Source organism: Eutrigla gurnardus (genome assembly GCF_963514095.1).
Source record: "Eutrigla gurnardus genome assembly, chromosome: 21".
In the NCBI taxonomy this organism is placed as follows: Eukaryota; Metazoa; Chordata; class Actinopteri; order Perciformes; family Triglidae; genus Eutrigla; species Eutrigla gurnardus.
This window is the reverse complement of record NC_139932.1, coordinates 5,945,412-6,017,500: the sequence shown is the minus strand read 5'-3', so window position 1 is coordinate 6,017,500 and position 72,089 is coordinate 5,945,412.

The window sequence follows — 72,089 nt, the reverse complement described above, 5'->3', positions numbered from 1 at the left end:
GTGTGTGTGTGTGTGTGTGTGTGTGTGAATGCCGACGCACGTGTGAAGGCGACATGAGAAGTAAGGGGCGCGGCGGGAGACTGTACTCGGAGGATTAAGGTCTAATTTCTCCTGTTCTTTCATTGAGATTCTGCAATCCAACAGATTGATTGGGACTTTTAATTACACAGCAGTAATTACAGGACAGATCTCGCATTTGAAAAGAAAGAATTAAAGTTCATTTTGCTCGGCTGATTATCAAAGCTGGGCTCGGTGTGTGTGTGTGTGTGTGTGTGTGTGCGTGTGTTTTCAGCAAAAGCCCCCCCGATGCCAACGGCGAAGCAGGACCCTGGATCACAGATACTAAGTAATTAAGGCAAAAAGGTTACTTCCGAAATAAAAGAGTTTTTTGAGCGGGGGGGAAAAGCTCGGAAAAGAAACACTTGATAGGGAAAATCGGATCCCGTCTTTCATTCCCTCTAATTCTAATTCTACTGGATCTGGCACCACGTTTCTGCCACTATCAGCACTCACGCAAATTACAACATTTCACATTCATCAGCCTTACTCGCGAGAGGCGGCAGAACAGTGGGCCGTCTTGGTAATTGGGTTGATTTTTCTCCCTTTATTCTTCCCTCCCCTCCTTCAATAAGTCCAGCCGGCCTTCGCAGCCCATCCTCCGCCGGCCCCCGTCCAGTCAAATCACCGCTTGCTGAGATGCAGCACACTGGCACTGTGCTTCTAATTTTTACATTACATTGCATTAGCTTCACCAGGTTTAAGGAGGAAACCAATACAGGAATCATTTTATGGCGTAAAAGCAGGAGCTGCGATTTGGGCTCAGGAGTCAATCTGGCGCCTGGTGATGATGGTGGTGGAGTTAGCGGGTTGGCAGGCCTGATTAGACCGTCTTAGGCTGGGGAGTCATATATGTGCTATTTCGCTGATAGGCTGCGAATCTGGATTTCCTGCTCCAGTGCGCTCATGGAGCTAAACCCATCCAACCGAGGAGGCTAGGCAAAGTGGGGAAGGTGATTTCCTCCATCTCCTGCCCGCACACACACACACACACACACACACACACACACACGAACATCATAGCCTCGGCACAACCTCATGAAATCTATTTGAAAATGTCTGTGTGTGTGTGTGACAAAAAGCGAAATGTATTCATTGAAGGATTCTGGGGGAGAAAAGATCAAATTTACTGGACTGAAGTGTAGGCTTCCACAAAAAAATAAAATAATGTAAATGTATTTGGGATGTTTCAAAGTTGGTGTCCCGACGCGAAACCTGTGGTCGCTGACATTTCTCTCTCTTCTTTCACCGTGTCTTTTCTCCGTCTTCTTTCAGTCCATCTGTCCGTCTGTCACCCGAGCCTGCCCACCTGCATCCACGCCGCCGCCGCAGCCCTTCGGACCATTTAGCGGGGACACAATTACACAATTGTGCGAGCAGACAAATGCCGTGTAGGACAGTCGGGGTCGGTGGAGGTGGGGGGGGTAACGCAATCTCCCTCTATCCTCCTGCTCTTTCTCCCCCTCACCTGGCCTCCCCACGGTCTTCACCCTCAACACCCCGCCCCTCCTCGCCTCCCCCCCTCCGCCCCTGTCATCCCAGGCTTGTCCATCTCGACCCAGGGAACAGTGGGGAAGCTGTGTGTGTCGGCTCTTCCCAACAATTACCTTCAATTACGGCTCACTGCAGTGTGGCCTCGTGAAAGGCTTAGCCATTAGGAGTCTCTCTCTCTTTTACCGTCTCTCTCACCCTCTCTCTCTCTCTCTCTCTCTCTCTCCTCGCTCAATTCTGGAGTCTGGCCAGGCTCCATGTGAAAACGACCCAAATAGCCCCCTGCTCACTTTACACGCCCCACAGCTCACTTTACGGGAGCCAGCCTCGACCGGAATACCTCACCGGCACTCTGTTAATTCACATCTTTCACTCCCTCGCTTCTCTTTTCTCCTCCTCCCTCCCTCCCTCCCTCCACCTGGTCTCTTCTTCCCCTCCTCACCCCTCCCTCCCGCCTCCTCTTCACAGTCTTCTTTTCTTAGAGTTCTCCTCCGCCGGGACCTGATCCTGTTTGCGGTAGTTGGAGAGTTCAGGGGCAACAGGGACAAAAGGATACCCTGAGATGGGAAGCTCCCTCGTGGTGCTGCAGCAAATAAACACACCGCAAGTTTAATGCCGGAGTGTCTTACGTGCGCTTCAAGGGTTTTCTGTGCCGATTTGCTTCTCTTCCTTTTTGACGTGGACGTTTTTTGGGGATGTTTTTGGTGTGTGAGGGTACTCGATCCATACTGTATCCAGTCAACTCTTATCTGATCACCTCAGTGGGCCCGGGTGCGAACACACAGCTCCTTATCTCCGGGTGTTGTATTTCTATTCCAGAGATAATTAGCATAGCGTTTGTCCTGAACCCGCCATGCAACACACAGCTTAGAGGGTAAAAGGTACGTCTTATTTAGCATCCAGTGCAGACGCCGGGAACAATGCGTGTGTGTGTAAGCCGGGTCTCACGCCGCCGCAGCATCCCCGTCCCTGCTGGGCCCGTGGACAAGGAGGTCCAGGCTCATAACAGGACAGCTGTGTCTGGGATCACACTTCTCTCTTACAGAGGGGGCTGACCGTAGCCCAATAAAAAAAAAACACGTCCCAGCAAACCCTCCCCACCTCCCTGCTTGCGTGCCCAGGAAACCCCTCCAGGGCTCCCCCGGCCGCGTCCAAAACCTGGGCATCGCCGCCGCCGTTTGTGTGCCTCTCGCTTTCAAGGCCGGCCAAGAGCCTCTCCTCCTCCTCCTCTCTGCTCGTTCTCAGCCGAGAGCCTCCCCCTGCCACCTGGCACGCCGGCTCGGCTCGCCGCTCCGAGTGCGTGTGTGCGCTTGCACGCTGCGCCTGTGTGTGTTTGCATTTGAGGGTGTACCTTTGGCTCCGTGTTACGGTATATGCCGGTGCTTTTGTTTGTGTATTGTTGGAGGAGGTGTGTGCGTGTGTGCAAGCCTGACAGCATTGTACATGTTCATGACTGTGTGTGTGTGTGTGTGTGTTGCTTAATACCCCGTCCTCTCCTGCACCAGGGGCCCTTTCTAAAACGCGTCAGTGATTTTGGCGGCGGAGCCGGCGACAACACGGTTGGTTTTCAGCACACCACCGGCAAGGCTTACCTCTCAGCCAGGGACGGCCAAGCAGACACTTTCCCTGGACAATCCTCCAGCCTTACCCGACCCAACCCCCTCTCACACACACAGACACACACACACACACACACACACACGCACACACACACACAGTACAGCATCCTCTTCCAAGCCTGCACAAACATGGTAAAGGAATACTCCGACTGATCCAAGGGAGTGGCCGATTCCAATTTCTCCTCAAGTAGATACCTTTATTGTGGTGATTTGTGTGTGTGTGTGTGTGTGTGTGTGATGTATTGTAATGAGTTCTTTTCTCACTGTGTAAGACAGAAATGTGTTTTATGGCGGGGATCTTTTGGCGAACTAAAAGCAGAGAGCGGGTTCTCTTTTTTTAAGTATTTCATTTGAGTCCAATATAACAGCTGCAAACATACAGTCAATCAAGAGAGAGTGCAATATCAAATATTTGTTTATGCCGCCTGTCTTCGCCTTTCAACTCGGTGCCATCAATTCTGCAGCTCCACCAGGCCTGTCAGCGTGCTGATTTACTGCCGCTGTGCCTAATAAACTGTAATGACTCTGTTTAGAAAGAATCGGAGAAGCCACCCACATGCACAATGTTCATTTTCACCCTGCGAGCAACAAACGGCAGAGTCCATTAATGGCAACAAAACTGTTGCCCGGCTCTTCAAAGACACACACACACTCGAGCCGATCTGTTGATCTGCCGACGGGGAAAGCAGCAACTGTGTCTAGACGCGGCCCATAAATCAAGCATTTTCACATTAATAAAACCAATGACAAAACTGCCTATTAATCATAGTACCGTGCGTCTAAATTTCATGAACGACGGAGAGAATAAACAAACGTTTTTTTTCTCCCCCGTTCTGCTCGCGTCGAATAAGAATTCCGTTCGGAATGTTATGAAACTGTCTCGTTGACCTGCGGGGAAGATAAAGCGCCCTTCAATGAAAGTGCTGCTGTTTCTGACTGTGTCATTGCCAAAACACGAGTCATATACTGTATGCAATTCTCCCCCGAGGTCACACACACACACACACACACACACACACACACACACACACACACACACACACACACACACACACACACACACCGGCCGTTGTTTGCCAATTTAACAGAAAACATCACGCGTTCCTTTTGGAAAATGTTTCTCCGAGCTGTTGTTTATCTGTGTGGAAATATCCTCTTAAGTATTACAAAACACTCCCTGGCAGCTGCCAATAAATACAGAGACCTAACCTGAAAAAATGTGATGTGACGGTGGTTTGTTCGGTGGAGTGTGTGTGTGTGTATTTTTTTTTGGTGCCGTTCCAAGTTCCATCTGACACTGTGATTTTCGTGGTTTGGTGATAAGAGGCGAAGTCAGGAAAGTTGAGATGAGAATCTCTCTCTCTGTTCCTTATTTGTGCTGTTGTTTCAGCCATGTCAGATAGTGTAAACACACGGCAACAACTGTGATACAACTCAGGGTTTATCAGATCTGTAATTGTCTGTGTCTCTTTTGAGAAAGCGCACCACTGATTCTTCGCCGGGTAATATCTACAAACATAATCCGCAGTCGACTTGATGCGCTTAAACTGGCTCCTCTGTCTCAGAGTGTGTGTGTGTGTGTGTGTATGTGTGTGTGTGTGGGGGGGGGCTGCACAAGCGTGTATCCCCACCATAGAAATGGTTTATTTCCCCATGTGTGTGTGTGTTTGTGTACGACTGAAAGCGATGTGTGTTCCGCATGCATCACGCCGTCCCGATAAGATTTGAGCTGTTTTTCTAATTAGAAGTTGCTGGAATTGTGATCATTATTTTCCCCTCAATTAAATGATACAGCCTCCTGCAAAAAAAAAAGAAAAAAAAAAGCTTCTAATCAGTTTGTAATTAATGCCGTGGAATTTCTCACAGTGCCTGCCGTTCCCCCAGTTCCCAGTAAAACAACACATAAAGGCAGTGCCTTTATATGCTCTTTACTGGGGTTATTAACGTGTCACTGCCGAGTCAATCAGGAAACTAACGGCACAATTTACTCCTTTGCCAATGCAGAATATATTTGACCGTTTCTGCTACACAGGCAGCAGTGTCGTCATTAGCTATGTGATTGGTATTTGGGTCCAGTAATAAACCAAATACAATAATAAAGCTGCCTTACCAAATCAAGGTGAATATAGGAAATAAGGGCTCCGTACAGCACTTTATTTATACTACTATCACAGTCATTATTGTTATGTAAATGACAGAAGTGACGTACTGGATGTTGATTTATGTCTCACCTTTTTTCCCCATTCCACTAAGAGCAATAATTCATAATCATTTTTAATCAATAAATCAAACACAAATCACTTTTGGTAGAGCTCAGAAATGTGTTTTTACATGTTAGTTTAACACTTTGCTCCAGATTGGAATAACTCAAATGGATAAAATGAATTTTTTATTATTATTATTATAACAGACATGCATGGTCCCCGTAGGATAAATCCAGCTGATTTTGATAATCCCCTGACTTGTTTTTTGTACTATTTTGTTATTTTCCTGACAATTGTTGGATGGATTGTTCCGTCTTGTCCTCCCTGCTGATGGCAGATAATCACTTTGTTGATCCTATGATCTTCCTTCTCAAGCCATCAACAGATCAAAATAAAAATGTGTCCAATACAAAAGACAAACATATACACTTGCCAAAATGGCATTCCCATTATTCTCAACTACAAATGTTAGCATGCGCTAAGTACAGCCTCACAGAGATTCCTTTTGCTCTTGACGAATCACAAATAAGTATCGAACGAGTCAGTGGAAGAACGTAGGTGGTAAGTCTTAACCAAGTAGTTTTGTTTGCTAAATCGAAAGAAGTTCCAAACAGTTCAAACAGTTTAACCGTTTTCTTGAAAGTAATGGAGAGTGCAGTTTAATTGCATGGGATTGTCATTTAGAAGAACACAGTTGACCATTTTTTTCACTCAATACAGTTGACCAAGAGCAGATGTTGCTGTCTGTTTGCCGGGTGACTCAGCGTGTCTTACTTTGAAAACTATGTCACAGCAGTTTCATTCAAATGACCACTGAGTGGAAACGTGGCATTAGTCCTATATACATATCTGGACAAACAAACAGACTAAATGGGATCACAAATGACAAAAATATTTCAATAAAATGGCTTGAAATGAAAACTCCAGCAGGTCAGCTTGAGGTTAAGCCTGAAACCCTGATAAGAGCAAACTCAGTGTTAGCAATCAGAAGACTTGCAGAAGTGTACATACCCAGAATTAATGTGATCTTTGACGTGTTCAGGCCAATAACACACTGGATGTGCTCCTTCAATGGTTCTTCCCGTTAGTTTTAAAGTAAGTAAACCCCTCAGGCCACCACTGTACAAGCTCCGTACTCCAAAAGTCAATAGTCATCTTTAGAAAGAGTTGTAGCTGAGTTGAAAGTACAAGCCCACAATACTTTCTCATGGAATAAATGAACATCTACGCCATGCAAGCTTACACACGCTCCCTCCGTCTCCCTGACTACCGTTCAGTCAGTCATTTAGTCAGTCAGTCTGTGGATAAGGATCTGGATGAGCTCAGGTGATTACACTCTTTAGGCCAATGCTAATTGCAAGGTCTCTGCTCTAAGTACTGTAAAAGTATTAATTAAAGCGAACCATTAATCAAGGCCTTTGGCAGCCGTACGGAGAGGATGACAGCGAGCAGGAGGGATTGAGGAAGGAAAGTAGAAAAGGAAGATTTTCTCAGAGCAAAGTGCTGCTTTTCTCTTTCACTTCCTCTCGCATGTGGGTGGAGGTGTGAACACAAACTGTTCCAGTGCCTCAGAGGGAGGAGGTGATGGGTCAAAGGGTCACAAAGGTCCTTCTGAATCATGTCCGTTGGACTCACTCGCTCCGGTCTGCTTTTACGGCAGGTGACTGCCATCACGTCACTTTAGTGATGATTACAATCTACTGACAAAGTTGATTAGAAGGTTACTTGAAAGGTCGTCATGGATATCATTCATTCTTTAATTTATTCAGGTACTGAGTGATAGCAATACAGTTTTTATTAGACTAGCTCGCGATTACTTTTTGTCTTTTGAAGTGCAGATACAATACCTGGGTATCTGTACGGACCAAAATGAAAATACCAAAATAAAACCTTTAACACCAGGCAACAACATCCAGTTCTGAGTAGTGAAGCCAAAGCTTAAGTGCCTCAAACCTGCATTCTCGCTACTAGCCATCAGGGGGCGATTCCTGTAAAAAGAAGTCATTGTATAGAAGTCTGAGAAAATGAACCTATTTCTCTCTTGAGATTTATTACGTCAGTTAACATTGTAAAAAATGAGTTTATGTTTTTAATCTCTAGTTTCAAGTCTTCTTCAATCCAGCATGATGCTAATTTAGTACATTATGGTCCATTTAGAGTCCAACAGACCAGCAAGCAGGGGATGCTTTAGGGGGCGGGGCTACCTTTTAATTTACAGGTTGTAACCATGGCATCACTCCAGTGGCCTTGCTACTGTCGCTACCACGCTACCAATGCAGTTAGCTACTAAGATGACCTCAACACTTAGCTGTAAAGTTGACCTTGAATTATGAAGCTAACTTTGTTAGCTAGCTTCACACCAGATCCAGTCAGGTTGCTGCTCGGGGTGCTGCTTGTGTTCGTCAGATGTCCGTGTTTGATAGATAACATATACACGTTTTTAATAAGATCCCAAACTCACATCCTGTTTAAACACAAGCAGCTGACGGGAATCAAAGGCTGACAACTTACTTGAAACTGACTTTTTAATATCAAGAATATCAAATGATCTTTTTACATGCATTTGACCTTTTTGTGTGCATTTGGTCTTCTTTTAGTATGATGCAAAGGTCCTTTACTTGGATAGATATTTCCTGCAGAAATATTTGCCAAAGTGCACCTTGTTAGCTTCCAGGAGCTTGAGGGCAACAAATCTGTGCATGTATTATGCGTATATTTTGCTTGTGTGTAATTTAAATAGGCGGCATCATCCCATTATGGCATTTAATACGGTTTTTACATACCATTACTGTTTCAATAATTCCTCAGATTTCTTTTACTTATAGTTTGTTTCTGTAGCAAACCCATCTTTGTACTCAGCTTTGACAGAAATATCCAGCTTTTTCTTCTTTTCCAAGAAAAAACCTGAGAGCCAGACCTGAGAACCGGCTGCTCATAGATCGAATTAAATATTGAAGGATTAGAAGAAACAAACTCACAGGTTTTACTCACACATTCGTAATTAACTTGTCGTGCTCAAAGTTCAAGTTAACGGTCATCTCTTGATTAGTTTTGCTCTCATTTCATTACGTTTACCATGGCGTACTCTATGAATAACTTGTGTTTGTTCTTCGGGAATAAGTTTGGTGCTACACATTTTATGAAATTGCTGTAATTTGACCAAACAGAGTCGTGTTTGGACATGGAAAGTATTCATATTCCCGGCAGTATTCACAACTCCCCCCCTCCAGACTTAAAAGTTAAAATTATACACTGCTTCTTATTAAAAGCTCCGATTATTGCCCTGAGCCTTAATTTATACATATGCATGTATTTAAGCTCTAAATATGCAGACGGACGGCAAAGGGAAGAGCAGGAGTGAAATCCTATTATATCCTACCTGTTAGATGTAGAGCAGTAAGCCCTCTGACTCCCAGCAGAATGGGACCGCAGAGACAAAAGGCATCAGTGCTAAACGACGGAGGTGATTTTAATCACATGCTCTTACGGAAAGAAAGAGTGAAGAAAAAATAACATCTGAAAACCAATTCACCGAACAAAGGCCTGAGTGTTCCCTTGTGGCGGGATCGAAGAGGAGAAGAGGACGGGGGAAAGAATGAAAGCGCAGGAAAAGGGTTTTATCTTGGTTTTGAGTCGGCGAACTAAAGGTTGGGGTTCGTGGAGGAGAGGAGGAGGGGGTGCGAGTTAGAAACTCCCCTCCTGCTCAGCCGGGATATTTCATTCCTATCTCTTTCTCCCCATCTCTCCCATCAACCTGATGAACATCATTTTCGTGTCCGTTCCCACTCTCTCTTCTTTCCCGGAGCCGTCATTTACAAAATGGCTGCTGACGGTTGGAGGATGATGCTCAATTTGTAGAGCGTCTAAAATGTAAAAGAGGCTGTGAGAGACGGGGGGGTCGGGGTCGGTGCTCGGGTTTCCCTAATGGCTGCGCGGGGATGGGCCCCTGTTCCGATTGGCCTGTTAAATGATTTTCTGGGCTCGGGGCCCAGCCAGGTCGCCGTCGAGTCTTTGTCCCGTGACAGACGGACAAAACGGGTAAAGAAGAGGAAAGCTGTCCAGATAGGAGAGCCAATGAAAGGGGAAACGGACACGTCAGAGGCTGACAGTGAGAGGGTTGTGTTGCCCCGCACTCAACGTGGGGAGGAATATTCAGCGTCGGCAAAAAGGTGAACAAAGGTCCAATTTGGTCAAAAGTTCTTTGGTTCAAAAAAATTGAAAGTAAAGCAGTAAGAAATTGCCAAACCTGGGATTTGTATCTTAAAGTTGAGCTGCAACAGCATTTCAAGTAGAGATTTTCCGATACCATTTTCCCCTCCCGAAACCGATTCCGATACTGGAGCTGTGGGTATTGGCCGATACCGAGTACCGATACTGATACCAGTGTGTTTAAAATGTTTGATTAAGTTGCTGGTTGTTGAAATTTGCAACACTCGTGCCACCCCTCGAAATTGATGTCGCCGTCTTACTGGTGGGAACATCCACTGCTGACATGATGCGCTAACATTAGCTCCTTGTAACAGGTGTCAGGTGGCCAATTCTTCTTCGCCCCTCTAAAACAGCCGCCAGCAGCACAGCACAACTGTTTTAAGAGCAGCGAAGAAGAAGATTGTCAAAACGAACGGGAAAATAAATCACGTGGTATCGGATCGGTGCCTGGACTCCAGTACTCGCCGATACCGATGCCAGCATTTTCAGCAGAATCGGAGGCATTTCCGATACTGGTATGTTGCCGGAACAACTAATTTGAACAGAATCCATTTTTTTCAACTTTTTTTTTTACGTCAGAGCCAAAGGTGCAGATTAATTGATGGATGGATGTCATATTATTGTTAAGAAATGGGCATGTATTGTTAAATAGGTGCACAACATGAGCGGCGGTCTAAAAAGGGTTGAACAGGCATTTTTCATTTCATCAATTTTAATATTTTAAACTAATCACTACAAAATAGGGGTCAATGGGGGCCCCACTTGTATTTTTTTTTTTGCCTTAGGGCCTCCTAGTGGGTTAATTTCATCCCAAATAATTGACAAAGAACTTTGAAAAGTTGCAGCTCTGCTCCATTTATCATAGGAGCTTTGTTTCTTTTGAGTGAACCTGAAAACCAACAATTATTCACATGTATCCTTTTTAGATGCAAAGAAAAAGTGGTTCATTCTATGTTTTCAGCACATACTGCCTGTTGAGAGATGAAAGCAACTTTATGACAAAAAAAAGCGAGTCCATCACAACACACAAAGGAGACATCAGAGAAAAGCGGCGCTGAAGTCTGCATGAAGCCACGCCGTCCTTTATTCACAAAGAAAATGGAGCAGCAAGTTAAAAAAAAAATCAGGTTTAATGAGAGATGATTCCTTTGATAATGGCTTTGAGGCCACAGCGTCCTCCTCCACCAAGCAGGTACATCTACGCTCACTGACCAAGTCGCCATCACCGCCGCACAATCCTTCATGGTCAAAGCTTTTCCAATGGAGGCGTTTATTTCCAGTAGCTAAAATTCAGCCCCCCCGAATCCAAAATCATATTAATCTGGTTTAATGTACGATTTAACTGAATGTAGGTTGGCCGCAGCTCCGTGAAGAGGCGTATATACAGTGATTTAGCTGAGAGGAGCGTTGGTCCGTTAGTGAGGCTGTTCAGGCAGATGAAGGTGCATTAAGTCTTTTTTTTTTCATTACTGTTTAACTTCTCCACGCTCTTTCACAATCCCCGTTTCACGAGGTCAATGTAAAATTAACTTGAAATGTATACCTCCTCCAGCAATCACTCCTCTCAATTTCCAAAATGTCTTTTATGCGGCAAATTGTGGGAGTGGTGAGGAAGAGAGCGGGACGAGACCCTCGCAGACCTACTTTGGTTTTTTTTTTCTCCCACGGAATCGTACAATTCACGACGCTGATAATGCGGCGAGTTCTCACTTAATTAAACTTGTACGCGCGGTACAAAGTTTAAAAGAGGGGGAGAGAAAAAAAAAAAACGTGCACTTATGTCATGCCGTGAAAGTGGGAAAATTATCAAATACAAATTAATTAGTGTTTTGGAATCCGCGTTCGGGAGCAATGAATTGCATTTAGAAAATTAAAAAGATATGGGCCGGCTCCTCGCTGTGTGCTGAGCGAGTATATCATTTATTCCTCGAAAAGTTAAAAAAAATAAAATAAAAATACTGAACAAACAGGGCAGCACTAATTTTATATATTAATATATTGGAATGATTTTCTTAATAGTTATCCCCTGGGATACACCGCCAAATTTTAATTAATATAAAAATGGAAACGGGGACGAGTGAAAGAGATAGACATCGTGTTCGCCGTCCGAGGCCGGATGTTGCCACGGGTTACGTGTGCCTTTGTCTCGTTGCATAAATCATATTCTAGTGAGTCGACCACAGCCGGGGCCCTTCAGGTCAACACAAAGCAACATGGGTAATCACCAGTCAGAATTACACAGCGACATGAGTCCAAGTGGGCGATTTCACTTCAGACTGTGAAAAGGTTTTTTTTTTTTTTTTTGGTTGTGAGCTAAAAGTGATACGTCTATCATCTTTGACATTTCACTCAGGAATTTGAATATGAATGCGGTAAATCGAAAGCAAACGCTTCCCCTCTAAACCGGTGTCAGGGCTTCCCTCGTGAAAAGGCGCCGGGTTTTACCCGCTCCGCCGTCTTCACCTAAATGTGCCGCACTCTGCCCGCTCTTAACGACTTCAGAAGCCTTATCTGGCCCCTCCATTGAATTCTCCTTCAGACATCTTGTTCATTAAATCCTTTCATATACTTCTTTGCCCTCCCTCCGTCCGTCTCCATATTCGGTTGCTCTCAGAAGTTTAAGGTTTTGTGTGTGTGTGTGTGTGTGTGCACCTACAGTAACTATGCGGCCCTGAATGGCGCTGCCGTCGGGTGAGTGAGCGGTGGGAGGCTCGGACGGAGACGGCGAAAGCGTCGAGTTAATTAACGGCACGTCGGAAAAGCAGACATAATAGTACACCTCAGAAAAAGACTTGACATTGAGATGGACGGATAAGTCATTAATTGGTTTTCTTATTGGTACAATGGCGGGCGGCGGGGAAAAGGGAGGAAGGTCAAGGCGACTTTGACAGGGACCACAACTATATTATGCAGCGGGAGTGCCGGAGTATGAAAGGGGACGGATGCAAAGTCGATGGCAGATAAAAAGGAAGCTGTGAAACAAAGTAATTACACCTGAGATGGAGGTCCGGGGTCCGCCGTACGATGATGCAGGTCAGCCTTTACAATCTCCAACCTGCGACACGCTAGATCTGTCTTTACCCCAACCTGGGCCTGCTCGCCCTCCCTCCCCATCCTCTTCCTCCTCTTCTACTTCCTCCTCTCCTCCTGGGGGGGGGGGGATGCGGCGGCACCCATCTGAAACGCATATAATTCCAGAGCCGAGATGAATGGCGGTGATAGGGCGAGAAGGGGGAATACGGCGAGATAATTACGGGTGATACTCGTGATTGTGAACGCGGCGGTGTGAAAAGGTGGGCCCAAAAGATAAAACACTCATCAGAGAGGCGGCGAGAGAGTGCTGGATAAACAAACGCAGGGGGGAGAGATGGAACAAGAGAGGGAAGGAGGGAGGAGGAGGGAGGATGGCAAGGTTAAAGGCAGCGAGATAAAGGTTACGTCCATGCATAGGGAAGGCATTCAGATTAAAAACAGCCGGGGTGAGAGGAACGCGTCGCGTTTTGCTAAATCAAGCAGGGGGGGGGGGGGGGGGGGTCAACGCTGTTCTATCGCCCACGCAGATCTGCAAGCCGTGACACTCTCCGGAACTGGATTTTTTAATTTATACTCTCCCGTGGAAAGTGATGACGCGGGAGGTTTCATTTTCACGTCTCCGCAAAAATGTGATAGGACTTTTACATATTCCGTCTAATCAAAGTTATTGGGCTTGGCGAGAATTCATCTGCAGAGATAACGCAACAGTGAGCAGAGAAGAAGAAGAGGGGGGAGAGAAGAAAAAAAAAACCTTCACATTCTCTGCAGTCGTTTGATTTCCTCTGTACTTTTGGTGGGAAGCCGTTGACGTACATCGCTGCACGTCGCTTCATGACGAGGAAAACAGGCTGCAGGAGATAAGAGCGTGTCAGAGCCGTGGCCTTGTTTGATACGCGGGCGCGTTGAGGTGGCGCGGACTGCGTCCGTGTCCACTCGTACAGGTGTACACGCGTGTTGGCCAGCGATTTTTATCATCCGCTGCTTTTTGTCCTTCATTCTCTCCCTCTGCTGTCGCTCTCTTTTCCACTCTCGTGCAGAGACGGCCGATAAGAGACACAGATAGCGCTTTATGGCGTGAATGATAAGGAGTCACCACTCATGCTTCCCATCAGGGGAAGAAAGAAAAAAAACACACACACAACAACTGTGAAACCCAAATGAAGGAAGGCCTTATCGCGGACATCTGACACTTAATGCAACTCCATTTTCAAGTAATATGTGCTTCGTCGTGGCCCTAATGGATTTGAGATTTCAAGGCTTTTGAGTTTATTGATTCATTTCGTACACTTTGTCCTCTGAAGGATATTGCAGGCCGGCCCCCGAAACGTGTGCAGATGCGGCCGATACGGATATTATAAATGGTTTTTGCTTGTTTTTGAGTGCCTCGGCTTGTCACATGAATAAAAAAAAAAAGAAAATCAAGATTAGCTACATGCAGGCAGCTTTGGTAAATTTGGATGTGCTCTTTAGATGCGTTTGCATGCGTGCGTATGTGACCTCTAGCCAATTATCTGATCTCTCGGTCTTGTTGCACAATTTTCTCTTATCGAGATCCGGTGTTGGTTTCTTTCCTTCCGCAGAGAGTTTAAGCGACACGAAAAACAAACTGGGCTCATTACACGTCTTGAAGTATTTATTTTAATTCTGAAAAACAAAGTATTATAAAAGAGGAAACTAGCGAATACGTTTCTGGCGCCCATCAAACATTTTGTGTGAAGAAAATCAGCGTCTCCTTCGGCAGCGACGCTTCCATTTTTCAGTCAAGATCATTATTCCTCCGTGAATGTATTTCCACAGATAAAGAAGAAAAATAATAATTTGTCAAACTGTCTTGAAATAAATGCGGTTGTCAGTGGCGTGTGGGCTCCGCGGCCGAAGCGTGACGCAGAATTTATTAAAACACCCCCCACCCCTCCTCTCTCATCCTCCCCCTGCGAATGCATTCATCTTTGTGACGAGGGAATATGAGTGAGATCCCAATCACGGCTCAAGGTGCTTTATTGAGCTGTTTCAGGTGTTTTTTAGGTGAGTCCGTCCGACGGCAATCAGGTGGGCTTTCAGAAATAAGTAATGGCATCGCCGGGAGATACTCCGCAGCCGTTTCATATCGGAAATATAACGGGTTATAAATCATTTCACTTTCGCTGCTTTTAAATGTTTGATTTCTTTTGTCACACATTGACCTCAACAAAGTGTGGAGATTGCGGCGTTATTAAAGAAATGTGACGTGGGAGTGATGAAAATGCAGAACCAACGGATACAAAGACTTTTTCTTGTGACCTGTGGAAACAGATTCTGAAGAAAGACGAGATGGGAAGAAAGAAATATGTACTGAAGGCTGAAGTTGCATGTGATGTTTGAGATCCAAAAGCACCGTTATGGACCACCAATGTCTTCCTTAAGTGCTCAGCGATGCGTGCACTCTTGGCCTACCTGCGTATTTACGTGCTGTGTGTGTTTGTATATCGTACACCAGCTCACTTTAAACCACTCCGGCTTTTTTTTTTTTTTGTTGGCGAGCGGAGAACTTCGACACAGATGTGAGCGGCTACACCAGAGAAGGAGACTCAAACCCATCCAGACATTATCTCCCTCGGATCCGAGGCCTCCAATGGTTGGATAAACAAGTCCCTTTTCCCAGTTGTGTTTAGGGGGGGTGGGGTTGCCCGCCGCTGGGCCCGCGGCTGAGAGCTGAGAGAGTCCACTTTGTGCAACACACCAGGCGGATATGAAGAGCAGATGTCCTGTCTGCTGCCATCCAGCTCCAGACTTAAAGCTGCACACACGTCACTGAAGATGACTAGCTGGAAAGCGGAGCCCGAAAAGCTCCAAGAGTTTTGGGGGTTTTTGGGTTTTTTCTTGCATGTCTATTTTTGGGTGGTTGGCAGTTTGAAGGGAGCTTATTCGTTGCAGGCCGCCGTCTGCTGCAGCCAGGAGTGATTCTCCGGGCTCACAGAGCCCCTAGTGTTCAGTTAGGACAGCAGAGTTTATGGGGGTTTTTTTCTGATAGCATCCTAAGGTCAGTCAAGATCGCAGAAGATCGGTTTCAATTACAGCGGTGACATTTTCTAAGAAATAACACCACTCTCTTTTTTTTCTACACCAAAAGTTTGTGCTTCACTTTTTACCGTTTTGGACTCAACTTTCCAAAACTGACAGATTTGAAACAAAACTAGCCTCAACCCAGTTAAGAATCTCTAACACTTTTTATAATTACAAGAGACACCATCTTTTCTCTGTGCTTAATTAGAAAGGTTTTCTGTCCATTTGTTTCCTTTTGTTTCACAGGACTGTCACCAATCCCCTCAGAGACACTAAAGCTCCGACTCCTTCCATCCCCCTCATCCCTCCCTCCCGCTCCTCATTTAAACTTTTTTTTTTTTTTTTTTTAGAATAATGCTGATTTTATCTGGCTCATAATTGCAGTATAATTATGGGAGGTAATTCTCCCATGGTGCGTGGCCAGGTCCGTTGCCATAGCGTGAGCAGAATCTTCTTGGAGGTTAAACTACTGATTTGAAATTGAGAGGCAGAACGATGGGGAGGATAGGACAATACCACAGCAGGAACAGATAGTTAATGGGGGGCACAAGTGTGGCTGACCTTGAATATTTCTGACAAAGTGCCTGTCCCTTCATCTCTGGATGTAAAAAGCACAAAAAAAATCACACTGTCTGCACTCCACTCGCTCAAATATGCACTAACTCCTCACAATCAGGGCTGGTCCAAGGGACTTCAGGGGCCCTAAGTAGGACTTGACACAACCTCAAACTATGATTCACCAGAATGGGCAAAAGAAAGGTTGTGGAGTAGCCCCGCTATGTTGGAAGATAAAAAATAACACACAGAAGTAATCATCTATGGCCATTAAACAGCCCACTGTTAGGCTGCATGCTAATATGCTCACAATAGCTGTGCATCCACTCACAAATTAGAAACATTGAATACAATGTAATACAACACCACAACTTATGGACATTGCACAGTCACATGGATGCGTTTAATTTCATTTCACCACAAAAAAATGATCATCGACTTTCCATTTGCATTGAGACGACAGCGACAGCTCGTGTCCTTGAACATGAAACCAATGGATGCAATTTGTGACTATTATTATTATTATTATTATTATTATTATTATTATTATTATTTGTGCTGAATGTTTAGCAGTCAACAACATACACAGGTAAAAGTAATGGGACGATAATTTTATTAAAGGAGGATAATGTAAATTAACATTGTACAGTTCTCTGCAAGTTGAATTTTACTTTACCTTCAGTCTCCTCCAGGATGCCTGGAATCCTTTTAAAGGACCCTTGGGTGCCCCCATACCCACAGAACCTCAGCCCAAAGCAACAGCACCGTTTAGAAACATGTTTAGTTGTTGCTTTGGTTGCCCGTGTGTGTGTGTGTGTGTGTGTGTGAGAGAGAGACAGCAGTTATACAGCACGTTATTGTCATGGTGGCCAGGTGTTCTTCACATGGAGCAGGGAGGGAGGGGGGAGGGGGTGAAGGGATGACCACGGAGCCAGCACCCAAGGGCGCAAAAGGAGACAGAGGGCAAAACCACACACCTCATCTACTCCATCCAGAGAGGTCGGAAAAGTGGTGCAACTGTCTCTTCACACTGTTTATGTGGGTTTATATGCATGTGTGTGTGTGTGTGTGTGTGTGTGTGTGTGTGAGATTTTGTAAGCTTGCTGTTAACGGAGCTGCCTCTCTAGATTTGTTTTTTTTTTTTCTTGGTGTCAGTGCCTTTTTCGTTCTTAGAGAGGCTTTTGAACTGTGACATATTTTTGATCGGAAACTTATTCATTCAGAAAGATCAGGTTGAGAAACAGAACTGCAAAAGTCACATTCTCCGAATCTTACAGCATCGTCCTCTCAGTATGACTGAACAGCTCGAGTGTACACTGTCTGGGCTGCGCAGGTGGTGTGTGTGTGTGTGTGTGTGTGTGTGTGTGTGTGTGTGTCGTCGGAGAGAAAGTAGCAGAGGAAGAGGAAAAGGCAAAGGTGAGTATTCCCCCTCTCGTGTTCTTGAGCTTTTCTTGTTCTAAGAAGCTGGCTGTGATCCCACATCGGCTGCCATGAATTATTTTGTTTAGCGGGTCCCCTCCCCCTCAACCACACTGTGTCTCTTTGATGGCGAGCCCACTGTGGGCGATCCGACACCTCTGCAACAAGTCTTTCAGAGGAGAGAAAACTTACACGAAAGTCACCTAATCGAACCGATCAGACAGCTGATCCCCATTTCTGCTCAATCAGCTCGTTAATAAACGAGTAGTAATACGAACACTTCCACGGAACCGTCTCCCACTCACACAATGTTTGGAAAATGAGTCTGAAGAAATCTGATTTTTTGAGGCCAGAGGTGCTTCAAACAGTTGGAGTCGTTCGACACTCTTCTCTTCTGTAACCTACTTTGTGAAATAGCCCCCCTGCGCCGGCTTTCTCCTTCAGAATGACTCTAACTGGATGCCTGCAGAGCCGGAGCCATCTCACCGCGTCACGTAATTAGAAATGCAAAGGTAAGCCTCGGGTTGTTAATAATTCAGTCTGAAAAAAGAAAAAAAACGTCAGGCTTTTGTTTCATAATGCATCTCTCCAGCGAACTTTAAATTGGGGAAAATTAGAGGAATAAATATGCGTCTGTTGTTTTTTTTTGTTTTGGTTGAAAATCCCAGCCCGAAGCTGCAGCTCAATCTCCAGGAGTGTCTCTTCTCTCGGTTTCTGCGAGAGTCAGAGTCCCGGTTGCTCGGCGAAGGTCGACCGCGGTCTGAGTTTCCCCGCGCGGCGCTTCACAAACTTACAAGCCGTCGTGACTTCTGATCCCGTGTGTTATATATACAGTACACACTCTTTCCTCTCGCTGAAGTGGTATTACAAAGGCCAGGTGTTGGCTGGAAAGGAAATGTCTGAGGGCAGGAAATCCCTGTTGACCTACTTTTAGCAGAGAGAGAGAGAGAGAAAGTGATGAAGAGGAAGTCACTGTCAATCATGTTACGCTCACTTATTGAAGGAAAGTGTCCTTTAAGGGCTTGAATGGCTTTTATTGACGAGGACGTTTCACAGAATCACCGTGTTTTATTTCTACAGTGCAAACTGTCTCACATGCTGTAAAGAGGAAGATATTAATATTAGTAGATATTATTTTGGAATACTACTGTAGTTCAACTATCACATTAACTGCGGAGGATTCATCTTTACAAAATAAAAGCTTCACTACATAAAGCGATGCTCTAAAATCGGAGCAAAAATAACTAGGAAGAATCCCAAGCATTATTTTGTGATATTTAATGGAAACATGAATCCATATTTAATGGAAACATACTTGGGAAAAATAGTCTTTAAACAGGGACATTTACTGAATGTCATACTGTGTGAATAGTCTATAAAGTCACTTAAAGTGACTTTGAATTTTTTTTGCTCTCAAAAATGTATGAATTACAGAAAGTATTGCAATGCAAATGATAAGAAATATCAAATTCCCTATGAGTTATTACGACAGACAGGAGATAAATACTTCATTTGTGTGGCAAACCCTCAAAAGGTTTAGTGGCTCATTTATACAACGTTATCACGATGTAACTAGTTTCACCAGCGTTATAAATGATATATGATCTTGTTACATACGATGATGAAGAGTGCTACAGTTAATAACCATATCTCAGCTGCTCTGCATGGATTCAAAAGAAAGAGATAAATACTGCAGCGTGGGGAAGACCAACAACACGGCGGTGCTGACGAGGCAGAGGGAGCAGCGTACGTGGCACAATCGATACGGCACACTGAAATGTCACTTTGACGGAGGTCTTTGAAGGTTTCACTATAAGTCAGTCTCGGTGCTCGGCATTCTGGGTCAGAAGGCTCCAGCTATACAGCCGTGGAGCAACAGCACCCCAAAGCAGCATGATACCATCTGACGAGTGTTGACGGTGCATTCAGTGACGTGTTTCCTGTACAAAGGCACAGAGATGCAACGCTAGATTTCACAGATTATTCGCTCATAAACTTATATTTCTCTCGTCACATAATCAGTATATTATCATAGTTTTACGTTCATTTTTCAGAAAGTATGACGACCTCTGTGGCTATTTCCTCATTGTCTAACTTTTAACATGTTTCTTTTGATTACAATTCTAATATTAATATGTATTTATTGTGTGGCTTTATTGTACTACTTGCTGCTGAATATTTCCTCTTGGGGATTGTTAATATAATTATCATTATGTGTCATCATGCGAAAAAGCTATGTGTTAATACCCTTTTCAAACAATTACATTGAAACACTAAAAATATTTATTTTTATTGTTGTTTTATTGAATGTGATGTTTTAGAGGCTTGTAAAGGACATATACACTGTTGCTCATAAAGTTGGAATATTTTGTTTTCAGACACAATCCTCTGTTTATTGCTATTTAAATGCACCAGTCACCACTTTTGACCATGTGTGCTTACATTATGTGTCACAATTACCCAGATGAAATTAATTCATGCATAACAACACAAATTATTCCAACTGTATGGGAAGCCCTGTATATAGACACTACACACACACACACACACACACACACACACACGCACATATATATATATATATATATATATATATATATACATATATACACACACACACACACACATATACACACACACACACACACTACAGTAGTGTTCTCGTTGTTAAAGTAAAGGCCTGCCACACACACACACACACACACACACACACACAGCGGCCTGTCAGTCAGCTGAGGCAGACTAAAGGCCGTAGATGTGTATCAGACATTTGGCCAGTCAAGCATCACGTCTGACCTGGTCGGTGAATGCCCACCTCCTTTATCCCTCCACCCCACCACCGGCCCAGTACCCACCTACCCCCTCTGTATTACCCCCGCCTCCCTCCCCATCCTTACCCCAACTTCGTTATCTGCCTGTTGGGGGATGCTCGGCTCCTCCCCGGCCTCTTTGTGCTCCTGGAACCTGAGAAAGTCCACGTTTGTGTCTCTGAGAAGCTCTTGTCTCGCCCTGAATGGGCCTTAAAACTCACTTTCACTGCTTTTTTAAAAAGGATGAAAAAACATGGAACCCCCCCACCCTGAGTGTATGCAGCATTGGCGGTTTCACATTAGCGGTACAGGAACGTTACATTTAAATATGATATTATCTTGACCAGCTTTATCTGCTTTGTGTGCGCTTCGAGAAATGACTCCAAAAACGTGTTTCTTGCCCAGCAGCATCCGACGCTGCTGGCTGTGCTGTGACTTATGTCATCTAATGTTGTGTATTTGAGTTTGGATTCATTATCCTACTCTTGGTTACATATGATGTTAGGAAACATTTTGTTATGACAGATGCACTTCAATCCTGGGATTTCTCAGTGAATTAAAACCATGGAAATTGTTTCGCACTGTCTTAATTTAAGAAGAATGAAATGTTCCCAAAGTGACTAAATAAGTAAAAAAATAAAAAAATCAGTACTTTACTTTAAACACTTTTTTATCATCAACCTCAAATTTTTTTCAGTTCTCGTGTCAGCCGTGTGCACATGTGGCCGTATGAAAACCATGGTGGGTGGTTTTCTAACAACTACTGGTTACTGATGAGGGAGATTGAGAGCGAGAGTGTGAGAAAGCGGGTGGAAAATGATGAGAACGGTTTCACGTGACTTCACACACCTCGACGCTGAAAAATATTTTTTTTTTGAAAGGAGTTGCTGTTAATAAAGAAGCGATTCGACGGGGGCGTAAAGATTCACATGTCCACAGCGGTGCGACTGCGGGGCGATAACGCCTCCACATACAGGCCTTGCTTTCCACAGCCCACGATAATTAAGGGTGAAAAATCCTTGTCATTGCAACGGGGGAGAAGCTCTTTAGGTACCAATTCACCCTGATGAATAAAACCCTAATTAATCCACTTAATCTGCTGCATGAGAGATTATTCCCATTTTCACGAGCGTGCACTGTACACGGCCTGTCCTGAATAATAAAAGTCCAGGAAAAAATAAAAACACAAGGAGAATTTTTTTTTTCCCATCCGAACTTCTGCGATAAGGTCTTGATCTCTCTATTATTTTGCCCCGGGTATTTACAGCCAGCGCTGTGTTGAAAGTGTGCCATAAAAAAAGAGAGAGCAGCATGAAAGGGCAAAAGAGCAACAGCAATCAAACTCGTCTTAGAAGACCTTGTGGCGGCATTGTGCTGCCCTCCATCGTATGTCTGCAGCCATTTTTCACAGTAGCTGTAAATATGACAAGCTCGGGTTATACCGGTCCCTTTGATTTACATGCAAGAATACGTGGCTGCGACTCATCCGCGTTAAAGGAGAATCTGTTTTACAGCAAAAAAAAATGTGTTTTTCTGTCGAGAGCAACCCTTTCATGATTTGTAGGAATGAAACAGCGAATAATAAACCCCCCGATTTGCATGTTTTCTCTCGTTTCTGCTGTTTAAAATGTCTTTTTCATGCTTTCAGGTGAAAAAAATAAAAGTCACTTTTGTTACACAGAAAACGATGTAAAAACAATACCAGGCACGCCGCTGCCAATCGCATTCCAAGTATCAAAGTGTGATGCGAAATGTGACGAGTTCCAGTGATTTTTTAAACCGGCGGAAAATTCATAGAAAACATGCAAAGTGTGTGTGTGTGTGAGAACAGTCATGGCCGCCCCCTCACTCTTATGCTTAGTCACAGAAAGCAGACATGTATATTGTAACAGCTACTGTAGAAAGTGAGAAGCAACTAGTGCTTCTGTGTGTGTGTGTGTGTGTGTGTGTGTGTGTGTGTGTGTGTGTGTGTGTGTGTGTGTGTGTGTGTGTGTGTGTGTGTGTTTTAGGTTTCAGTTGCCCAGCTCCAGGTTGCCTCCAAGTAGCCCAGATCACTTGCCTTGTCATCAGGCACCATTATGTGGCTCCCTCTCAGGCTCCTTCGAGTCTGTTCCCTCAACACACACACACACACACACACACACACACACACACACTGTTTACTGGGGAACTTTCACAAGGGGGCCGTGTTTTTTTCCTCCTTTGCATTAACATCACAATTTGTGCGTTAACGTCCGGCGAGCAGCTTAGAACCGTTTCCCCCGGATCGCATTAAGCATGTTTATCGAGAACAGTAAATTATTTAAAAAAGGGGGGATGGCTTTGGCGATACGGCTGTGACTGAGCTTAATCACTCATTATAATCCACGGTGGATCAAATATTCGCCAGTGCTCGCAGAGGGGCCGGCCTTGTAAAGACCTTATCACCCCATATCCGGGAAATCGATATTCACGCTGATCTGATAAGCAAATATGTACGGGAGGAGAAATAAAGAGAGAGAGGTTGGTTTTCTGAACCGCTGCAAGCAGCCTTTAGAAAAAAAGAGATTTGAGTTTAAAACCAGCTGATAATCGGAAGTTAAACAAAAGATGAAGAATAAGAAATGACAGTCCTCACTTGATTATTATGAAAATACAACCATCTTGGATTAAACAGCAAAAAAAAAGCACATTTTAAATGCCAGAGGGAATATTAAGGTGTGGGAGCGCTTGTGTGCTTTACAGTATCTATTAATATGGCGTGTTGACGTGCATGGCTGCAGAGCGCTGGATCTTATCGGCGTGGTGTAAACATATTTTGTGTGTTTTGCCGTGGCTGCGGCGGTGATAAAGAGATGGGCGTCGGTCCAGCGGTGGCACAGAGGCTCTCTCAGGTTACCAGGCTGTCCCTCCGCCGCCGGCCACCACAAATCTCACAAACCTTTTACAGCCCGTTTCCACAACGCACCATTTTTGCGAGCGGGCTCCGATCCAGCACCTTCTGTGGAACAGAACGTCACAGAGAACACAGGGCTGTTTGAATAGATGCTGATGTGACAGGGAGCAGATCAACTAACTAAAATACAAGCTGTGTTGAGGTGTCTGTCTCGGCTGATTTCACCGTTGTTCAAAAAGCAGAGACCCTGGGCCCTCTGACTTTTATTCATTTCATGAAAATTGCTTGATTTTAGCTTGAACATGATTTTTTGCTCTGGTGACATGTTTCAAATTTGACATAAAATGACCTGCTATGTCTGTGAAACATGGTTAAATACAATATATTTGAATATGCTGTCATACAGCTGAAAGAACGTTCCATTTTTTAAGACTTCAGTGCCAGTGTGAATTCATATTATAACCAATTTTACAATAACCCAAATTGCTTCAATCAGTGTAGGGTAAGCATCAATTTTGGAAATGCTTTTTGTGGCACAGAATGCTCCAAATGCCGTTGCTAGCATCCTGATCATGATGCCACTGTGTTATTATTGTTTTTTTAATTAACAGTTATTTTGAGATTTAAAATTGAAATATCAGACAGAAAAAAAGATTCATAAATCCTACTTCTTCTCATGTCTTTCTCTGTAAATTACTTCGACTAAAAGGTATATGTTCATGTTACAATTCTTCTCATTCCCACATTTTTTTTTATTTTGGGTTAAGATGAAGAAGAAAAAATGTATTTGAAGTAACTGATCATGTCATTTTCTAATATATATATAAATCAGATATTACAACATATGCTATTGGTTTAGATGATAAAGATGCTTGTGTTGATGAATTCTTGTGTAACAAGTCAATGCTCATGTCTACTGTTCCCCCTCTCCACCTGTAAGTGTTGCTGCTCTGCAGCGGAGCGTCTGCTCTGCAGTGGGTTCTGTGCCGGAGCTCAAAGCTGCAATCTGCAGAGACGCCGGCCTCAAACACTGCAGAGGGAGACTCTGGGGTCATGCCAAGATGATCTCTCTCTTCCTCCCTCGCTCTCTCTCTCTCTCTCTGTCCGTTTCTTCTCCTCTTCACATCTCGCCAGCTCACAGCTTTACCTCGACCACACGACCAGCCGAGGAGATGGCGACCTTAAATGGCAGCTTTCTGACAAACTCAAGGACGCGTACACTAACAGATAAACCTCAGGTTGTTTTGTTTCGACTCTTGCTTTATCTAATCTGTCAAATCAGATGGTTCTTTTGCGCTTTTATTTTTCTGTTCCGTCCTTCGGCCGGTAATGAGGCAAAGCGCGCGACAACGGAAGGATAGGGTCAGATCAGAGGGGAATTTTGTTCTTGCGATTGACATGAAAAAAGTCCCGAGAGGCATTTAGCAGGAGAAATGTCTTCGCTCGCGTAACCGTTTGGTTTCTTTGGTCAGTGGATTTAACTCAGCGTTCAGCTTGTTTTTCCCCCACGCAATCAGGCAAACTCATCAACACGTCAGCTTCTTTTTGCTGTGTTGGTTCATGTTGTGTTTTTGTGCATGAATCACTGATTCTGAAAATTAAAAAAATACGGGGGGTTCCCAGTATTTCTACGTAAATATGAAAAAAGGAGGTTTCAATGACCCAGCAACAGTAAGCGATACACACATATCACAGCATCACCTGCGACAGCAGGAGTGTGTCAACGTGTGTGTGTGTGTAGCGGCACATTCTTATCACCGGTGCAGATTAAGCCACTGCCTACGATAAGGTCCGACGACAAACAGGAGGACGGCGGCGTGCGGAGACCAGATGGGCGATTAGAGGGCCGGCGTGGCACAAGGGGGGGGGGGGGGGGGGGGTCGAGAGCAACGACCCCCGTCTGTACGATAACTAACCCGGCCGTCGCAGGCCGCCATTATCACTCCAGAGGTTTGACATCTACACTGTTGACGTGTCCCGGGTCTGCTCGAGTCTGACCGCATACTGGACTGCATGGAGGCGGCCTGTTGGATCCCTGTGCATTATTTATTTAAGTCTAAGCAGGACAATTAAAAGCCACAGTTGATTTTCAGATGCACATTTTTTATAGGAAAAGTGTTTAAATTATGGATAATCAACAGAGATCCGTTTTTTTTTAACTGATCCTTTTTGAAGATGTTGATTTTTTCCCCCTGTTTGTGTGCAATAATAATGATAATGATCAACTTCTGTTTATTTTAAAAGAGCTGTCAATCAATTCGGGAGTGACACCCAATTCTAATTTTGTCCCTTTTTGCGTTGCCCTTTTTTCACAGGTTGCTCGCACATATTAAAATGTTGTCATCAACACGCAGAGCGACTTTCAAAGTGAGATAAGAGCAAGTAAAGACGGCGGATGCCCCCCCGCTCATTCACACATCACAACTTGAACCCTGCATGCAGAAAGGTTTCCTTCTACCTGGAATTGAACTGAGGACATTCCGTCAAATATGAACCTAAGCATGACGTCTGCCCACTCCTGATTGATAACATTTATGACACACAAATGTGCGGGAGGAGGAAACCGTGAATGTAAGAAAGGCCAATAATACTGCGCAAAAAACAAATCACTGTTCATTTAAATAACACAATGTAATATTTATGTAATATTACATAAATCAATTAAAATCATGAATATGTACTTGATTGAAGATCTTTTTAGTCATATTTTAGGGACAGATTCACCTACTTTTTCTCCCCTTTGCTTGAACCAGTTTCCTGTTTATCGACTGCAAAAGACATTCAAGTTTCTGAGCGCTGACTTGAAAAATTAAGAATATTTTTCCAGCAGCAGATGATTGTAATTACCATTCATTAGTGCCATCTAGTGCCCGCTACCCCTGATATAAATACTGAGTTTCCTCACCCAGTGCATGCGTGCCTTCTTTACCATACCAACTACATCCACGAGACAAACCCTCACTCTCTCCACCGATATCTTCCATGACACATTTCAAAACACTCAATCAGGTTACAGGGCGTCTTCATTTACCGATCCCATTCATTTCGCTCTCTCCCGCTGACCCTTTGATAGTGATAGTGAACGCATACTGTGTGATAGAGGCGACGTATCTTAATTGGCTGCTGCATTATCGGCCCCCGTTTGATAAGCTCCTTTGTCTTGTCCAATCGGCAGATAGGAAGCTGATGGAAGGGAGGGCGTTATTTAGGGATCGCGTCATCTCTGACACTTGTTCACATTTCATCCCGTCATTCGGAAATGACCGGGTAAAGATCAGTGCGCGGGCACACAGGTAGCTGAACTCGGTGACAAAGCGAGGTCTCAGAGCTTCGCCCGGCACGATAACCATCTTCTCTGAGAGCGGACAAAGACACTCTAAGGCGAGGGACTGAACAGATATGGGACACAGACAGACAGAAATAAGGAAAATTAGCAAGCAACTTCCTCATCTGTGTTTTTTGGTGTAGGTCAGATATGGCAGATATGATAAAGAGTAAAACATCCCACGGCCTAATAGTCACTATTTAACAGTAAATGCATAGTTAATGTGTTTCCAGGTGCAGTGACTCACAGGTATGGAATCAATAGACTTTCTTTACTGTGACTCACTTTTGTTTGCACCCTTAAAACGTAGGCTTACTATACAATTACTATCTATTTTTCTATTTGAATTAATTCCGTGCTGCAGTCATTGGGCCTCATTCAAAAATATCGTCCAATATATGTTTTTTCCAAACGTTTTGTTCTGCAGAAAGTCCCTTAGAAAAACGTACAACATGTTCTTAAACCGCAGGAATGTTAGCATCTGTGTTCTTGTCTTGATGACTCCCACGTCTTCGTAAAGCACAGTTCTTTCTAATTAGCATAGGTAAAGGAGGGTCATCCTTTTACCATAAGGTCAGCAGTTTGATCCCCAGCTACTGTCCCCGATTTTAAGTATCCTCTCACTCTAAACTCTTCAAAATGGGTTGACTGATACAAGCTGGGTAGAATAAAACTTTCATTTTCACTACAGAAACCAAAAAACAACGGGTATTCATTATGAAAATAGCTTTCTACCTTTTGTCTGTTTTAACTTAACAAAACCAGGCTAAACTTCTCAAATTCATGAGAGTTAAATACAATAACAAGCAGCTACAGGAAAAAAATGTATTGGCAAAATAATTAACACAATAAAAACATTTTGGTTCAGCAATATCTGATTAAAGAGCGGCACCGTGAACAGCACAAATCTTCATAGCTCTACTGTACGTGGGAATAGACACAATTTGGTTTTGTATGTGCTGAATCAAGAACGTGATCCCTCACCAGCTTCCCACCCATCAATACCACGTGCTGTGCAGGAACTACCCAAACCTGTCTCATAAAAAGAAATAGGTCTTGTCTTATTCTAGGTAAAACCTGTGCAAAGGGGAAAAAAATGTACTTTTCTAAAATTTGTGGAGGCAAATCTATGCTACTACTCCCACAACAACAAGGAGGAGGCGGCGGCGGCCTGCAACCTCAAGAGCAACAACAGCGAGGTGGGAGGCGGCCTTTTCAGAGTGGAAACATGTAGGGGAGACGCATCGCTTTCAAGTTCTCTGTGAGAAGCCGTGCCAGTCATTTGGATCGGACCCGTTGCCTCGGTGCGATGGCCCTGCTGGTTTCCTCCCTATTCATGTGGTTGAAGCAGGAAACAAAACAGTGGCAAAGTCTCTGCTGCATGCAGAGACTTCATCACGCTGTCACCCTAACATCCCATAAAATACAAGAAAACCCAGGCAAATTTGAAATGCACAAAACTGATGGAATCTTACTAAACACTCACATGCAGAAAAAGGGGAAATTGGTCTCATTCATGTTTTATTGTTTTACAAAAAATAGTAAATAATTTGTGTATGTTATTTGTCTTAAAGAAATACTTTTATAAGACAAAAAATATTTTGAATGCGTACGTTTAACACTATTTAAAGTGCGATAAATTCCCTTGAACGTGTGACAGTCACTGTGATGTATTACACAATCTGAAGCGGGTTCCGAGTCTGTGCAAAGCTGATTTACTGCTAAATGGATGGAAACATAGTGGGAGACGTCGCTGGAGGAAAAACGCATTTAAAAGTGTGAAACATTACAATAGAGTTCCCTTAGAAAATGTCCGTACAGGAAAGTCTACATCATTTGTCGTGAAAGAGTTGCAGTGGTGGAAAGTAACGATATATTTATTTATTTATTTCTATACTTACAAAAGACCACAGTTCTGAGGGAAATGTTTTACGTTTTAGTCCACTACATTCAGTTAGATTTTGACAAACGTGATAATCTTGCAGCATATTATTAAATATTAAACCAGTGCTTCCAGACCTTTTTGTCTCAGCTCCTTGTAGTTCTCTATGTAACTCTGTTGCAGGCTAACAAACAGCTGTAGACTGAGTTGGAGTCCTTGGATCACACTGACCAGAGCACTCATACCATCTCAGAAGGTACCAGAACAGAAGAAGACATCTTGGTTAAAGCGCCCCCTACTCACCCCACCGGGGCGACCGGGCGAGGACGAGGGGACCTGGGGCTCCTCCCTCCCTCCCTGCCCGGCTCTCCCAGAGGAGCAGCCATGGCGATGGTGATTATGTCACCACTTAGTGAACTAACTGACACTGATGGGTTTGAAATGCACTCTGCGTCCCAGCGGGCCCCTGTCCCCCCCCCAGCCCCCCTCGGCCCCGGGTCTGTCAGGCCCCTCTGTGCTGGGTGTTGGGTTACAGCGGAGTGACGGCAAGGCCAAGTTCAACAGCGTGGCCAGCAGCGCTCTGAAGAGCCCGTCTGAAAGGAGGGAGGTGGGGTGGAGTACGGAGGCTCTTCTGACTCACTTCTGGACCCCTTCTGGTGCACTGCTAACCACCCCCACCCCCACCCCACCTCCTCTTCTTCCTCCTCTGACGAACCCCTGAAAGACGTACTTAGAATTATGACTCATTTTCAAAGTAATATTATTCATTATTACAGTAATACAACTATGAATATGACTTCAAACTTAAGCATTTTGTCATCTCATCAGTTTAGTGTTAAAGTAGTAGTCACACTACTATTATTATTAAATATTAAATATACTTGCAGAGCAAAATCCGTATGACACAACAGTGTGTAGTGGCCATACTATTATGCCATATGATTTGCTGTTAATTGTTGGACGGGACAGGTAATAAATACATTTCAAAAGATATAATATAAGATATAATTATTATTAACCACAATACCGCATTTTAAATGATTACAAATAAAAAGAATCACCATAATATTTCGGCAAGTATATAAAATTAGGATTACAAACTGTGAAACCATAATTATCTGCTTTGAAACAGTGGGTGCCTATTGGCTGGAGGCTCTGAAACTCCACCCAATCATGTAGAATGACATTTAACGTTAACTTTACATCCGAACGTAACGTTCTCGATGGGCAGGGAATGCAGACCAGACACGCCCACCAGCTAACACCCTAACCTCCACTTTAGCTCTATGCTAACCTGAATGAGGATAAACAATTCAATAGTGCAGCTCATCTGATATTCCAAATGTTATGTATCCAAATTCTGCTGATGTGGATTTTTGTCAACCAATGTGGCGACCCACCAGGATCTGTCCTGGTATAACAGGTGGTCAGTACATCACTGCAAGATAGCAATGTGGTTGGTAATTGATTGAACCAATGATGCCCCGTGCTTCAGGTGTTATGGGGAGGAGCTTAACTTAGGATGTCTCCAGTGGGTCATCGAGCCATGATTTCAGGCCTTTCCAAAAAACGCAAAAATGGTGAAACACAATTGGCAAAAGGTATAAACCATAATTAATCTTCTGGATTCTTTCGGGTTCTGTTCAAAGGAGAATACTCTTAAAACTGTAAAACACACCAATTCTTTTTTAAAATTTCATTCCATGTCACTATGCGAATGTATAGATAATTCATACAATTATCTTGGTGAATAGATGATGTGGTATGCAATCATCACATTAATCAGTCACTTGACTTCCATGTTTCATGTCTCCTCCATATTAAATGTAAAAGGGTGAAAAATGTGAACCAATAAAAATGTTTGTCACAACCCAAAACAAACTGCATTGCTACTATTATTAATTATATATTTTGATAATTATCAACATTGATCTCGGCCATTTTGTCCAATAAAATATGTTTTGATTTTCGTCATGGGATAGGGTTATGTCATGAGTCCCAGCACACACACATTCATCAACACTCGTTGATATTGTATTTCTTTGCTTAATAATTACATTAAGCAACCAATTTTATTCCTTCACAAGGAACAGCAGATGTGGTCAGCCTGAAATTACTAAATGAGTCACAGAGGTGGCAGCAGCCTTATTTTGTCTAATTTTAACAAAAAGATGCATGCTTAGGTAGAAGATGCTGGGAAAACATATCAGAAATGGGATTTATGGTGCAGAAGTGGTAAATTCAATTATTCACACCCCTGTACAAGGACATCATCTTTGAATAAAATGTTACTTTATTCAACAATTCTCTTGAAACATGGCTTTACCGTGAGAATTGTTGAATAAAGTTTCATTCCCCCAAAAAAAGTGTTAACATCAGCACAACTCTGTGACAAACGGTTTTGTTTTAGCCTACCCGACCTGACGTAACTAAAACCCAGGGTGCGTGGAGTGACTAATACCTGTAGGTGTACGGATGAAAACAAATTAGTTTACTGCCACATTGACCTACATTTGGCTACATCATTCATTGCACCACCGAAACGGCTGATCGTTCCCACACAGCTGCAGACACAAGGCACTCGGACGCAAAGGTTTCTGTATAGCTATACAACAGCCTTATGATTTTGGACTATTAATCATATTAAATCTATTACGGTTCAAACTTACTCATCACAATTCTCTTACAGGAAAAGTCATACGAGCAAGCAGCTTTACATTAGTCCACCAACTTCTACCATTCTATACTACAATAATGGTGAAATAACACCAATAACCATTCTTCTGTGGTTCTATCGTATTTTATGTTGTTCCTTCTATCTTGTCTTTGAAGACGATTGCAATCTTAAATAATTGTATTTGTTTTATTAACCTACGGTAGCCTACCATTTTATTTTATTCATTTATTATCTTATGTATTCTTATCCTTTTAACTGTTTACTCCATTTATTTATCTTTTGTCAAGGTTTTTATCCTATCTTATGTCTTTAGTTTTTAAAGTTTAACTCCAGAGTTTCCTCAGGGGGGTCCTCCACACTGGGAGCTGAGTCTGGGCTGCTGCTGGGGGTGCTGTCCTTGGGTCCCTTCGACCCGACCAGCTGTTGTCTGTCAGGCTCGGAGGGCCTGGGCACTGGTGCCCCCCGTGGCTCAGACTGTGGCTCCTCCCTGCGTGGATGGCCCCAACGACGGCGCTTCCTCAATCCTCAGTGCCTTGCCATGTCTCCCTATTGCCGGTAGTAAGAGTGTGCAGATGTGTGTGTGTGTGTGTGTGTGTGTGTGTGTGTGTGTGTGCGTGTGCGTGTATGTAGTATGGAGGTTTTCTTTATTGTTTTATCTTGTGTAAAGCACTTTGTGCTGCACGCCCGTTGTGTGAAAAGTGCTCTATAAATAAAATAAAGTTTGATAACACCATGGTGAAAGGAGTCTCTAGAGCCAGTGTTGGACTTGTTCTTCTGGGCTACATGGCGGTGCAACATGGTGGACTTTGTGCTTACATAGCAAAAAATAGAATAGATCACCCAAAGTGCCATGACTCACATCAACACTTAAAAAAGGATGCTAAAATGTATTTACCGAGAAAAGATTAACTGCGATAAAAAAAACTGCATTATAATGATGTTGAGATCATTCCAGCACATGTCGAGCACTCCTTCTACTTTGCAGTGCATTTGAACTGCGATACCGCACTTCTCTCTGATGCTGGTAGATAACGGGTCATTAACATTGAAACATTGCTTATCATCACCACAGCTACTGAGCAAAACTTTTCCCCTCGTCTTATTATGCACGCTATATATAGTTTCTGTCACAGAAAGTGTTAACCAAAATAAGAGGCGAGTCGGTTTTCTTGGTTTCAGTCATTAACTGATTGTTGTGCGCGATGCACTCGGTGACAAAGTGACAGAACGCGGCTGCAGCTTCTGCTAATCAAAGCACGGGGTGACGTGTGGCCAAATGGCCAACGTCTCATGTTATTGTCAATTTCCATTAACCATTAGAACATTTGTGACAGGCCAATTATGAAGTCAATCCACACCCCTCCCCTCTCCCCTCCCTCCCTCCCACCTCTCTCCTCATCATGTGTTGGTATAGAGAGACATATGTGTTTAGTCTATTAAAAGAGACAGCCGGCGTGCTTTGGGGAGGTGACCCTGGGGCTGGATGACAGCTTCAGTTACACTAACACATGAGCTCTCTCCAAACCCCACCTCCCTCTCTCACACACACACACACACACAAAATCCTACTAGACTGCTAACTGAGCTCTACTCCTTCACCTCCCCAACCTCCAACCTTGAACCCCTAACCTCCCATCCTGGTAGATCTGGCAAGGGAGCACCAGTCTGTGTGTGTGTGTGTGTGTGTGTGTTTTACTTTCCGTGTCGGCCAAATGGGAGCAGGAGAAGGGGCTAAATTGAAAATTAAACTACCGAGTTGTGTCGATGGCCACGTTGATAGGCGTCAATCGGCGAGGCCTCTTCGTCCTCACTCGGTTGCTGATTTAATTAAGTTTAGGAAATGATAGAATAACTGCATCCACCTGTGGCGGTTCACATTGTACTAATCTCTTCATTTAGCTGACTAACCCCCCCCACCGTCTGCAGATAGCTGCATTCACACTGTGGCTGACCTCTCCACGCACATGACTCACGGGGGGAACACAGTCGCTCCCCGGATCAACACGCCAGAACATGTAGGAAAGTCGCTGCCATCTAAACGAGCCGATTTATCATGAATAAAGTCTGATGTGGTGAAATGTCATTTGTGAAGCTAATAGCTGGTGCTACAAACTAAAAGTGTGGTCTTAGTTATAGAAATGGACGGTGATGTTGAAAGAAAAGAAATGGAGATTTGCTCTGCAATTCTATATTCTGTTCATCATGCATCAAGGGGAAACGGAAACGGAAAGGACAGACGGGGAAACGTCAAGCACATTTTTGGAATTTTGGCCAAAACGGACAAGGGACAGAGAGTCTGGGAGTTGAAGTGGAGGCTCCGATGTCACTCAGGGACTCCCCCCCCCTGCTACAGTGCCCTCAAGCAAGGCATTAACACGCCGACCGCTCCACTTAAGCCCCAAGCTGCTAGCGAAGCTGCATCGGAGGGTTGAACGCTGCAACACAACTGGCTTGAAAGAGCCGTGAGAACTAAATGAAAGATGTGAACTTCAATCCCCAGAAATGATGTGAACTGAGATCAGTAAACCACACACGACAAACCCACACTCAGCAGGTGTGTGATGCGATTATACCCACGGATACCAAAGAGACAAAGGTAAGGGATTCAAAGATGAGGAGGCCAGGATTGTCTGGATGGAGAGAACGCGCGCTGGTTTTTAGGACGCCATTTGGATTTGGTTTTGTCGTTAACGGTGGAGACAGAAAACGCTCTGCCAGCGTCCCAACCAGAAATACCATGTAAGTTGGGCCATCATATGGAATTCAAGGCATAACAAAAATACTACACTGTGATAGGCTGAACAGACTATGGTGAAAGTGATTACAATATAGTGAAGACAATTTTTTACCAACAATTTTAAATCATCATATTCATTGAATGTGATGCACCCACTATATTCACACACACAACAAAAATCATAGTTGGCTTGATAGTCACAAGGTGTGTGAACTGGTCTCCTGGGGAAGCTAACTGAAGCTTGTGGTAGGAGCCATTTACATACATTAGACATACATTAGACACACATTGTAAAAGAAGAATCTTATCAAATTTGAATGAAATCTGAGCACTGGGAACGTTTCACCACTTTAATGCATTAAAACATTTTTTTTCTTTTTTAAAAACTTAATTAGGACACAAACCTTTGTGAAAAGACAACAATATAATCACATGATCACAATAAGATTCCACTAATAATCAATACAGTGTCAGGTCATTGTGGAAAATACCCACCAGAACAATTCTTCAAGAAGAGCAGCAACTCTCATTTGAGAAAAAAAAAATTGTTTACACACACAGAAACATACACACATACAGAAACATATACACACACACACACACACACACACACACACACACACACACACACACACATATATATATATATATATATATATATATATATATATATGCATATATATATATATATATATATATATGTATATATATATACACACATACATACAAAGAGGTTAAACCCAGTGAAGTTCCCTCCACGTTGATGCCAGGAATGACGCATAGCATGATGGAGGCAAACAGAAAGAAGGGTAAAAAAAGCAGGAATGACAACAATGTGAATGGGAGAGAGAGAGAGAGAGAAGGGTAGTGACAGCTCCACTTTGCAGAGACATCATGCATTTCTGGGGAATTTAAGCGCGAGGGGCTCTGAGGGCTTAGCGTTTCCGTGAGGCTGAGGCCTGCGTTTTGACTGGGAGAGAAGAGACCAATTAGGCCATTAATGTGAGTGCTGACGGGCGGATTACTCCCCTGGCTCGCCTGCCCCTTTAAAAAACAGGCAGTAATAACAATAAAGCCAGTAATAACCCGGCTCTTAAAGGGACAGCTGGGGCCAGGCAGGGAGTTTGTCCCGGAGTTCTCATCTCAAACATACTGTACTGTGTTAATTCCCAGCCTAATGTCTTTCACAGCTGGCTCCACATGTTCCGAGCTGCAAAACAGGCTTCTGTACACTTCCTGGGCCCTTTGTCTGAACCCCGGACTTCAGACGCCGACGCTATTGTTCGCTCATGTGGGAAGCTTTGCGTTTTCAATCAACGAGCGCTGCCGTGAAGTTTCAAGGTAAGCGTGGATTCCCAGATGACCCCACCGCACACCTACAACACATGCTCTCATGCACACCCCGATGTGGACACAATGCATGATGTCCCGAACATTGGGAGGTCAGGTACATCCCCGCTTTATTCCAGTATTTCCAGGTTTACAGTTACAGGCCAAAAGTGAGGGGTCAGGGGTCGGGGCGGTGCACTCCCAACAATGATGCAGGTGCACTGTTCAGCTCCAGTCAGCTGCAGCACATCCACATCCAGCCGCTCACTCAATTAAGAAAGCAGAACAACAAACACACACACACACACACACACACAGACACACACACATACACAGGCATTCACATGTACTTCAAGTCATGACCACCCCTTGGACCCCATGTAGTTGGGGTATTCTCTTACAGAGCGAGGAATCCGAGCAGCGCTGCCGTCCAGGGGACAAAAGGCAGCGTGGCCCCGGGGCTCGGGCAAAGGAAGCTCCGGGTTTGGCCCCTGGACCTCGAGGTCCTCGAGGAGACCCCTTTAACAGCCAGGTGTTCCAACAGGAGGGACTTTGTGGAGCCATCCTTGTTGAAATGCATCAGTCTGCTGCTGGTTTATTGCTTTATGTGATTTTGGTAGTTTTCCCTCATGGTGATATTTCAGTTATCAAAACGCATGGTGAAATATTCCACAAACTGCCTGAGTATTCTATAAATGCCAAAAATTATGTTATATGACATAGTGATTGACGTATATTTGAATTTGAATGGGTCTGGCTTGAAAGCGGTTTTCATCTGAATGTCATGGCCCTCTCGGTGGTCCAGCCACCATCGGTGTTCAGCCAGCTCCACTGCTGATTACATTACAGGCCAGAAGTGACCTTTAATAAATGTCCAATGTAAGACTGAATACTGATACCGCTAAACTGTAACATTCAAACTATGTAGCCGTTGAACAACATTTTAGAATTGGAGGTTTCAGCAGCATATCACAGTCTTCATGGAGATAACTGAATATATTGCTTGTTGTCAAGATTAAATTGGTTTGTTTTCATCCGTCAATGTAGGAAATAAAAAAAAAGCTTCAATTTGGCTGTACCTATGATACAAGACCCAACCAATGCTAATCGGGAATATATTTTTTGAATAAACAACATTGAGCAGGGCTCGACAGTGACAGTTGCCAAGTTGCCATTGGCAACCATATTGAAAAAATGGCTACCAATTCTTGGCTTTTGGATGTCATCATGGCAACGTTTTAACATAAAAATAGCAACAGCAAAATACACCCTAAATGATTTGTATTTTGTTTTTAAATATTTGTATAACTGCAGAATATTGAATAACTCAAAATATAAAGACACTGAAATGGCAACCGCATTTTCTGTATCAGCAACCAAAAGCAGAATATTAAAACCCTTTAGAGTCGGTGGTATCTCCTGAGGAGAGAAGTGTGACCGGGTGCTGACACACAACCCTCCTGGGTCATTCCCACAGTCCTGTACAGACCCGGACTGGTTTCTCCACGGGCTAAAGTTGAGGTAACATGAGTGTGAATGGGACAAAGCTCAATTCTTTCTGTGCCGACAACTGGAGAGGACGGACGGACACAGATACCACACCTGCACCACCTGACTGACGTGGTCTTTGGCCGACACAGAAAGTAAAACACACACACACACACACACACACAGTCCATATATAAGATCAGGGGGTTTGAAGGAAAAATAGCAGTCCCCAGCTGTTATTGACTTAACTTACAGCCTTATAAGTGCAGTGTCCACCGCAAAGCATTCTGGTCGTAAAGTCTTTGAGAGTCTAGTTCGTGCAGACACTCCAAACTCCCATATATTAAAAATAAATGATATCCGTTATATTATAAAAGCCCCCGACTTCCTTCTCTCTGGTTCCAGGAAAACATATATCACAGCCGGTGTTCACGGCCAGAACCAACAGCGTCTGTTTGCCCGTCTGGGCTGGCCTGGACCCACACCCAGGTCGAAGGTCAAACAATCAGTCCTCATCTGCCCCCTGTCTCAGATTCACTCTCTCCATCTTTCTAACATTTGCCTTTTGCTGCAATGTTTTGTTAAACAGCAAAAAAGTTTCACAGCTTGTCTTCAAACCTAAGAGTTGACTAATGAAATACGAGGGTTGTGTAATGACTCAGATTAGGGTCTTAACTGTTAAAAGGGCAGGTCACTCAAATGTCAGTTCCCCAATAGACAGAACATGTATGGCATCCGTCTTAATCTAGGTACATTGGCACCTTTCTTTCATTTCTATACACAAGACAGGACAGCTCGTCTATGATTCTATGGGAAACCATTCTTCAGCACTAAAAACAAAGAATAATTCTCTGTTTGTGAGTGTCAGGACATTCCAAGAGATAGCTTTATAACTCTGAGGGTTCTTGGCACAATTTAAAAAAGGAAGAATATCACAAATTTTATTTTGTATCACAAACAATTGATAAAACATTTGTTTTATTTCTTATTAAAAAAAGTGTACAGTATGAACCTAATTTTCTCCCAAAGAATCTCAAATGTTTTTCATTCTTTACTATCAGCTAATGTTACTTGTCACCAGTAGAAATTACAAGACTAAAAAAGTTTTTTCTTAATTGCACATTCTCTGGATGATACAGTGCAGAGTTTTCTAAACCTGTCAAAAGGCTTTAACAGCGAAACTGACTCCTGGTTCCTCTCAGTTCTTGTTATAAATAAGATAAACCTTTAATGTCATCTGTGTTACCTGAGCGAGGGTATGTATGTGCCAAATCCCTGATTCCAGTTAAAAAACAAAACTCCACAACCCCTAAACACCGGCATCTACTCGTGTCGCTAAAAACGCATCAGGCCACGATCCCCTATAGCCGACCGTTGTGGCTCCTCAGCGAACACCTGGCCCAGCTAGCGTGTCATATCACGACTAATCGTATTAGGCTAATCGCTCCCAGATCAGCACATCCACCCCGACCCCGGCACGACTCCGTGACCCGGCCAGGGAACCCTCAAGCGGGATCAGACCGTGAACTTATCTCCCCCAAAAGCCGGACCCCACCCTCGCTGTTGCTTAGTGGGACACTGTCGTACGGATATGACCAGATTCCTTTGGGAGGACTGAAAGTGACTGTTATGTTATGAACTGGTGACACTTTGGTTGAACCCTCTCCTGCAAAGAGGGAGTCTATCAACAACAAGGTCACGATGACGAAGATCAACAAATCATCCAAATAGGAACAATTATCCCTCCAGGGCATTTATTGAAAATCAGATTTGGGGAAAAAATAGCTAAATCTTATCACATTTTGTTCTGTATTCTAAAAGATGGAGAAACGCTGCTGTCTTTTGTCTTTTTCTCCTCACCTCACCTCGATGCCTTCCTCATTTTCTTTCTCTGTCATCTGTCACGCAGCTCAGTTCTTGGCGCTCTCGCCACCTCGCTTAGGACCCGTTGGATTTCTCTCCTGGAGAAACAGCTTTGGAGCGTGCCACAGCCAAGGATGCCCACATCTGCCAGGATATTTCCCTCTGCGCTACCTTCTCCCCTCCCACGCCGGCCCTTTCCCCTAATCGCCACATCTCTGCGAGCTCCGTCTCTTTAAATCGACCTCTCCACTACCGTCGCCACTTCATCTGCATCGCTCCTGGGTCTTCAGTTATTCTATGGCTTCCATTTTTTTGCTTTTCAAGCTGCACCATCACTGCTCAATATGTTAGGAACACTGCATGATGCTTAGTCAATAAGAAACCGGTCCTTGCTGTTGCATCTGCTGATTAACACTGGAAATAAATAGAACATTCTTATTACAACTGCAACTAACAGCAATAGTGTTTACTAGATGTTCCTGAGGTGGGTAAAGTCAGCAAGATTGGTCAAAACAAAGATGTGTTGGTCAGTCATTTTATTGCAATAGATATTATTAAAGTGGGATGAACCAGGTGAAAACATCTTATTGGATCAATTAGATGTTGACTAACTGCATAGTTTGCAGTTGAAAAATGTAAGATATCAAAATGTCATCTCAATACTCTGCATATTGAAAAATGTTTAAAATCCTATGGTGACTTGAGTATTGTGATCATTTTGTATTGTGTGGCTTTTGTTGAAAACCATTGTTTACTGTAATGTTTTATTTTCCAGCTACATTTTAAGTGTATAAAATATCGGTAAAAAATGTTGATCATAAAACCCAAAGATTCAATTTACTAAAAATGTTTGTGGCATCTTTAATTCAAATATGACAACTGAATAATTGTTTGGCAAAAACTTATCAGCCACTGTTTTGACATCGACAAATAAACTAAGCAATGTATTTATTCTTATTTTCACAAAATCAAACTTTAATGTATTTAATTGGACATAATGTGGTTTGATTCCTTTTGTGTTTCGCTTCTTGTTTCATTAACTCCATAAAGACATTCAAGCATCGAACAAACAGTGTCTGCATCAGTCAGCTGATCCGGCTGTCTGTGCCACAGCACTGTGTGGACAGAGCCTGCCAAGCCAAACAACACGACCAGCTACAGCCTTCATTCACTTAGGGCCCGACTGTGCCCCCCCCCCCCCCCCCCCCTCCCTCGTTTTCACTGTCGCTCACTGTCCCAGTGTGTGAGGAGGAGGGGGGGTGTAGGGGGTCAGGCGGAGGTTACTCAAATACAGTGAGCTTAGCCTCTCCACACTGTCCATTAACTATCAAAACATGTGAGTGCTGGCCAGGATGAGAGCGCCCTGCTCTGGCAGCCATTGTTTTTCTGCCTGTGTTAACTTTTTATGCTAAGCTTTATTTATACAGGGAGAGTTGAGCGAGCAACATGTACTTTTCCAGCAACAGCCTGATATTCATGACAGATCTGTATATACAAGACATCAGCAACACAACTGGACAGGTTTCCTGGGTTTCAACCAGGGGGTTGCCTTTGAGAGTGAGCTGCAATAACTGCAATATTAGTATTGTAAAAATGAAGTGTTTCAGCTTCTAAGGGTCATTGCTAAATATTTTCTGTGTATTAGTTTGATACACTTTGGACTTCAGATTGTGAGACATCAGAAACTTAGACTGTAGAGTAACAACACAAAGCAATTCCAATGATCTTTGTTACTTTTGCACCTACATGTGTATATTTTCATTATATTTACATCAATTCTAAAATGAACTAAAATAGACATGTACCAGAAAGAAACTTGAATCCGGGGTTCAATGTCTTGAATTCAACATGTACATGACACACTTCCTGCAGGACTACAGACAGGCTTCCTGTTAAACTCATACAGAGATGCTGTAGATGGAAGTCCACGGGACCTAAGTTGACTCTTCCTCGGGCTGACGCATTGGGCTTTTTCCCCATTATTATATATTTGAATATGTTTTTTAAACTAAAATCGATAAGGCATAAAAGTGTGAGTTCTGTTTTTGATCAAGTTCAGTTGTCAGTAATTTCAATACTGCAGTAGTAGAAAAATGATGAAAGTGAACTCATCCTTTAAGAATGTCATTTCTTAAAGGATGTTTTTTTTTTATACAAACTCATTTTTCAGTGATCTTTCGTGGCTGCATGTGTAGGGTCCTGTAGTGAGACACCAGACACTAGACAGGGCCCCTGTGTACTTTGTCCTGTTTCAGTTTGCCCGACACCATTGCTGTCTGGATTTGGGTCGAACGGAGGCACGGTTGGCTTTGTGCAGAGATAAAGAGTATAAACTCATGAGATCTATCAGCTTATCGGTCTCCTCAGCCCCCTCGACCCTGACGGCCATAACACTAAATGTGGCAAATGGCAGCCATTCGTCTCCATGAGTGAACTAATGGAGAACTCCAGACTGTGGGGCCCTGACAGGTTTATATTGGTAATATTCCGTCACTCCTTTGACTGCATTAGCGTTTTCAACACCAGACTTTTCAATCTTTTTTATGAACGACATAAAACGTCAGATCTGGTGGAATACATCTCCATGCGGGCCTTCTAAAGTTGCTTTTCTCTGTGTGCAGACAGACATGCCGTGCTCCCTTCGCTGTCCCCACTTCCGATCTCTCTAATGTTTTTCAGTCATAATAAATCTGGCCCTGACTTTCTAAAGCAAACAATGCTGTGGGGACTGAGTCCTCCAATAACACTTTGTCAGTTCCAATCAGGCCTGAAATATGACTCAACTGTCTGTGCCTCCTCCTGCTAAAAGTCCTCCCCTCCGCCCCCCATTTCCTCTCTCGCTCTTTTTCCCTCTGCTATACTTTCCTTAAGCCGTGCAATCTCTTTCACGTCTTTCCTCGCCCGTCCAACAGTCTTTCTCCCTTACTAATGCAATGATTCATCCAACGCTACTCTGATAAAAACACAGAAAAGTGTGTTGACACCGAAACCAAAAGTTGCAGTTGGAACATGTCATTCTGAAACCATGCACATGAATATGTTGCTTCAACAGAGGAGGCTTGACAGAGCACTGATCTCTGTATCACTCGTTCATCCATGTGAAGGATCCATGTTTCAACGTACTGCTAGTTACCCAGATCAACTTTGGGTTAAATAAACTGCAGATTTATCCATCAGGCATTATTGACGTGTCCCAAATGCAAATCTGCGTTAAACTCAGATAGTCTAGTATAAAATGTATGAATAAACTCCAACATCGGCACAGGCTCCTCCCACTCTGGACTGTCTGCCCCGGTTGCCGGTCAGGCTGGGAGCCCCGTAACTCCAGTGAGAGAGGGTGAAGCGAGTACCAAGTCCACAGCCCCAGAAAGTGGCGAGGTCGAGGGGAAGGCTGCTGTAAAAGCTCATGGTCAGAGCCGCAAGCCTCCTTCAACCCGGGTCTTTACAGGACTTACAGGTTTCCAAACCGCTACGGGGAAATTAACTTGCTTGGAAGAGGCTCCTCCCACACAGAGCGGTCGGTGCAAAGATATATAGAGTTCATCATGAAACTGTGGCGGGCCGAGCTCGGCTGTTGGTTATTAACTAGAAATACTGGATTAGCCATGAGCATCATGGGAGTTGTCCTTTGTGTCAAGCAGCTGAACAGTTGTAGGAGTGACATGTTGTGATGTAACTATTGATCAACACGGAAACCATACATCGTGCTGCCGTGCTTCAGGCCCCATTTCCACTCGTCATTCCAAGTGTTTGGTATCTGGACAAAATCCAGATTGTATTTCAAAACGTTCTTAGATGCATTTACACTGAGCTTTTTCTGATATCTGAGAAGACAAGTGCGATGTGAGGCCATAGTAGTGTAAAACTCTTAATTTGAGCTATGGCTTTGAGCCAATTAAAATCAGTTCTTCACCGAATGCACATAAAAGTATGTGTGCACACACTCTTGTCCGTATAATGGACTGTTTTGCATGATTTTAACTATCCCTAGCCGGGATCTGCAGCAGAGCTCTATTGGCTTGTAAAAAAAAGAAAAAAAGAAAGAAAAGTTGCCTTGAAGCATTCTACCTTTGTAGCTACGGTTGAACGAGTTGACCCCGCATATTTGTATTTGTTGCACTATTTTTTAGTGTTAGCCCCCGGCCATGTTAATCAGGCCTGCCACTCCCCCCCTTGAGCCCGACCCCTCCATCCCAGCACAGAGACTGAGGGAAGCCATCAGTAGCGATGCCCGGTCGACCACAGAGCGAGCATGTTCTCTTCACGCATGATTAACGCTGTTGAGAACGGGGGATAGACCACCTCAAAGAGAGAACTGCCCCAACTTCAAAGTCTCGCCACTGAGAAAGAGACTCTGTCCCTGTGTGTGTGCAACCCCCACACACACACACACACGCACACACACACACCCTTAAAACTTAATATAACATGGCCTCAACTACCCTTGTAAACACACATGCACACACGCACACACACGGAAATGTAAAGGGTTTTACTGGTATTATTGGTGAATGATTGACCGGCGGTGATGGAGTGCAACCCTGCTCTCTTATTACAACTTCGGTGTCAGTATCTACTTGTTGTATGCTTTCATGGACCGTCTATCAAATATATTCTGCATCACAAGATTTGACCAATGGAATGACAGCTGATAATATAAGACTCAGTGCCCAGGTTGAATATCTAAAACGTGAGATATTAAAATGATATGGCCCTTAAAGTTGAAAGCATTTCTAGTTTTTTCTTCCTTTTTCGTACTTTACCCTGTAAAAACAAAATATGAAATTTAATTTAGTTAAACTTCTTAACTTCAACATTGTTTTTATTTATATTGTTAAACACCACAAAATAAAAAAAATCCATCTCGACTCAAACCGTCTCTACAACCTGCAGCCTGTCAGTCAGTCACCAAGGCAACACCGTTGTTGATGACGCCGACGAATCACGTGATTTCTTTCCTGTCAATGATATTGTGTCATTAGCACCGCTGCATTAGCACGTTAGCATGGCTGTACGTCATACTGTGATAGTTCTCCGTTAATAGTTTTACAATTTACAATTACAGGTGTTGGACACTAATAAATCTCACACAGTGTTGTGACTACAGGCATGTTGGCTAATGCTATTAAAAATGCTAAGCCAATCAAGACCGTTATCACAGTACACAGCCCAGTTATCTCCAACAACAACGTATCCAACGAGCCAATTAATCACCTACAGTTCTTGATGAAGTTTGGTTGTGCAGAGGCATGAATTGTCAATTTTTTTCATGTCACACAAATGAGATGCATTTTGTTTTGTAGCGTGATGTCCCTTTTGCAGGCACGAACAATTCTTCCAATTAAATTCTATACGTTTCAAAGCTGCAGAAAATGTTCATGGACGCTAATCGGTAGAATTCAATTTTGGGACTTTTTCAAAAACTGCTGTGAGACTGTGTTGTCATAAATGACCCCAATGTTAAAAAAAAAAACATTTACTACTTTTGGCTAAGATCCATATTTTTTTTTAAATCACACAATTCAGCTCTTCACTGTCCATTGATGTTTAAAATGCCACTACGTGACACCACACCTTTCAGTAATGGTGCACAAAGGATGATGAGTCATAGCCATCTGAAATATCAACTTGAGGAAACTACCTTGTTTTTATTAAGCAGCGAATGGAATAATAAGTGAGTCATTTTGGACAGAGCGTGGCCTTTGTAGGAGGAAGCCCTATGACCCAAAACATTCCATGCATCAGCTATGAGATCCACGTTTTAATACATGGGATTTTACAATCACCGTACAGGTGTTTTCTGTATAAATGACATGAAATCTTATCCACCAACATTCCGTCTGCAGTTCAACGGTTAGTGTTTGATTCATCAATTATTGCCAATAGCACATCATTATGTTGATCAATACGATTTTTACACATTGTTCAGCTTTAATTTTGACAATTAAAAAAAACAACAAAAAAAACATGATTTGGAATAAAAAACAAACTTCCAGTACGTGATGACGGCTGCCACTTTTGTGATGTGAGTTATTGGAAATCGCCTCACAATGAAGGAACACGGACGACCTCATACCTTGCAGAGCATCATAGGCTTTACTTCTCTTTGTCTCTTTACAGGGTGGTGGAGTGAGGAAAGGAGAGGTCAACTCACATTTCCTACAAAGTTTTAACTAGCGAGGTGTGTGTGTGTGTGTGTGTGTGTGTGTGTGCGTGTGTGTGTGCAGCATGAATGTGGAATTTGGCCAGAGGCACAACGACCGACGGTGCTCTCGCTTTCAAGCTCCCTTATAGACACAGAGGGAGAGAAAGGCAGAAGGGGGGGGTGCGACACCTTTACCTGACAGATGAAAGCCAGTATCATACACCATTCGTGGCACGATTTGAATAAATAAACAGTGAGGGCTGTACGCGGTGCAGTGTGTGTGTGTGTGTGTGTGTGTGTGTGTGGAGGTCTGTGGTGCCTTCCTCCTGTTATGGGCCTCTATCCAAACACAACTTCAGTTACTTACAATTTTCGGTTAAGCTTGCGGGATTATCGCTGGGTGTGCAGGTCAAACATGTAGTGCATTCTTCAATTTCTCCGCTTGTAGAAACGGTCAAAGTAAAGTGACCATGAAAAATACATTTTTATACTTTATTATACTAGAGTACTGAGGAAGCTTTGGAAGTTTGTGTCGAGGCCAAACTTTTTTCCCCATTAGCTAAATATGATGTCACAGGACAAACAATAGTAAATGTTAGATAAATAATGGTGATTCGCGATATTATACTGTTAGCATGAAAACATACTGGAAGCACTTCACATTCTGTCAAGAACCTTTTTTTGGGGATTATCCTTTTATTGAAAAACCATCAAATGATTTTCTAGGTCTACCTGCTTTAATCTATGATAAATAAATACACATGTAGTTTTGTATTTTTAAACTCGAGCTCTATTTTTCACTTCTCTACTGCTCGACAGATTTTTAAACTCACTCGTCACAATATTCACGATAAACTCGATAATGGAAATTCACTATGATCAATTTATTGTGCATGTTTAGTCACATCCCTGGATGTGCGATATTGGCAACTTAAGAATAAAAAAGCCATGTAACAACTATTACGCTGCTTGCTTGGAAGGAAAACTTGCATGATTCTCATCATGACTAATCCAGTATTTTTTATTAATAACCTATAAGCGTAGGTGGGCCCGCCACAGTTTCATTATGAATTCTATATGTTTTTACACCGGCTGCTGGTGTAAAAACATATCCCCAGCAAAATAATTTCAGCAGTGCACTGTGACTGGCTAGATTCGGCCGGCTTGGAATGGCCCGGGTTAAATACATCAAATTTAAGTAAAAAAATTTTTTTTTTTAATGTTTAGGGTGAATACATTTTTTCATGTCTGTTCCACTACCGTGCAGCCCTATTAAATGTGTAGTTTTCAACCAGTGTTTCTAGACCAGAAAACCCAATGTGCCATAGAAATTGAATTCCTTTTTAATTTTCTATTACAATAACTACGCACCACTACTAAACCGTTTCTGGTTATGGTCTTAAAGTCTTAGAAGATTGTGATGTAAATACAAGGTGTAAATCTAAAAAGTTACATTCACATTAAACGCCAACTGATGTTTTTTGTGCGGCACTATTGCCTACAAAGTCAATGCAAAGATGGGAATGTTTTAAATTATATTTTAAATGAAATATTACTAATTACTAATTATTATTAATACATGTGACGCAAAAGCCTATCAGCATTAAGATTCTCCTCCTGTTGTTACTGAATCAGTAATAGAGACACTTTGGACAAGCGTCTGCTAAATACCCTAAATGTAAATGTAAATGTAAATGTAGAGAATAAACATGTTATAGCAGTCTGTGGTCCCCCAGAGTTCTACAATAGAACCTGGAGACCAAACCAGACGATGTGTAGAAAACAGAGTCCGTCTATGGAACAAACAAGATGACGTTTTTTAAACTGTTGATGGAGCAGCTACTGTGTTAGCATGACCTCCCTCCGATCGATCGAATGCATTCACATAACAATTTTAAAAGGACAGACCTAACAAACCATGACTTCTGACTTCTTATAAGTTGTCACTATGTAGTTATTTTTGTATTCCTTTTAACAAAACAGTTTATTTTGGGTTGATACCGCTGTAGTAAACCAGCCAATGTGAATCTTGCTAGATACACTGAATACAGCTCTGGATGATGTAATGAAGCCAGGCAGGACAGTATTTGATTAGCCGGTGTATCTGGGACTTCACAACATGTACAAAGCAGCAATAGTGGTTATTTTCAGCCATGATAGATGAAACCTTGTTCGTGTCTACATGAAGGTAAGCCCTCCTCCTCCCTGGCACATCTCGAGCAAGTGACGTGAATAAACACAAATGAGCCTCGCGTTAGGAAAGCGAGGTGAAAATTCAATTTGAGTTTGGTGTTAACAAACCTTCATGTTAAGATGTTTCAGACGAGCAGAAATTGTAATATACTGGTCGATGCCAAGAGGTTCAGACGGATAATTTTACTGAATTTAGTTGACATCTAGTATTTAAACTTGGATGTCCAATGCCCATACGAAGCAGTTTTCTAGTAAAATGCTCAAGACATATTCTAGTTTATTTTTAAAAGTTCACAATGGGCCATTTCAAAAATCATCAGTAATGGGCCACCCCAGATTTAGAGTCAAATGTGGAATTCTGTATTTTAGCCAAACTGCAGCATTCTCATACAAAGTTCTCAACCAACAAAACTCCCCCAGCGCAGCACTTTCCTTGCTCCCCCCAGGTCTCTTTTGACACATAAGCTAAACATTCACATCCAGCCAATCAGATTTGAGCACCAGACTTCCTGGATTATGAAACTCCACCCAGTTCTGGCCGAGAGGACGGTGCTTACATAACCTCCGACCCCTCTAATGCATTAATTGAGGGGGAAGTACGTGCAGCTCCATTTATTGTGATGGAGAGTGTTGGTAATTGCCCAGTGACCCAAACGTTCTTTTTCATTGTCGGCCCCTCGTGCCACCAAGACCTCGACCCCCCGCTTCTATAAAGGCTGCCACATTGTGCCGTCCACCCTTCTACGTGTCGGGGGTTTGGAAAAGCTGAGACCAATAGTTTGGGACAAAAGCTTAAAATGTTGTGCTGCTGATATACTTATCTTGGTGTTCACCCCGATTGTGAAGTCATGCTGTTTTTCACAAAAAAGAAATTGAATAAGTTTGCAGGTATTTGCACAGTAAGTTCATACCAAACTTTTGGCATTGAATCTGGGAAAATGTTTCAAAATTTGAATGTTTTCATGCAAAAAAACGACTCAAATGTACTAAATTTGAGAGGCCGTTATAAAAATGCTAATAATTATTTGTACCTAAAGGAACCAAATCTACACTCGACATTGATGAGGATCATTTTAATTTATTTTTATAAAAAATATATTAACAACATATTTGGTAACTGGGACAATTTGCTGTCGAAATTGATATTGTCCTCTGGCAGTAAAACTACACAATGGATGCTTCTAAACTACAAACATATTTGACTTTGGTATTTCTGTACTGCAATCTACCCTTACGTGATATATACCAATATATCAGACAGGTCAATTTATTTGGCGAGCCCCTATTAACACCAAATATCAGATTAAAACATTCTAACAAACACAAGATAATACACTTTTTAAATTTTCCAAAGCTTATGTATTGATTTGGTTGATTAACTGTGTCCAACATTCCATTACATTCAGTTGTTCTTTTGCCGTTTGTCACGTTGCAATGTTGGTTTCACATTTTGAAATCGCCACACAACGTACCGTCGACATGAAACGTCTGAACATGAACTGGTTAAAAGAAAACAGTCGTTTCTTATCCAGAACGATCCGTCTGAAACTCGCGGAGGTCACTACTCGTCTGATCAGACGTTTTTCCATTTCATCTCCGGTCTAAATTTGAACATGCCGGTTTGTGTTTTTGTTTGTGTGCTGCAGGCGTACACATACCCAGGCCTGCTGTGGGGATGTTTATGAGTTATGAGTGAGGGTAGAAAACATGTGTCAATATTGATTATCATTACCCAGCCCCGGAGAGCCTGTCGATCAATTAGCCGTCTGCCTCTTTCCCGCTTCAGACATAGCAATAACAAACCACCGATGGAGAAACTCAACCTCGCTAATTAATGACTGCTTTATTTTCCTTAGCGCGGTGTGGACGTTGACCACACACACACACACACACACACACACACACACACACACAAACAGTGACACAGTGTTACACAATGCTGAAAAAGAAAGAAAATATTTGAATGAAATCAAGAGAAAGAGAATTACTTAAGAGTTCTCTTAAAGAGTTTAAGTGCAGAGATGTGGAGTCATCTGCACACTCGCATACTACACAGTCACTCAATCCTATTATGAGAGTTGGCAGAGTGGTCCCGTGTGGCTTACTCTTGAGGACAGCCCCCATGGGATCCAGAATGCATTAAGAAATTAATGTTCACCCTGGGATCCTTCCAAAACCCCAGACTTAACCTGTGGCTCTGTGTGTGTGTGTGTGTGTGTGTGTGTGTGTGTGTGTGTGTGTGTGTGTGTGTGTGTCTGCGTGTGTGTGTGTGAATAGAAAATGGGAGTCCAAATGAGTCAGGAGGTTCACCATGGAGGTCAGTAATTGATAGGCCCCCTATTCGATCCCCCCACTTGGCGCCTTCTGTTGGCCAAAGACAACTGGCCTTAAATAGCCATCTAAAGCAAACACTGTGACGGCTCGTTCTCCGGTCCCAAATCTGTCACGGAGGAACATTTAGGTTTTTATGTGCCTTCCGAATCCGGATATACCAAAAAGATTGTCGCGCAGAAACAATAACAACAACAAAACAGGAAGTTGACTTTTCAGATACGATCTTTGGATTCTGGTTTGGTAACAGGCAAAATGCTAGCCTTAATAACAATAAGACTAATGGGTGGCAGTCATTTTGGAGCAGTCATTTTTCAGGGAGAGAAATTGGATTGATTGCGTGGTGTTTTTGTTGGCTACTCGGCTGAGAATTTATGGGGTCGCTGATTGTTGTTAATGGATATTTTGGAGAAAATAATAGCTCTGTTTCTTGGCGAGGGCAGGAGGGCGAGGAAAGGAGTTTCATTTATGTATTTTTCAAATGTCCTTACATCATAATAAACCGCCTTCAAACATCAGCTGAGTATGTGCTCTCCGGTCTACTGCTCCTTACTTTTGGTGTTTGACATACATTCAAATCTTGAAACAATTTTCCCTACAAATGTTTATTATACTGGTGACACAGATTTATCAACATTTATAAAAAGGGGAACATCTGGAAACACAGCTTTCTTTCGATATGAATTGGATATTAATAAAATCATCTTAAAGCAGATGTTTTGTCTGGCCCTGCTGCTCTGAGGCAGAGTGGCTGCTGGAGGCCGCAAGTAAGTCAACACAACTTACTGACCAGGGCTTGTACCGCTCCCTCCTTTAATCTGCTTCTTAACGCCGTTAATAGCTAACGTACACATACGAGCACATGTTTGCACAAACACCTACATTCACATTCAGACCTTCCCACGAGGACGCCCAAGCCGCCTCCGATGGGACTCACTACACCACCTCCATGTCTCGCTTCGTTTTCATGTTGGACTTCTCCAGTATGTTATTAATAGTTATTTTATCCAAAAAGGTATAAATATTAAAAGGTAAAGCGGATTTTCATCAGAGATTCATTTTAAAAAACTCGTATTTCACACTCTTTTGTCTTCAAATCACATTTATCAAGTAGGTTTTCTCAAGTTCAATCAATCAGCTGTCAGGTTTATTTCGCAAGGCTGCTACTAATAGTTAATTTGTGTCACGGCCACGCGTTCGATGTGTCGATTATGGTTTGCTTATTCCAAGAGTGAAACTAAACGTGTTGAAAAACAAAGTCCACCAAAGAATCCAAGGTAGCATCATCAGATCGAATTCCCCTCCAATAAACACTCTCAAACACAAAGATATCCAATTTACACTGATATCAGAGAGATGGGGAAATCTCATTTACCTGAAACAAGCCAATGTTTTATTCGATAATAATTAACTTAAACGTGATTGAGCAAATTGACTATTTCTGCACTAGTTTGGTCCCTGAATAAAAGTTAAAAGGACAATTATATGAAATAGAAACAACGTGAACAATATAGCAAAGCAAACGTGTCTGAATGGTGTAACTGCATCTACTGGAATATATACTTAATGATACATATTCCATCAAAACAAACCCTGAGTGGCTTATAGTGACATGTTCCAACAGTCCCAGTTGTTTAACAGCCTAAAGTCAACGTGAGGATGTTGAACAGTGGAGTTGTGTGGTTAAGCTCCCGGACTTCTTTAACCTCCGTTACAGCGACTCCACAATGCAGAGGAGGCCTGTACACTCCACTGCTTCCTAAAGCAAAGGGAACTGACTCCCAGCATCACAAGCTGCTCGTGTCAACGCACAAGGTGAGCTTTTACAAATGGACTGCAGGTAAATTGGAGCTTTTTTTTCCCCAGTCGTACTGAAGGGAGGAATAACACTCCGGCTTGTTCATATATTAACAGCGGACTCTCTTGCATGTGGTCGTACTGTGAAATTCAATCATGAGAAATATATTTGCGCAGAAAAAGAAATGTGCAAAATGTTGGACTGCTTTCTGTGTGCATGGGTGTGTGTGTGTGTGTGTGTGTGTGTGTGTGTGTGTGCGTGTGGCCATATTTTCCTCTCTGCGGTCTGTTCATATTCTAATCAGTATGTTTCCTGCTTGCACTGATCAGGGCCTGATAACCACCACTTCTACACAGTGTGTCCTCAGCAGATGCAAGGCGCAGATAGAGAGGCCGAAAAAGAAAGAAGGCGAAATGAGAAAGTGTGAGGCTGCACAGGAACACAGAAAATATCTCTGTGAAACGCTCGGCTTCATTGTACAAATGCTTTTCACGCGTTTCATGGAAATGCGGTAATAGCTGGAATGTGTCACGTCTTAGAGCGAAAGTCTGCTAAGGTAAGACGGAAATCACGTTGTGTGTGGATCAGGGTGATGTTGGGGATATGGAGTCGCATTAGGATGCCTTTCAATGGATTTCTGTGTCACAGAATCACCTACTTTTTCAGAGTCACCTGAGTATAATTCACAGGGAATATAGCTTTTTAAAAACACTGAACACAATTACAAAATGTTTGCCTCTTCTTTATAATTCACATGTGAATTGATGTAAATAACCCACTGTTTGACTGTGAAATTCCCCCCTCCCCTCAAAGACTCGGGAGAAAACTCAGAAATCAAGAAAAATGAAAACAATATTGCGACGACGGGAACAGGAACCCCGACAGCTGGAGGCTCGGCTGGGCGCCCCGAAAGGAAATAGAAAGTCAAAGAGCTTCAGGCCTTATCTGCTCAGAGCTTGGCGGCTGTGAGGCTTCATATGTATGTATGCTCATGTGAAGCCATTACATGGGGAGCAAGCACGCTAACATCGCTGCTGTAGCAGAACGGCGGCCTGTGTAATGCTCTGCACCTCTTCCTGTTTCCTATCGATTCCAATCAGTTCAGGCCAACATGCATCCCGCGCCTCCGCAATCACGATCTGCCCCGTGTACATACGCTTACATACATTTTTATTTCAGTGTGCATTCGTTCCACATAGGAGCCGACAGTGCACACAGCGATGGCACCACGCTGGTTATAATTTAATGAATCCAAACGGAATGGTTGATGTGTGGGGGGGGAGGCAATAGAAGGTCTGCACTTTCTTATTGTAATGCTTTGTAGTTCGCCCATTTAGAAGGTGCTTATGAATGCTAATTTAACTTTCAAAAGAGCAGACGCAAAACTAACAATCCCGACTTCGACGACAGCCCATTTAACATGTTTGCTCCGTGTGTTTTTCACGCAGCCTTTTCCAAACATGAAATTCGCTATTTTCTGCATTTCAAAGTGTCTGGTTGGACTGATTACTGTGGAAGCCAAGGTTTGCATTTCCATGCCACCTTGTGTGAAGAAAGGGAAAAAAAACCTTTAAAAAATCCCCAATTTTATGTATCACTTTACAGTTTGAATGAAATGAATGTAAAGCGTGTTTACATTTGCATCCAAATTTCTTTCTTCACATTTCTTTTTTTTTTTTTTTAAGGTGGGGTGCACCTTCAATATTCGATTTCTTTTCAAGTGCAGTCACCTATTTCCTATCTTGGTAATGCATTTTCCACATCTGTAAAGTTTATTTTTGTAACTTTATTGGTTTCCCCCGGTGAGTCAGGTAGAGGGAAGGGAAGTCATTACAGCTTAGTCCTCCAGCCTGCCTGCCTCCATCTACACAGCCAGGAGAAAAGTACAGAATGTCGACAGCTATCTCTCATATTTCATCAGGAACGCTGTCTTCTCTGGAGACTCCATTTGTGTAGTAAACATCTTAAAAGGTTCCCTTGGCTCCCCTCTCCCTTTCTTCTCCTGCTATTTATTTATTTATTCATTCTTTCTCCTTTCTTTTTTTTTGTTGAAAGATTCCGTTCGTCTTATTTTTTAAACTGCTTGACTCCTAAAATACAGATATCACAGTTGGGCCCCATGAGTTTTTGAAAAATGAGCATATTACTTCCTACATCTCCCTTTCCTTATTTTTTTTTTTTTTTTGTCACAATAAATATTTCCATTTATATGCAAATTATTATCTACTGACCAAGAATGGATAAAAACTCGTCTTGTTTTCATTGTGATGTGCGGAGCATGTGAGTGTGAAGGCGGGAAGTGTCGGGAGCTGGGAGAGCAGAGAGAGCAGCTCCTCATTTAAAGAGTAAATAATCTCCCATTGCATTCTATTATTTATACCCCTGGCTTGAAAGGGACTGTATTAACTTATAAGTTATAAGTAGTTAGAAGTTACTTACTTTAAACTGGGGGGGTGGGGGTGGGGGGAGTAGAGAGCCGACGCTCTGCTTAGCTGACTTCCCCCCAAATTGCTGACATAATTACATGAATGTAATTTTTTATGACTCACAGAAAATCTTGGCATTTTCACTGAAGCAGATAATTAGACTTGGAATAAAGCAGGGGCGGAATAATTAATACATCAAAACTAGATGAACTTTTTCTAATTATTTTTATTTAATCTCCATTCTAATTATTGTTCTAGTCGGCTGAGCGAGATTGCCTTTCTCATTCAGGGTGTGAAATGCACCCGTAGCGCTCAATCCTCACCCAGTGAAATATCAACTAAGCGTGGAGACGGGAAATCACAGGGTGCTCACCACTCTCTTCCCCCTCTCTCCTCCTCTCTGATTGAACTGTAATTTAAATTTCTCCATTGCCAACAAACAATTTACATACACCTGCCAGACTCTTATTTATTTATTTCCCCCTGACTTCCTCCCCCCCTCCCCCCTCGCCGCCACCTCCGTCCTCCGCATCTCCAAATGTATGGCAATCAATATTTCTCCGGCTTTAAATGAGTTTGTTAATTAGCCTAATGTGGTTTGGATAGAGGTTGTGTTTCCCTCCCTATCTCTGCATTCAGGAGGAACGTTGGCTTAAAATAACTAGAGGAAATAAATAAAGCGTGTGTATCGGTGGAAAGAGTTGCTGACCACAGAGTAAATTTTCCCACTTATCTCTGGTGTCACTCTACCAAGAACCCTGCCTCTGAAAAGGAATAGTACATCTGATAAGGGTGCAGTTAAATGCTGATGTAAACATAATTAACACCCTGACACACACACACTCTGTGGGCACACACACTCGGAGGTGGATGCGCCAACGGAAACACAGATTGAGCATAAATTGACGAGAAAAAAGTAGAAAATCTAAGCACTTACATGTAAACAAGCCTCCATTCTTTTGCGCTCTTTGGGGGGAAATAAAGTAATATGAGCCGTCATACATCAATATTTCTTTTTTTAAAGCCTTTCCATAGAAGAGTTCTCCACATAATAACTCAGCACAAGTTATTAAGACACCTCATTGAATGTAGGCCTATTCATGCAAGCCGTTTCACACTCTCTTTATATGTGTGCAGACATTTAGCACTGGCTGAATCTGATGCTCAGATTGCATAAAGAGAGGCAGAGGAAGGGGGGGGGGGGGGGGAGATTAGGAACTAATGCAAGTCAGCTAAATAAAATATGACAAAAAAACATTCATCACAAGCATGAAATTAAAATAATTCTTGCTCTCCCTCTATATCCACATTTCTTATTACAGTCTGTGTATTCACTAGATTAAAATTGCCGCTTGATTAATACACAAAACAAGATCAGATTTAATTAACATCAGATTTAATTGAGGCCCTACAATTCTTTTTTTCCACACTCGCGGTTCAGATAGAGACGATCGCGAGCTCCCATAATTAAACAAATGTAAATCTACCAGTGCCTTTCAAAAAAAAAGAAAAATACAGATTGATGTGCATCCCATGCAGGCAAATCTCCCTTATTTAAAACAAATATATTTGAGTTATTATTATTCCTTTATGAAGATTACAATTTTAACAGAGAAATAATTTGCGAATGATTTAATTAAAGAGATAATCATTTTTGAATGAGGAGCAGAAATTCCTCTATGTTTTGACCCCATTTGAATAGATTTTTGATGACTGGGCTGTATTTAATTTTGCTTGATTCTTCCGACATCTATTTGTGAATATCCAGACAAACCTTAATCTAGATTAACAGCCATCAGAAAAGGGGCTCATATCCTGTTTAATGAAATCATATTTGCTCACACGCAGCCCCCTGAAAAGCCTCTTAAAACTGCTCTATTTACATGGCTTCACATGGAGAAGCTGCAACGCCACTTTTACACTTGAAAATCCACTGTAATTTTCATCAGGCGCATCAAGACGGGCGGCTTCGTTGGAGCTACCGGGTTTCACTCGAGCTAGACGGAGGGTGTCGGTCTTGTTGTATTTTGTCATTTCACTGATGTGAGGCCCAGTTTCTTATTTCTTGTTTGCGAGAGTTGATATTCTGCTGGCGTTTAGTTGTGGTATCATGATCAAACCAGATAGCATTCTGTTATCGCTGTGTTGTATTATTTCTATGGGCCAATATTTTTGGTATTATCAATGTAATCTGGAGTATCTGCTAGGTGTGTGTGTGTGTGTGTGTGTGTGTGTGTGTGTACCCCTGTTCTGCTTGGTGGGACTCCATGTTCAAGGCAGGATGGAGGGAGCCCAGGCTGCAGCAGGTCTCCAATAAGTACGTAGTGCCACCATGTGGCCAGTGGAGGAGCTGCAGGTGTTTTGTGCAGGAGAGGAAAGGAAGGGGGATGGGGGGGTGCTCCTGCATGTTTTGGATGTGGTTTGTTTGCGTGTTTGTTGGCGTGCTGTACGTGTCGTCCTGTGCGTCTCCTCCGGAGCAGGACGGGTCAGATGAAGGAATGCGAGATGTTGCACTTGGCAGACAAAACACGTTTCTTATCCCCTTGATGTGAAGAAGACCTTGTAGGATGTGGGCTGAGATCTTCTGCTTAGATGAAAGATGGCGCTCAGTCAGAGTACGTGCAACTAAAAGGGTTTTTGAATTTTCTTTTATAAATGCTTGCTGACGAACAGAAAGTAACACTGTTTTTGCACAAAGTTCAATGTGTGGATGTGGAACTGGGAAGCAGGTAATGTAGATTCTTTTAAGGTTTTGCTCTCAACTTTGTGTATGTGCGTGTGCGTGTGTGTGTGTGTGTGTGTGTGTGTGTGCGTGCGTGCGTGCATCGTAGCAGGGCGAGCTGCCTCCTGGCGCCATGGGGATGAAGGCTTCACGCTTGGGCTGAGATTACCTGTGCGGGCGCCCTGTGTGGCTTGTTTATGAATCAGCTTTTTTGTTCCGATTTTCCCCTCCGCTTGTGTCTCTTTAGGAGGACAGCTCCCCGCACCCCGGCGAGGGAGGCAGCGTGAGGGAGGGCGGGGCGTCGGCCAGCCACACCTCGCCGTGAACCCCTCACCTGGACGTGACCCGCCGGGTGTTTAGAACTCCGGTTTATCTCCATGACGATAAAGCCTCGTGCTGCGGCTGTGGAATGAAAACAGGTTGGCGGGCCAGACAGACGGGAGACGCGGATGTAACGTCACACACACACACACACACACACACACACACACACACACACACACACACACACACACACACACACACACACACACACACACACACACACACACACACACACGCACGCACGCACCAGCAGAGCGGCCGAGCCAGCTCCCTGCATGACCTCCTCCATAACCACTCAATTAAAAACAAGGATCCTCTCACACAGTCATTCACATCAGAGGTGTTTTGTGATTTCCTGCTACCTTTGTGATGACCCCACTCACTTTTACAAGCATCACCTTTTTGATTATGATTTTGTGCATTTCTTAAATCATCTTCCATTCAGCCCAGACACGTGAGCGTTGAAATTATCCGCTGCCTAGAGTAGAAAGTCATTCACTCAAACAAAACTCAAGGTAGAACCCCTCCTGAAACAGCAACAGGTTTGGATTCTGGTGTATTGTGGGTACTGTGGGTGACAACTTGAAAGTGCTCAGATCTTTAACTAGCCGGATACCATAAGTGTGAATGCTGCGTACTTTTCATAGTCTTCAGCAAATCCCACAAATGAATAAAACCCACAATGTGTCTGCGGTTGTCTCCTCAATGGTTCCTCCTAAAGTGAGAAGGCCACAGATATACAGCTTCATTCCTAAACACAGCTGGGCACTGTAGTGTACTCAAACAGGACTAAATGGTGCATTGTGATTCATTTCCAGCAGGCAGTCAGTAAATGCAGCACTGAAAGTACTCTGGAGTGGCTCTTTTACTGTGATCCAGTGCAGCACTGCAGCTCATGATGTGATTTCTATGGCAGTGGAAGCATCAGGCTTTGGACACACGGATACATCTTTCAGACCAATTCACTGCTGGTTTCACTCTTTTTATGGGATTTTCTTCACCATTAGAAAATTGTGCAATATTGCCAGATGAATCATTTATGCAAAATTATCAATACAAAATTATAAAACTAATAAAATGAAACTTGTAATCTCAATTATACTTACGTAAAAGTACAGCGGTATTATCAGCATGTACGTAAAAATACTCATCCAGAATTGCCCAATTGTTACGACACACGTATCGAAACTGAAATCGCGACACTCTGATCCACGAACCTGTCTCGCGGTGTGAGAAGGCAGAATCACGACACATCTTCCAGCTATCAAGGTACGTGTCCACAGGCAGCGGTGTTTCCCTGCGTCCCATTCATATGTGAAAAGCCGTGCAATGCATTCTGGTAGCGTCGCGGCGAATGTCGAGAGAGGGCACGCGAGTTGGCTGCTCCTCATTTGCATAAAGTTGAAGTGAATCTACTTTATGCTAATCAGAGGCGCCGGGCTCAACTCGCCGCCTCGCGAACGCTCGCGAAAATCTTCTAAACTGAATGTTGTCGATCTAAAATAAAGACGGATTCAGCAACTGCATAGCTTATTTCTCTCTTAAAATGTTTTCAGAAACACCTTTCGGTGAACTATTTTCGTAGAATAAGAGAACGTTTCCAAACGAGCCGCCATGTTGGTCTGCGTGAACTCCGGAGCAGACAGGACAGCTGTGAAAGTGATCGTCCAATCAGGTGCAGCCATGAACTGTACGCGTGGTTGTTTGAAGGAGAGAGCCCGTCAATCAAGGCTCAAAAGATTACACGGGCAATTGCAACATTCATGGCTCTGGACATGCGCCCCTTTTCGGTGGTGGAAAATGATGGGTTCAAGTTTTTTTGCTCATGTTATTGAGACCTTACTTAACACTGTAATACTGTTCTTAATCTTAAGTGTTCAAATCTGTCCAGTTTATAAAGATTTTAAAATGTTCTATTTTTATAGTATTTTATTTGTATGTTATATTTTATATTTATAACCATACTTGAGACGATAATATTGTTCTTAATCTTTAGAAAAGGTTTTCAACTGTTCTATTCTTCTAGTGTTCCAAGTTATTGAAATGTTACATAAATAAAATGTTAAAAAAAAATTATCTTCTTATCAATAACAAAAAAATCGAGGTTTGTATCGAACCGTCGGTCAAAAATCGTGATACAAACCGAATCGTGAGTTTGGTGTATCGTTACAGCCCTACTTTGTACCATATATTAGTATATTGGATTATTATTTATGGGTCCATTATATGGATAATAAAATACAATTACAGCAATGAATGTCATCGTGTTGAAAAGTACGTTTGCTGGAGTAGAGGTGGCCGTACTTTGTGCATGTCATACCCAATTCATTTCCAACAATAGAGTTCATACACCCTCGGTCATATTTAAAAAATCACAACTGAACAGACTCAAACTCACTGAATAAATCAGCAACACAAGTTTTTCAGTTTCATATTGTCCATATTTTCTTATAACTGCAGCACCTGTGCTAACCACACCTTGACACGCACACACACACACACCCACACACACACACACACACACACCAAGCCTCTGTGTGTTTGCACAGGAGCGCCACTGAGCTGGAAACACTCAACTATTCCAAGCATGTGTTACATTCAAGTGTTGGGCCATTGTGCACTGGAGAGCGGGCTGTTGTTCGAGTGACTAATGTACGAATGACACGAGCCAAGTGGGCTTAACTTGAAGTATACGAAGTTCGCTGAACGCTCGCACACTTGGCAGCCGGAGCGCCGAATACATCCCGTTTAAATTGAGCGAGGAGGAGAAACGGCAGATTGAATTGGAGCGGGCGAACGCCGGCCTTCCTCCGCCGCCACAATCATCCACTCTTGTCTCTGCTGCATCATCTGTAGGCCAGCCTGCCCCAAACCGCCGGTTCAATTACCCATCATGCCCTTGACCTTGGAGGTCAGCTTGCTTTGGAGGATGAAGCCTTAGATGTCCAGAGAGAGAAATAGAAAGTGAAAGAGAAGGGGGGGGGGGCACAGGGAGGGAGGGAATGAGAGTTAGAAGGGGTGAGGTGGAGAGATGGATTGTGAGGAAGGGTGAGGGAGAAAGATGTGAGTGAGAGAGGGAGGAGAGAGAGAGAGGCCTCAGCCCTGCTCTCTCTTATCTCTCCAGCTTGGTGGAGTTTTAAATTATTCATTCCCTGCTGCTCCCGCCGACTTACACATCTCCATCACACGGCTGCCCGCATCCGCCCGGGGAACAGGCGGTCGCCACGGCAACCTTATCGCAGATCGCAGATTTCGGCTCCAGAAATGAAATAAAAGAGGAAATTGGCTGTATTAGCATAAGAGGAGTCAGCCCGGAGTTGAATACACACATCACCACCCCCCACCACCCCCCCAAAAGCTCACAGCAACACCCCGCCCCCGCCTCCTCTCCTTATCAGCGCTGTCTGATCGCTGCTCTCCCTTTCTATATTTTTTTTTTCTAATTCCACTCCCCCTCATCCGCCGCTCCCGCCGCCGCCACCAACTCGCCCTCCAACCACACACCCCATCCCTCTCCCTCCGCCGCCCTCGCCGTCGCTCTTTGTTCCTCCTCGCGCTCGGAGAAGAATGGGGCGAGTGGGTGGGAGAGAAAAATAGATGTGGTCGCCGTGACCTCTAACCTTTTCAGAGGGGAGTAAACAATAAGCAATAACCTGGGAGACGCGACTCTGGCAGCGCTGCTGCTACTGACTGACAGCACACTTTATTTCCTGTCCAATAGGACCTTTTTTCCACTCCTCATCATTTTATTATGGGTGTTTTTTTTCCTTTTTCACTCTGTCCATCTTTCATTCTTCGTCCAGTCCCCCGGGATCTACCATCTCAATTTTTAGAGTATTGGGCGGCAGGTTTCCGACACTGACCTTAAAGAAAGAAAAGGGCTGAGATATTAGTTTGGCTTTCAGGTGAATGGATGTAACTTCCAGGCAGTGTGAGGCCTTGCCAGTGTAATCACTCTTTGCAAAAGAAAAAAAGGTCCGGGTCCACATTAACATCCTCCGTCAATACATAATCTCCTATAGCTATCAGCAGTCCTCCATCAATGTGAAGCCACAAAGGCTGGGCCACAATGCCAACTCTTTAGGAGACACCCATAAATGTGTTTCCCCCCTTAGTGCCTATTCTGCTGCCACTTATCCATTCAGTAACAAGTCGTCCCCGTTCCCCCCTCTTCCCTCTGCTCCTTCCTTCTTCACCCTTCCTTCCCCTAATTGAAGTTAAACAGCTGAGAAATAGCGACCATGTCCCCCCCAGATGGTTATAAATGTCAACATACTCTCCCACTTAGAATGACACTTCCCTGGGGAAGAGCGCGTCTGCAAGTGTGTGTTTGTTATGGTAATCATCTTCCTCCCTCTCACATCTTTTGTGCAAATCAAACCAGTAGGGGGGCCCAATAAGCCACAAAACGCCCACAGCGCTCGCTGGTGGCATTCTCCATTATCATCACCATCATTATGGCAACTGTTATTTTAAAGATGGTTGTGTTTTCTGCAGGTCCCCAATGCCCACAGATAAAAAAAAATGTAAAAAAACATGACTGTATCGACGAGGGATTAAACAACAGCACTTTGTTCACAGCCTCCCCCTCACTTTCCAACGCTCTTTTCTCTTCTGTTGATCCGAGTATAGCGGCGGCTTCAAAACTCTCCCAGCTTCATCACAAGTTTTTGGCGGCGATCCGATCCGACCCGGTTTTGACCCTCTTTTTGTCAAATCCCATGATGGTGCTGTCTGTCTGACAGCGTGCTGACCGCAACATAAATTCACAGCCGGAGTCAAAAGTTTGTGGAGCTTCTTAACCGGCTTTATAAATGGGTGACAATACTACTGTTATTTTTAGACCAAAGACAGAAGTCTGTGCTGCTGCTTTAATACCAGTTATTCCCAAAATGTTACTTTTTAAATTAGAATTTAGATCACAGAAATATGTAATAGTAGAACTACGGAAGTAATAATCATGGCCACAGGAATGGCTCACGCCTGATTGGCAGGCAGGATATGAATCAAATTGTATAGGTGGCAAGTATTTACCACAACAGGGATGCTGGTATTATTTTCACCTCGTGAGTCTGTGTGTAAGACATCATGGTGAAATTTAGTCCTGGAAACACCTACTGTAACAGGACTACCAGAGAGGCGCTTTTAAGTACTTTACCAGGTGTTTATATTAGACATGGGACTATATTATCCTGACAATCACTCTTTAAAAAAGGCACTACAACATACTGGTAGCACTTCACAATATTTTCATTAAATAATAATAATCTCAAATAAGGTGATCATAAACCACATTGTTTTCTTACTAAATGTTAAGTGATACCAGTATGTTTCAACAGTTTTAAGCATATTTTGATGATTGCCATAATATGAATCTCCATTCATTTGGCAGGATAACCGTGACGTGACATTTTCATATCGTCCCATGCCTCGGTGAGATCAAATTGAATGTGAGTTTGGAGGTGGGTTTTACTGTATTACTGTAAGTCCCTAATAGGTTTCCTTTAAAGGATATCCTCAAAGTGAAAACACTGGAGTCACCTGGATAATTGAATTATACATGCAACAACAACATATACTACGCCATAGCTTGAACAATTCCTTTCGGTCAAGGAATCAGATATCTTCTAAACAAAGTTGCTTCTTCACTACTGATCCAACTGTGAGACTTTAAATGTCCACACAAACCCTGAAAGTGCTCCACCTGACCGTCACCGTACATCTATGGCCTGGAGAGTAAACATGATATAAATGGTTGTTATCAGTCAACCTTTACTGGTGAAACTTACCCAACACTGAGTTGAACTCACAATAAATAAACTTAATGAATACCGTTAGTATTATTATGATGTATCTGTATTAAGTGGCCATGTTATAAGTAGCATTATGTCCGAATGAAGAAAATATTATGGACGGCGCTGACAGGATTACATGCGGACTAACAACAGGCCACGAACTCTCCCAGAGGAAACAACCAGATGCATGGGAATCTAATCTGATGCACCTCTCCCACTCTCAACACTCCATCCCAGCAGACAACACCGGACAGGGAACTGTGGAGGACGATAATGGGGTTGGAAAAGCTCCATCACACTCGGACCATCCACCTCCTCCATCTTCACAACTAGCCAGAGTGAACAGGGGGAGCCTGGGGGTTTATGTTGGCCTTACGTTCAAATACACAGTTAGGAGATGCTGTTGCACAACAACCAAAACAGGAACTACAGTGGACACCATCGAACAATCTTATCTGTCCATTTGAGTCCAAAACTGAGCTTTTGAGGATCTCCGACTACAAAAATATCAGCTCGTTTCTCACGATGAATCAATCCAAATGTCTTGGTTTTAACCCCTCTTCTTCATCCATTCATCCGCTTCCTCGCAGGCGCCTTAATATCGGAACGACCCCGCTTGCTTCTCGAGGCGTTATCTCCTGAAAGGCGTCTGCTCTCTCTTCCTGTGTTTCCCCCACTTCGTAGATTCAGGCCTGTTTATTCCCCAAGCTCTTAATCGGTTTTAAGTGGTGAATACTTTGGAACGGGGAAGAAAAAGGCCTTAACACGAAGACAGCCCAGGCATCCTGTGCCATGACTGCTATCCTTGGTGGTCTTCTAAAGCTCCCTCTCCCTCGGTTTCTCCATGTGATTGTGCCTGGTATGGTTGGAGGCTCATCGCAGCCTACATGTGATTTCACATGGGCTATAGAGACACTTAGCGCCTGTGGCTCTGTCCCTCCCACACACAGTCTGCTAGGAAGAGCTGTACCACTCACAATCTGATGTGTAGGTTTGCCGAGAAGCGCCTGTAGTGGTGACACCGTGTCTGTGTTCTGTATAGAGAGTGTGTGTTTGTGAGAACCGGAGTGTGTGTGCGTGTGCGTTCACTTGTAAAGTGCGCGTGTGCGAGTCCCAATGCCAAGACCACACATCCAGCAGTGTTTTTTTGTGGAATTACACACGTTGAAATACACAGGATGTCAGCCAGTGGTTTGGTAAAAGTAAGTGACAGGGTGAGACAGGAGACAATGATGATCCCTCACCGTCCTAAACCGGATCGGTGCTGCTCCCCCCCCCCACCGGAGTCCAACCCCTCAGTCCCACGCTCGTCCCTGCTCCCTGGCCCTGAGCAGATAACCGCGGTGGGACAGGGAACGAATCCCAGAGGTGCGTCCCGTAACAGGGACGCTCCTCTCCGGGCCGAGGGAGTGTGGGCGCAGTGGGGCTGATACCCCTCTGGTTTGTGGGTAGCGGCGTCACACTTTGGTTCCAGCCCTCGGGGCTTCGAGGCATGAGGGGACGCCGTCTTTTCTTGTCCGCTCGGACAGCGTTGGTCACAGTGGATTTTCTGAGCAGAGTGAGGAGCGGTGCATGGTCCCCACACCGTGTTAAAGAGTGCGGGACGGCAGCCATTTGTAGTCCTGTTTGGACCGGCGTCAGTGTGTGGTGGGTGGGTGATATGGACATTGGAACAAAGGGGATTGAGACAAGTGTCAACAACAACTACAGCCCAGCATGTGTTTGATTTGATGTAGTTGCTTTAACCAAAGCGAGTGCTTTGATTTCTTTTTTACAGCATCGAGGAGAAAAACCCAACCAAGATCAAGTCAGACACAAGTTTCTCTGTCGAAAACAAGAACCTTGAAGTAAAAAGGCTGCAGAAGTTCAGTATCAACATCTTTAAGCATTACTGTTGTTATCCAATTATTTAATAACTAAAGTCCAACCTACCATTTTCTCATTTTGATGGATCAGATGTGAAATTTGAATGCACAACAAGTCATAATTCAACAAATTGATGACAATATAAAGACAAGGTGTAATAAGTAAATAAGGGTTCATATGAGACTGTATGTTTTTGTTTGAGGAGCAAATATAAAATATGTTCCCGAAGGTGAAAAAAAGGTCTGTATTTCTGAACAATGAGGAATTGAAAGCTAGTGTTTTTGCATGGTGGGTAGAAACATATAGATCCACATTTAAGAGTGTTTGCCCTGGGGAGGTTCCTGAAATTTAGGTGAGTTGGCGTGGAATGACCCAATGACCTAAAGAAAGATGTCATGATGTCTTGTTAAAGGCTAGAGTAATCAGTGGTGTGCTATTACAAACCAAATTCAACATTTCACGCAGCTATTTTTACTTTCAGAAGAATCAAAGAAACTTTCTCCAGGAAAATCTAAAATGGTACATTGACAAGACCAGGAGCATACTGGAGGTTTATTAGGCCTGGAGGAGTGTCCTGATTAATATCAAATCAAGCTAGAGAGACAATACAAGGTACGAAATGCATAAGTAGCATGCTTGGTATCGTATGAACCTAGGTGTAAGTGTGTGTGTGTGTTTGCGGATGTGTGTGAGAGCCCGGGTGTTGTAGCAAACAAGCGAGCAGGGCTCATAAATCGTGGCGCTATCAGTGGTCCGGTCTTGGCCACCCTTGTGTTCTTTTATTGAATGTTATTGTAGCTGGACGGCCCCGTGGTAGATATTTCCTGGTAAGAAATCAAGATCAAAGCCGAGGGGATGGTGGGGGGGGAGAAGGGGAGGAGAGGAAAGAGAGGAGAGGAGGAGGATGGGAAGAGAACAATGACTGATGGACATTGGAGGAGAGTGGAAGAAGCGGGGATAAGAGTTGGAGTGGGTGGTCACTGGCACCGCTTTAAAGCGCCGGCAAAGAATGAGTGGCGATATTTAACTTAAAGTGAAAACTGGGGGTGTGAGGAGAGATGTGATGTGGATTTAGGATCATCCTACCATTACGGATGGAGACAATCTCACTATCGTTCTCTGCGATTGGTCAGATGAGAGTGTTTGGGGTGTTTTGTTTTGGACGGTGTACGTAGGAGTACAAAAACACAGCAGGGATCAGCATCATCACAACTTTTCAGAGTTACATCCAGCAGCAGATACCAACTTATTATGGTAATGATGTAACTGCGTTAGCGGCTCTGTGACAAAGTGAGAAATCCGTGGGCGCGTTCCCTCGTGAAAATACCGGTTCACTCTGATCTTTTGTCAAATTGTGTAAAAGTTGAGATTTCTGTGTATTCGTTTGGCGTCTCATGAGATGAGAATAAAATGTTTTCATGAAAAAGTATTCACTCTATACTGAGTGTCTGCACTGGTGTCTGGATATAGCGTGAGAATGCTTCACAAAAAGACTGCATTGATTTTTCTCATTGAAATATGCCTTTATCAAGCCTTATTTCAGACACACAGGTCGAGGTATGGGGACGTTATAGGATTTAACGCCATAAAAAGCACTCACAATAAGTTATTTGTGGTGGATACCTATTGTCGGGATTATCACAAATTATTGTCAGTTAAAAAAGTAATCTAGCTTCAGGTTCATCATGATAGACAAGTTAAAATAGAGCCTGATTTTTCTAGGATACAAAAATGCATATTTTAATGCATGTATTATTTAATTACGTAGGGAGACATGCTTCTCACAAAATGTAAAGGGACTCCAGTATGTTTTAATGGCACTTAAGAGTTTTGAGCACATTTTCAGGATTATCGGGATAATATCGTGAATGTCAATTATTGACATTTTCAAATCTTCCCATGCATACATAGGCCCATATATATATATCGAAAAGAAAATACAATTTATTAATAATCAATACAAGGACATCTAGTCTGGTCATTTCAGTCCACAAGTCCAGATTGAATAAGAAACATGGATCAGTTAAGGCTATTATGATTACATTGTTATAATCATACATTCCATACAAACTTGTACATCAGGTTCCTCATCGCAGCATGGCTTGCATTTCTCCATCTGGGAAGCTGAAGCAAGATTCTGAATGCATCCTTAATAAATGCCAACTGAAGCTTTTTAATCTTTGCTTCACTGTAAGTGCACCACAAGTGGGCTGATTAGACTACAAGAGGCTCTAAAGAGAGCTACGTTATCATCATCTGTGCACATAACGTATGTGTTTACAACACCGTCATCATCACAGAGATCATTCCTGGCCATGTGACCCAGATACCTTACTTTCTGCATTAAGTTTCCAAAACAACTAAAAAGACGCATCACATTTGAAGCAGTAAAGGTACTGACATGATTTGCATTACTTGTATTTCATTCATACTGTATTATACTTTGTATTGCTTATATTTTTGTACATGTTGCTTGGATTCTGTTCTTTTTAAATCACTGAAATTCATCATCTTTTATCTCATTTGTGCACTTCCCCCCAATCGTATGCCTTGTAAAATATGTCTCAATTATTTACATCTTTAATCTAAATTTCGATCTGCTTGCAATAAAGTTATTGATTGATTGCTTTTCAGTCCGTTTAATTGGTCAAGTTTAAAAAACAACCAAAAAAATAATTATATTTTGTTAATGAGGATTCCAATATGCATTTCATTTATATGTTTTAAGTTGCATTTATTAAACCAATAAATGGAGTCAAAGGATATCCAGATTTCTAACAGTCTACACTCAGGAAAACTCAGTCAGAAAGTTCTGAAGTAGGGTAATAAAAGTGAAATCAAACGATTCTTCATTTTGCCGTGAACCCTCTGAATCCCCTCTGATCCACTGTTACAGGGATTCCTGAAATAAATCTCACTTTATACACCCTCACTGTCTTTTCCTCGGTACCTTTCCATATGTACAGAATGTAAATACATTTGTCAGTAAGCCTGAGTGCATCTCCTCGTGGGCGTGATGTGTTGGACTTCCCTGTGGCCTCCCTCTCCTTGCCTTTAATTGCTGTGGGGATCACAGGGCGGCAGGGACAGAATGGACTCCAGAGATTGCGGTTCCACCGCTGCTTCCCAAACTGGCTTTTCTCCCCATGCGCCTGCTCGCCAAGCACTCCCAAATTCCCCCATTTGCCACCCTCTCACCCCACACCTCGTCTGGGTAATGGCATCAAAAACAAGCACTACTCTCCAAAGATAGATGCTTGTTTCCAAGAGGAGGCGACTCTTTCGCTCCTTTGTGGGGCGTTGGAAGGCTTGGGCTAGTTTAGCATTGGTAGAAAAGGCCAGTACATCCTAACAGCCTCCTTGTTTCTCCCTTTGTACCCTCACCTTCCTTTTACCTCACCAAATGTCTTCACCTCGTATCCCCTCGGCCCTAATTACCTTTTTATTGGCCTCCATTCCTTCTCTTTCCACCTGCTTCCTTTCCTCTTTAACCGCCTGGCCTCCTTTCATATTCAATCCTTTGGCTTCCCTTCCTTCCCAATCCTCTACCTTCCCTTCCTTCCCTTCCCTTTCCACTGGCTTCCTTCACATTCCTTGCCTTCCCCTTCCTTCCTTTCCACTTAATTCCTTTCATATCCTTTCCTTCTTTCTGCCTGCTCCTTCTCCTTCTGCTGGCTTCCTTACATTTCCTAACCTCTTCCTCTCCTTCCCTTTCCGTTGGCTTCCTTGCCTCTCTTTTCCTTTGTGCTGGCTTCCTTCACTCCTCTCCTAATCTCAGCCGAGCACTGGGAGCAGATAAGGCTTATTTAGTGTTTGGAGTTTCCCCTCCGTCCTACTGGCACGAGAACATCTCCTACCAGGCCAAGGTAGATGAGGACAGCAGATACACAGCAGGGAGCTTTTTGTGTATGGAGGATTTGATCTCATCCTGATCCCAAACACAGAAACACACACTAACTGAGCCACATACACTCGCATTAAACGTATACGTTGTGGCTCTCCGGGCAGACAGGGTGACGGTTGGAATAGTCTGACTGCATATGTATTGGGGTTGCCCTTTCTTAGCCGATTAATCGGTCATTTGGGTCTTAATCAATAAGATATACATATTCCCAAGAGCCCGTCTCTGGTAAACACAAGATTTAAAGTACAGTTTTGTGATTCTTTGTGGAGAAACTTAGCTAAACTAGCAAATACATCATGAACCAATCTCTGAATTAACTTTATTTTGATCTTCTCCTCTAACATCCTGTGAAAAGTACATCATGTGTAAGAGTATTTCTTATACGGTCAAATTCAAAAGGTATTTAATATTAGCCAAAAGAACGAACATACTGATTTTATCCAAAGATATCTGCAAGCTGTTGTTATCAGCTCTGAAAAACCATGTTGACCCCATATAGGTTTAAGATGCACACACAGGAGGAAAGCAGCAGCTGCTCTGGTTATTGTGATTAGAGCAGCGCTTTAGTGATTTGGCAAGATGCTCTGGTGATAAACGAGTGATTATGTACATGATCCACTCCAGCCCCCCTCCCCCCCCCCCCCCCCCCCATCATCATCTCCCTTCTCCCCCAAAAGCCAACATGTCGGATCTGTTAGTCTGCATCTCCGATGTGACGCCGTGATTCAACGGAGGCTCTGGAGAGAGAGTACCGCAGGGAGGTCTACACGGATAAGCATTTAAAAAACACTAATCTCCCGATCACTAACACTCACAGATAACCGTCTGCTTGGGCAGCGATCAGCGTGGAGATTATGGATGTGATCTGGATCTGATCACTCCTGGTGATATCAGATGGGTGTTTGAAATAGATTTGGGGAGTTCTGCTCCAAAACTGAAATTATCCAGCTTGTGACAAAAAAACAAACAAAAAAACAGCCTGGCAGAGAAAACAGTCAGAGAATACTGTCCTATCCAAACTCACTACAATGTCCCCAATACAACTTATGTTTCCCGCTTGGAAAATCCACCTGCAGAAAGTGGCAAATCAAAAACTAATTAACTAACTAACTCTTCTGGCTAAATAGTGAGCATAGTGGTAGACGATGGATGGATGGATGGATGGATGGATAAGTTTATTAAGTCATCGACTGCTTGTGTTTAATTTGTTGTATGTCTTGAAAATATAGAATAACGAAAACAATTCTATGTTTTGAAGACATACAGACACATTCACAGCTGAATGTTTCACCAACCTGCATGTCTTTCTATACGAGGAAACCAGAGCACCTGGAGGAACTTTGGAGGAATCCAGAAACTTCTTGCTGTGAGGACTAACCGCCAACCACTGAGCCAACATGCTGCCCCATTACATGCTCATGTGTTCCTGTAGATCATATATCCTCTACTTAACATTTGTTGTCATTTATAATTCATGTCAAAGGAGACTAGGCTTTACTGAAACACTCAAAGCAGTAAATTAAAAGACAGTGAAATATAGTACGAGAGAATAAAATCTGTTATTTAAGGCATTCATTTAGGCTTTTCATTTAAAAGTTCAGAGCAACATGACTTTAGTTTTGTATATGCTATGATTTATAGCATTAACATTTATGTCAGATGGAGATATTTTCAGCCCCCCTGCCATTAGGTCACCCTGTACTGCAGCTCTGATCCATCCAGTGGATACAGGCTCCTTGTTATGGTTGGGCCTCAGGTAAGCACCAACCCAGCAAAGGCTTCCCAAAAGGTCCTTTCTCATCTTCCTACCAGAGCGTGGCGTAACCGCAGCACAGACAAAACACCAAATCCAACGCTGATCGACATCAAAGCCGCCAACTCCTCTATCTGCTCTTTGTTCTCCGCCATCGCTCCTTTCACACAAACCCGGCTCCATCCAACTGTTCCCTCGTCCTCTCCCCGACCTTGTAGCGCTCTTTTTATCCGCCGATTATCAACGGCCGTGGCTGCTTTACCCCCCCTCATCTCCTTTCTCTTTGCTCATCCCTCTTTCACTCGGTGTGTGGGCTGCAGCTCAACAGGAGGTCGTCCACAGGTAACTCAGTGGTGCAGCCCGCCATGCTAATGTGCAGAGAAGGAGGAAAAAGTAGACGAGAGAAAATGGGATTATGTTGGGTGTGTGTGAGGAGGGGAACAACAACATCATCATCATCATCATCTTCGGAGCCTTAATCAAGCCGAGTTACATCTCAAACCAGCCTTGAATGTTTGCTGCTCGTAATAATGTGCACCTTCTGTCTAATTTGGCCATTATTCAGGCCTGTCAGACCGCAATTATTTAGAGCTTATCTCCCTCGCACACGAAATGACGCGTTTGTCACGCTTTCGCTCCACACACACACACACACACACACACACACACACACACACACACACACACACACACACACACACACACACACACACACACACACACACACACACACACACACACACACACACACACACACACACACACACACACACACACACACACACACACACACACACACACACACACACACACACACACGGTGCTTTAGAAATTCCGCTGATGCCTGCCTCCGATAGGAGCTGGTGCCCCCGTTTCACCCTCCAACCCCCTCATCACGACTGCATTGATTACCTTGGTTAGCTTATCATCCGCACATATTCAATCTCATCAAGAGAAACCACACACGTGCACACGTGTGCCGTATTGTTTACGCGTAGATGGAGATTGCATTGTTGTTTATCCCCCCGAGTTGTTTATTCTATTGGCTGATTTGTGTTTAGTAATGTCATCTACCCCCCTCTGGACTTGGAGCCAAGCAGTGGAAAAAGAAAAAAGAAACACAATCTCTCCATTCAGATTGGCTGAGAATAGGATGCATGATATTGGGTTTCTATGATCTTTTGTGAGCCGTAATTTGATGCCACACAAAGTGTTTAGCGGAACAAATATAGAAGCGTTGTTAAATTGTATCATAAATTAGTGATCAGGAGGAAGCGGGCGGAGAGAGGGAGACGGAGATATGCATGTATGTACTGCAGTGATTGGGTTACATTTGCCATAACAAGAACGATGTTCCACTTCTTTTTTTCTTTTTTTTTGACATCCCAATTTATTTTTGTGTTATTTGGAGAACAAACCAGCCATGTAATACACAATAAAAGTTGGAGTAATGATGTTTTGGGCAATAAAGCCAATGGATGTGGCCGTTATTGAAGCATCTTTACAATTGCAAAACAGTCCTTATCGTCTGGGAAACGCTACGTTTTCCGAGGATGAGGAAATGAGGCGGTGAACAAAACTAGCCATCAGATAGCGCGCCTCCTTAATTCTCTCATCCCCTGTTAAATAATATCATTATCATTGCCTAATGACGATGGTGCAGCAGTGCTTATGGAATAAGCCGATTAGGACAGAGACAAACAGCACGGGGCCAGGAAGCACGGCGAGGCCATTTACCACTTCATACAGGACAAATGAGTGTGTCCCGACCATCTTTCCTTCTCTCCTTCCCTTTTTGCAATCTCCCATACTCTCCACGCACACTCTCCACTTCCATCCATTTCATCTCTCTCTCTCTCTTTTTTTTTTTTTTACACCAAGTCATCATGAAGTATTTGATTTCCTTTCCTCTCTCCTCTGCCTCCTTCCCTCTCTCCCTTCCACCGCCCTCCCCCCTCCACCACCACCACCACCACCACCTCTTTCTCCTTTGTGCGGAGGTAATCGTAGATGCAAAGGGAAGGGGGCCGCGGGGCTCTTATCAGCCCATAACATCTGTTGGCGTGTCAGGTGATGAGATGGAGCGCTCGCGGCCTGCCGGCGGCCTGGACGGCTCCTTTAATGCAGAGAGGGGAGTGTGCAAACAAACAGCGGCTGATAGGGTCTATGCTTGTCACAATCGCTCAGGACCGTGATCTATCTTCGCCCTGCCTTTTT